Raw genomic sequence first — 71787 nt, 5'->3', positions numbered from 1 at the left:
TATGTATATGAAACTGAATAGTATTAAAAGATGTCAATAATATAGGTCCTAGACAAGCATTATATATTTGGGACCACTAAACCTTTAAAAACAGGAAAAGAAACATTCAAATTTCTTCACAGAGTAGCTCAGGTAGGAAAGGATCTCTAGAGAACATGTAGCCAACACAACTGAAAGCAGGGTCAGCTACAGCAAGCTGAGCAGTGCTGTTTCCTCTTGGCTTCTAAGTAACTTCAGAGGTGGAAACTTTACAACCTCTCTGACCAACCTTTTCCCTCAGTCGATCACAGCTAAAAACCCACTTTTTTTTTTTTGCCTGAATGGAATTTCCTGTATTTTAACTTAAGCCTATTGCCTGATGTCCTGTCACTCAATGCTATCAAAACAACTCTGTCTTCTTTCCACCATCATATCACTAACATTTATGCTAATAGACTAATAAGGTCCCTGAGCCTTCTCATCTCCAGGCTGAACAATTCCAACTCCCTCAGCCCCTCATCATATGTCAGATTCTGCAGTCCTTTAATAATTTTTGTTGGCTCTTCCTTTCACTCACTCCAATATGTCAATGGCTCTCTTGTACTGGGGGAGCCTAGAATCAGATACAGCACTCCAGATATGGCCTCACCAGTGCTCAAGAGAGGGGAACTCTCTTCATCTTACAAAAACTATTATTATATTTGAAAGATGGTAATTCGAGGCCAACTGAGCCAGTCACCAAAGTGAGAATTTCCACCTCTGTCTTTAAAAAGCCTGACATTTATTAAAAGAAAACAAAATTTAGAATTATTTCCTTCCTATGCACGTATTGTTTTTATCATCTCTTCTCCCACCAAGAGGCTCCTGTAAGCACTAAAAGGGTGCACGTGTGTGTTGGGGCTGAAGGGAGGACAGAGAAGCTCCAGCTTCAGTGGTTTTACAAAACTTACAACTGATTTGAGAAGAGTGAGTTGTTACCTCACAGACTCAGACTACTGAAATACTCATGAAAGACAAAATAAAAGCAAGCTGATTCTTCATTGACTATGCCTGAGAATTCATCTTTATATGCACAAAATTATCTTAAAAAAAGTGTGAAGATAGAGACATAAGGCTCTAAACAATGTTATACAATACAAACAACTTCAAAAACATAACAGTGGTGTCACTAAGTTTATACAGGAACATATATTCAACTTCCGCTAACAAACAAATAAAGATACCATCCAGTAAAACAACATCACCGGGTTCTGGTCATTTATTTATTCACAAAATCACATTTCCTAAATTTATGATGAACCACTGAGCAGTTAAGTTTTACCTCATTTTGTTGACCGACACCATTGAGTGGCTGTTGTTGATTTTGTTCTAACCACTGTGGTGCTCCTCCGTGGACAATCTGTTCACGTAACCAAACAAGGCTGATAAATGCACATAGAGTGCACGTTACCACAAAACAGCCCTGTAAACAATCAGCCAGTAAGTTCTCCCTGTTAAAGGAAAAAAAAAAAAAAGTATTAACAACAAAAATATTTTGCTAGTAAAACTAAATTCAGTCATTGGTAACTATCACAAACCCTTCTAGTCCAAATTAACAAATAAACTGGCATTTGTGCAAAAAGCTGAATTTATTTATGTGTCTAGGTGAAGAAAGCATCTAGACATAATTTTAATTTAATTTAAAAAAATCTGTTCAAAGAAGGCTTATTTTAGGAAGGCTGTATGCACCTGTGTACAAATGGTTTAAAGTGACAGGATACATACTGATTTGGAAAAGGTTTTATTTCCCTCTGGTTTGGTTTGTGAAATTATTACTGTAGTAAATATTCTTGTAAAACAGGATCTGACCAAATATTATGAAAATTTTAAAGAGCAGCTCAGGAAAAACAATCTTTAAGAATAGCAAAGCTACTTAATAGTCACAGTAGTCGCTAGGTAAATGGTTTGATACAGTAAAAGGCTTTTTGAAATAGCTAGTGCATTATATCCAGTCCACTGAAGCATTTTATCTGCTGAGCTACCCTAACCAGAAGAATGGAACTGCAGGGCATCCCTTCAACTTCTCTACATTTCAGGTAGTATTTTACCCCAGATATTATCTCTGTACTTTAAGTCCTAATCTATCAGGTCATATATAACTGTAAAGGAGCAGCAAAACAAAGTTCAGCCAGCCAACTGAAACTAGGGTTTCATGCAATTAGAGGTACTTAAACCATCTTAAGCAAACCTCATCCCTAATTTCAGGTACCTCCTCCCACTTGTTTCCACCCTTGCACTACTCCTTGACTACAGAGAATTTGCTCAGAAAACTACAGAATACTCTTTAATAGCAAGTAAGAAACATGCCACACTAGTACTCTGCCACGCCCATAGAAGCATCAATCTGGTTCTCCTTGAAGCCACACACTTGTGCCTGCACAGCACAGTGAATAAAATGGGGACATGAAATCCACAATGAAAAGAGGCTACTGTAATTGTCTCTGTCAAAGAAATAAATGTCAAAGCACAGTTTCACAGGCCATTCAAATCTGACAAATACTTGAGTCCTTTATTTTCTCCCTAGTCTGTAACAGACACAAGATGAGGTGCTCAGGTTCATTTGTTTCAGATTCTTCTCAGAAAAATAAAAACAGAATCTACACTTCAGAGACAACAGGAAAAATACTCTAGATAGACCAAAAAAAGCTCCTCTCTCCATCAGTAAAAATTAAATGTAACATGACCTGAGATCTCAAATCAAATAGCTCAACTGAAATGACTTCGCTGAACTGCATAGAACATTCATTCAAAATTTGCTTGATGTGCAACTGACTCTACCTAAACTGAGTTTCACTTCCTCATGTTCAAGATAATGAAAAAGAACCAGCCTGAAATTCTATCGTTTGGTATTTACTGATTATTTAAGTAAAATTGATTTTAAAAGGACAAAGACAGACATGGTGATTGAAGCATTAAAAATCCAAGTATCAGCTAGAAGAAAATCTGATAAAAAATAAACCCTATCACGTAAGAGACTCAGAATGGATAACATTAAATTCAAAGCATAAAAATGCAATAAAGAAAACAGAATGTGACACTACAGTAAGACATTTATTAATAATCTACTATGCAGCATCTGATTGAAACCATAGGAAATCAATTTTTTTAATTATGTGTAACTTTGCAGTGTAAGTTTTCTTTATATCAAATACAAATCTCTATTACCCAGGGCCCACTTTGTACAGTGAGCTTTCCAGCTCCAAAAATCCTTGAATAAGGGAACTGCAAAGCGAAAAAATTTCTACTGTAATGCTGTTGGCCATACGTCTCATTATGCAAAGCGTAAATAACGGGCAGTTGCTCAGGTAAGATGGTGGAAGGTAATGAGCATAATTGGATGAAAGGGACACCAAGTGCCAAAGCAACCACTTTCATGGCAATCTGACTAAAACAGTTCTTAGTACCAAACTCTTTAGGTACTTACGTTGACAGAATATCTAATGGCAGTGTCAGTAGTGAGCTCACAGAGCCAGTAAACAAGCACTTGTAGATACGACCTGAGTGAATAAACAGAAGAATAAATTTGATTTCGGTTATAGCCTCACTCGGACCACAAGTACCCTTGTTTCACCTGATGTCCAACTAAATTTATGGCAAGGAAAAAAATCTCAACTTTCAGAGAATGAACAAAACCCAAGACCATATACAAAGAGTGGAACAAAACTGTATTTATTTTAGCTGTATATTCTTGAAAAGTATACATTCAAAGTGTAAGCATTGCCATACTAGGTTAGATCCAAGATTCATCTAGAGCTGTCTCCAGCATGGTCACACTAAGGGAACTCCAAGGAAGAATATGGAAACAGGTTAAAGATACTTGCAGTGATACTTCCTCAGTACATTCTCATATGCTTCATGCAAAGCAGCTCACTTCCTGTGCCATAATATCTCATTGCTAATTAATCCCTGATGGACTTTTCTCCCACCATTAATTTGTTCAACCACATTTTGAACCTGTATAACCTTCTGGTATAACAATATCATACAGCAAGGATCATCACCATTTCAGTATCTGCTTTAGATAACTGTTTTATGGATTAATACATGATGCTAGTCAATGTTAGCCTTTGACCATGATTGTTTGGCCACATAAGCTTAAGAACTAGGCTATCGGTGTATAAAGTCTGCTTCAGAAAATTAGGTGATACCAGTATTGTGCTACTCTCAAACTAAGCCTGTGCCAGCTACAAATAAAAGCATAGAACATACTGAGAAGCTGCTTGGGGAGATGCATCTACTCCCTGCTCTTTTGTTCAGTGGGTATATTGTGGTTTGTAAAGATGCACTTCCGATCATTTCCTTGACTGAACACTACATTCCTTTTACCTTTCTCCACCTTCTCTATATTTTTAGCTTGTTAAAACATCAATAGCTCTCTTTCCATCCATATTTGCAAAGTGAACTTCAAAATGGATACCGCAGTAATTTAAATGCACACTCTCTTTTCTTTTGAATTCCTTTACTACTTAGAGACTTTGTTTATATTTTTTAAGAGTTTTACTATGTAATTTGGTTAAGGAATTTTACTTTACATAGAAAAAGATAAATACTGTACTTTCATTTATAGATGGTTAGAAAGAACAGGACAATTCTTCTATTCTAATATTAATAAATGGTATCAAATAAAAATGTCCATGTAGTTTTTAAAGAAGATACTTGAAAAGAGGCATTTTATTGGAATAAGAAATTTAAAAGCCCTTTCATGCATTTTCTCCTGTGTCTTAATACCTTCCTGCATTGCACTACTGGCTTAAGAGTCAAATAGGTAGAACTGAGTGAAAGTAAGGGAAATGATGTCTTCGATTTTTTTTTTAAATAAACCAATAATGGTCTCACAAAACTTTGTTGCAGAAAGTGGTCTATTTCCTTGTGTACAAGAGTATTATGTACAAAAAATTAATACTTACATGCAGTAAGAGGTACTACTCCCAACCACGCAAAGGCCACAAGTGTATAATGAAACCAGTATCGTATTGCTGTGCCAATACTTGTAACCAGTCCAGCGAAGATGTCTTGGATTGGAAGCCTTGAAGGCATATCTGGGGAATAAACTGTGTAGAAAAGGCACTTATGAAATCGTTTGTCCTTTAAGGAAGCATTTATGTGAAGGTGCTGCCAACTACAAAATATTTGTATCTGACAAAAGCTTACCAGAGAAATAAGGATATTTTACAGATTCTCAAGAGATGACTCCAAGCAAACAACAAAAAAATTTCACATTTGTTACAGTTTACTGGGTGGAATGGGAAAATGAATAAACTCCATACTAGTTTTTGAATTAAGTTTTCTTAATAGCTTTATTTATCAATTCAATAAACTCCAATTACCTCAAATAAGCTCATGAAAAAGCAGATTTTAAATGCAGTAGCCCTCCCACCCAACACTACTTCAAAGATACCTCTGTCTATTACTTATAAACCTAGTTCATGGAAGGAGCACAAGGAACAAGAGCATTTTGCAATTTTGCAAGCTGTCCATTTCTTTGTGCTAGATAATTTGCTATGCAACAGCACACACACAAAAAACTCCCTGCAAAATAAAAGCAGAACACAGAGACGAAAATTGAAAGGAGCTGATTAAGTATCTACATTCATTGAAATTTACACACAATGACTTTTACTTTCAACAGGTATCTACTTCATACCATGCAAGATTTCTTTAAAGAACATCCCTATTACAGAAAAAAATGCAAATTTCTCACCCTGTATAGATATTTTCATAATAGTAAGTTGTCTTGATTTTTTAAAATTCAGCACCTAAATATTGCATAAGCCCATCCCTACTCAAAAGCCAAGGAAAACAGTGATGAGGTTTCTTTTGCAAACAATTAGAAAACATCTAACGATTTAATTACATCTGCTTAATGTCTACACACATAAGTATACCAAGAATTGGTTATGCACACTATCAGTAACAGATTTGAATAACAAAAGATAAACTACAGTTGGGAGTTGCACAAAGACACTGCTGCCTGGATGTCTGTTACGCTGGAAACACCTGCACTTGAAGACTTTACCATAAGGGACTATTTTTTAAAATCTCATATACTTCTAACAATTTTTATAAGAACAAATAGAAAAAAAGATTCCCTTCCCTCTCATGGACAATCCTTTAAGAGCCTAAGAAATACTGCATTCTGCTGTCTACCTGCATGCCCTTTTCCTACATTCCTAATCATCCTTTTACTAGTCTCGGTGAAGAAGCCTCTACAGGAGAAAGAAATTGTTTTCTCTCCAGGGCTACTTCCCTAAGCTTCTGCATTGTAAAGAAAACTCAAGCACAGGGAAAATCAGTGTCAACTTGCAGAAGTAGTCAAAGAACAGGGAGAGATTGCTGCACTTCAACAAGATGTGGATTTGACACAAAGTAACAATAAAAGAGTAACCCTTAGACAAATCGTAACTGGTTTAAAATGTCAAAGCTCCTTATTCACCAGGTAGCTGGCAAGGAACTGGGATTCTTAAAAGAAAAGACTAAAAGTATAACACTAGGGAAGTGTATCTGTGACAACTGACCGAAGGAAATTGAAAGCAGGACACAAACATATTTTGACACTGTCTACCAATTTGCAATTTTCTTGCTACTGAAACAGATTAAGTACACAATTTGGTACCATAGAAAACGCCAACTGAAGTCTTACTAATGATCTCTCAGTTCACACTGAACAAACATTCTGGAAAATTTCTGCCAGAGAAGAAAGAAACCTTTGTTAAGGGTGCAAAAGAATATGTTCTTACAGTGTATCTGTTACATATTTACAGGACTACTCAAGACAACTCACCAGATACTTTGAAATCTTTTTGATTTTCAAAAAAATGTATTTTGATCAACCCTTTGGAACTGCAATAAGCACTACACGGAAAACATTAACTTTATATTAATGATTTACATGTTAGAAGTTGGAAGAGCTTAAAAAAAAAAAAAAAAAGCCTCTTTCAGGAATTACTGATCACTCACACAGGGAACTGTAAAAATGGATGGTCACCCTAACTCAGTAAAGCTGAAGTGGTTATAAATGTTAGCAGTTCTACATACTAACTTTTCTAAAGGCTTTAAGATTACAGCTGAGCATTCAAATAAAAGCACAATGTAGCTACTACTCAGAAAACAAGCTATATCACTCACATTTTAACAACCTGATGATTTTTTTATGATTTCAGGAGGTGGAAGGTAGGGATGGGGTAGAATTCTGGTTTTCCTGTGCACTGTCACACCTCAAAATATATAAAGTTTCTACCACTAGAAGCTTTAGACCATGATGATAAGATAAAGCCCTTCTATGTCCTACAACATTGTGGTGGGTGAAATGCAAAAATTCCTAGCATGACAGGAACCCTGGTGTCCAAGCACAGTGTGGCACCGAAGTCTGTTGTCAGTGATTTTCATAGCTAATCCCCCACTTGTGTCTGTCATCTACTGCCATTTTCTCTCCACATTCCTTTTATCCACTCCACACTCCCACTTTGAGGCCTGAGACTTTGACCCACAGCATGCATCCTCTTCATTCCCTTTCAACTTGTCCTACTCATCCTTCCTCCCTCCCTTAATTCCTATCCCAAGTAATCTTTCCTAAGTCAATTTGAGAAACCAATTTCCTGCATTATTTACCAGAGTTTCTCCAAATAAAAATCTTTCTAACTAGAGACCAATCAAAACATTATTTTTTTACTACAGCATGAAATTCAAATAGACTTTGGTTGAGCTTTTCCTAGGTTTAATTTCTTTGAGCTGTATAGGCCACAGAAAAACTACTAGAAAGCTTTTTGGATACTCAGGTCACACCTATGCAGCTAACTGCTACTTAAGTTGTCAATACTAAATTTGGGTATCTGGCTATTTTCAGGAGGTGGGGTTTTGTTCCACCCTTCCTTCCCCTCCTGTAAGCCTAACTTTTCCAGGAATACAAATATTGATTTTACTTTTCTAAAGCAGATAGCATGACAAAAATCTGCTATTGCACTGACACAAATGAGGTAGGAAAAACACACGGCTACGTTTAGAAACTGCCATTTAGCCTACTTCACAGAATCTCCACACTTACAGTCCTCTTACCCACAGATTTTCCATTTACTATTATACTTGCAAGCAATTTATATGCCACCATAGTCATCCTTGTGCACTGACCATGAAATAAGACCATGTAACTTATAAATAAGAACATTCATTTAATAGCTCATGGGTTAAAGCGTGGGTTTGGTTAAACAGCACTTGTGAGTTATTCTTTAAGTTGGACTATGTGATCTTCAAGAGATCTTCCAACCCAAACCACGTTTCTGTGTTTTACATTCTTGAGACATATGGAGACATTCCTCTAGACTGCTAAGGTAAAAGGAGAAAAACTCCACCCCTTCTCATGCAAGCCACAGGTTTAACAAACACATGAAATGATTCATATAAATCTCAACTGTATGGATACTCTGCATCCTGGAACTGGCAGAAGACACACTGAATTCTGTGCCAGAATGTTGTATTTTGTTTCAGAAGTTTGTTTTTCCAAATCAGTCTTTCCAGAAATGCTGAAGCTATGGAGTACTATTTTAAAATTTGCCAAAAATGAACAGGTAAAAAAATCAGCCCATTACATCCTTCAATAAAATCCTAATTACATGATAATTGATAAACCCAATAAAATGGGCCACTCAGCATAATTACAAAGTTTCTCAGATATTAAGAAAAAAATTCAAGATCAAAAAGTTTGGAAGTGTTCCTATGAAAACATGCAATTATTAAGTGACTTTTTTTGCACAAGTTACTTACAAATATGAATATATAATTGAATATTGAATTATATCAGAGCGATACTCCTTTTTCTTTATCTTAAAATCTATGAACCATGAACTCTTTCCAATTCAGATACCTATGCTAGTCTCATCTGGAAGGTTTTAAGATGATCAGAAAATATCAAGGCCTGGATTAATTGAAAATTAACGAGTTAATTGAAAAAGACTCAATCTTAAGTATTGAACTTGGAGAATCTCAATGTGCTATAAGCTATCTTAGGAGCTCCATCAATCCAAATGATTCACAGGAACCATGAATCATTTGTGTTCCTGATCCAACAGATTTTCACATTAAGAGCTACAGGTGAACAAAGGCAGCAAACAAGAAGAAAGGAAGAACAGTAACAAATCAGGATTGGAACAATACAAATAGTGAGGTCCTAGTGCATTCAAGCTTTCAATTAGTAACTTTGCATGCACAAATCAAAAGCTTACGTCAGATTATAATAATTCATAAATGGAAGAACACCCTGCCCATAGGACTTCCTTCATTTTTACAGTCTTTGTATTAACTAAGCTTGTGCCATTGTATCAATCACTTGCCAGCAATGAAGCTGCACAAGGAGCAGAGAAATTAACCCATCCCAATCTCCAGCCAAAGATCAGGTTAGTCTGCTTCTGTATTTGTGTTTTTACAATATTTATATTAGGGTTACCTTCTACAAAAAGGAGAAAAAAAACCCTGTATTTTCTTGGGAAATACAGCCATACCTTCTTTCATGGCTCAGTGCTTATGAATGTTTAGTGTGACATCAACAGAAGTGCATCCTTGCACATGACAAAGGAAAGCACACGTGGGGAGGGAAAGCATACATAGCAGTTGCCCTTTAAAAACTCAGAAAACTTAAGATTCAAAAATGAAAAGGACCTTGACATAACTAAAAAACATCCAAAGCTATTTTTTATTTTTAATGGTTGTATTAATTCATAAGCTGAAGAACTGCAGAATAGGAATTAAATTTAAAACAGAAAAACCTTAGCTTTAAAGCATTCAGCTGAGAATCGAGTCATTTGGCTACATGACTAAACACATTTAGAGAATGATGCTATTATTCAAAAGGAAAATCCATTCCTTTGTAGTCCTGCCAAGATGCAAGGGGAACCTTCTCCTCTTTCCTTCCTTCCAAACATTAACTAAACTAGCAGTTCAGGTGCTAAAGAAATCACAAGATGTCATACAACTTAAAAGAATAAATGCACTAGAAATAGTTTACGAATACTTCATACACCAAAAGTTACACTAGCAGGGGATCATTTTTGACAGAATGACAGCAACAGCCTTAACAAGCAAACCAAGCTCAATAAGAGAGGAGTCGCTGGTGTTCCTGCACTACTATTCTCAGCTTAATGCCTGTCTGTTGAAGCCCAGATATTAACTACATACATGCATTTATTGGACCACATCTCGTGGTGAATTAACTTATCTGAAAGTGTGTTACACCTGGCATGGTTATAGGCCAGATCCAAGTTTGCTTCCATGACTGGCATATACATCAATCCCTTTTCTGCCTTATCATTCTCTCCAGCATCTGTGACTTTTTCCCAACTCCCACAGGCAGATCCAGCTTCCAGACTGGGAAGCCGTATTATGTTTCAAAGAAGGAGGGGTAAGACAAACTAACTGTAACTGCACAAGCCTTGGGTGCAAGGAACCAGGGAAACAACACCACTGGATAGAGAGGGCAGGAGGAATCTGTGCAGGGAACCTGACATGCGCTACCACTGTGTGCAGCCTGGTACAAAAAAAGCACACAAAATGTCGAAAGCAAAGAAGAAAACATTATCAGCTCAGGCTTTTCAGTGAGGGGAGTGGCAAGTGTGTGACATGAGGATAAGTAGACCTTTCCTAGAGGCTGAACGTGGAGGAAGTACTTTATTGCACGAGGAAGAAAGAGGTTCACTTACTACCAATGTCAAAGCTCCTATGACAAATGATACCTTGTTAACCCACAGTAACTCAACTATGTTTTCTCATGTCTGTAACCTACAATTACATTACAGGCTGTGCTGCTAACAGCTGTGTCAGTCAAGGATTAACTTCTGCAGGAACACCTCTGCTGATAAGGGCAGTGACTAAGCCTCCTCTTATCAACACGCAACACGCGTGTAAAGTGTATCCTATATCCCAAGGAAAACACTATACACTTTCATGGTTTGTTTTGGGTTTTTTTATACAAAACTAGAAAGTCATCTTTCTTCTTAACAACTAATAAATCAACAAAATGCCATTTTCTGGTCTTGCACACTAAATTCTGTAGAGGACCTGGTAGCAGAATGCAATTTTGGAAGTGGATAATAACTGGGGATCACTCTTAATTTGCAAAGCTTCCAGAAAGCACCAATGTAATACCTTTATAAAAATGTTTGACAAATAAAACCTGCAAGCAGATGATCTCTTTCTTACATTTCTTATACAGGTCTCTGTAGTATTTAAAAATAATAACCTGAAGCATTTCAACAAATTATATGATATTATCCTCATAAGACAGATTTAATGTTGTACCTTTCACTGCTGGTCTAATGTGTTAAATTAATTGTTGGCAGAAATGCAAAATACTGAGTTTCAGCATACAGAAGGAAGGTAGACCACAGGATTTTTGGAAAAGAAGATGCCTGAATTAAACCACCTTAGCCTCGGTTTTCTCTACCAAAGTACAAAACTAGTAGGGAAGAAACCAAAAAAACAAAAACCACAAAACCATAAAAAAAGGTGAGAAGGGAGCAGGAGATAGGATGAGTGACCAGCGACCCTGAAAAGGAGCTTTGATTTTTATTGTACTACACACCTGAAACAGTCAAACCATCATCTTTCCCAACTCAAAACAGCTTCTACAGTGCAGATACACACCAGGGGTTTTTTGGCGTTTTTGTTGTTGTTGTTTGTTTATTTTGTTTGTTTTTTTTTTTTTAAATTACATATCTTCAATATGAAGAACCGAGTTTAGCAGTTGTAAGGAATAAATCAGCACAAGTAAATGTAAAGAGAAAAATGTAGCATAAAACACACTACCTGCTCAACAGGCAGAAAGCTGGCAATACTAAATAACAAGCCTAGCCTGCCACCAAGCCAAAGGACCTCACCTATTTCTACTACAATCAGTTAAAGTGTAATTAAGAATCCTCTGGGAACTATGTAAAGATACAGTAATTCTTCATTATAAGTTGCCTAACTTATTCAGTTGTATCTAACATATAAAGCAATATAACACTGGGTAGTTACTGTATCTTGACTGAAAGGTAAGGGGAACAATCATAATTTGCATTATCTGTCAAGATCATTTGAACTGAAACTGACAGAAGTCAAGTGGTAGTGTCGCAGGTAGATCATTCAAAGCAAACTGAAAACTGGTGTTCAAATTCAAATTTTGCTGTGGTTTCACTTTACCATTCAGACTTACAAGCACATTTATCAGTGAAGCTGAAAACATGCCATACTCTGTAATATCGGCAACAAAAGAATGGGACTGAGGCTGTCAGAAAAGGCACAGAATAATACTTCTTTTATGTCTCATGCAAGATTATGAAAGAACCAAATTATCCATTGTTTCAACATTTCCCACAGTCCGCAATAATATGCATAAGAACTGCAATTCAAACAAGAATATAGAAGTTAAAACACAAGTTTGGATCTATCATGCTGAATGAAAAAGTAATCATACATACTAAGAGAAAAAGAAACTCTGAAAAAATAGGAGCAGTAAAACATACTTACTTGGTGTGAAAGCAAATCTGTGCTTACATAATTCACAGTATTCTTTTCTGCTGTGTTTAAGCCACTGAACTAAGCTGCAATAAAAAGTGATCATATTAACACATTTTATATATCTCTCTGCCCTATCCCTCCACTGAGGAAAACACCAATTCTCTGTTTTCAAACATAAGTCAGGATATTGGTACTGTCAAGCAGGACTTTAACCAGCATGTTCATTAAATCCATTTAGGCCATCAAGGAAGTTTTTAAAAGTAAAAAAAGGTAAGCTGACACACATCACTTACATTATCGATAAAGTAAATTCTTAAGGTATATTATTGATCAAAGCAGGCATCCTGGCATGGACACCCACTAGTGACACCACTTCTTATTAATACTTCGAGATATGACATATAGATGCACACAGCTAAGATTTAGAACTGTTGTATTTGTAAAAGAACAGCTATTAAAATACTATCAAAGGAAATGTGTGCTATAGACCAGAACTACAGTTTTCACTTTAACACTTCCTGATAAAACACACCTCAAAATGACTGAAAAGTACTAGGGTATTTTCATTTCTTGCAATGAGTTTAGATGCTCTTTCTATTCACAGGCTGTAAGTGGCAGAAAATGCCCCAACATACTGATTTTTCTGTTTAGTTTTCACAAAGCTGACATATGATCAGAACTGTAGTCCCAAACACAAGCAATTGTCAGAACTTTCTTTCTGTATATAATTAAAAATTTTTTGTGAATTGTAATGAATCATTACACAAAAAACATCAAAATCCCTTACACATTTCCACTGAAAAATGGATTTTTCTTACTAGTTAAGCTGAAGACTCTAGAAGTAGTGTTTTAAAAAACACACTATTGAATTTTAATTAGAAAAAAAAGTGAAGAAAGCTACAGGCACCATTTAGAAAAATTAAGAAAGCTACTCACCATTCCTGATGAATAAATTTAATACTGCCAGTACACACACATGGATGATAGAGGGGTTTCTCAGGAGTTCCTTCAGACCGACAGACTCGGCATATATCTGCTGACAAGGACGAAAAGCTTATTACACCACTGCTTAAAGGACTCAAATTTACAAGACAAATTATACATGAAGCCAGAATAAATTGAAAGAGGATGAAAGACAGATTTCATCTGATGCAAGACAAAGACCGAGAGATCAACAGAAAAAGCAACAAGAATGTTACCTGCTTGATCACGTTATAAAAACTCAAGACAAGTCTTACAATATTTTCAAGATTTCTAGGGAATAGACACAGTTAAACTACAGCAGGAGATGTTTTTTACCTAAACAGTTATTGCTAAAACAACATACAAAGTATTAAGGATAATCTTCCTGAAAGTGGAGACTTAGAAATGTAAAAATTCAATCTGAATTTTGAGCAAGTTAAACAAAGGCTAAGCAGAAGAGATTTAATAACGTCCAACAATGACTTAAACGAGTTATTTGCTCTTATTAAACCTAACATGGATGTTGCTTCAGTGCTCTTGATTAACAGAAGAAAAACCACCAAAATAGACAGAGGTATTTTCTGAGTTTGCTACCCAATGTGAATAAAGTCAAACACTTAGCAGTCTACTGTTTAGTCACAAGAGAAAAGACATTTTCTATTTCATAATTACTGTAATATTTCAATAGGTCCTGCACCTTCTTTATTCCCTATTTTTGATGTTTTCTTACAACTAAAGGTCACAAGATGTTTTGTGGACAAAGAAAGAGGAGCATAAATCCCTTCCTCTAAAGAACAGATGTCTATTTTAATATCATTCAGTTAGACACATGATTAAATAGAAATAAAAATCAAGTATTCTATCTGCTTATTGACAGATGCATGGTATCTTCCCCTTATTCCTCCTTTTATTTCTATCCAGGAAATGAACACAAAATGCCCATTTATATAGAATATGTGAGCTTAGGATTTTCTCTTTTGTTAATTATTTCTACATGAACCCCCATTCAGCAAACCTGCAAGAGTATAACACATATATACCAGAGATCATTGTTAGAAAAATGCCAAATGAAAGTACTGATGTAGGAATACTGCAAATATGCAATTTCAAGTGTGAGTTCACTGTTCATTGAGTATCATTGTTCTTGGTTGAAATCTTCAGAAGTTAATGCTTTTCTGCATAAAGTTCCAAAAGATACCAAAAATTATTTTTTTTTCAATAAAGAGGTCACAATATGGTCATAAACATAGAATTCAAGTGATTCAAAAGGAAAAAAAAACCCAAACAATTTCCTATCTATAAAAGTGATATTTGATTGAATTCATTCATGCAGCACAAAAACCTAGAACTAATAGAAATAGGTATTCAATATCACATCAGTGATGCCACAAAAAGACATAAAGAGCACTTCTGTCACAGCCCTATTGAGCAACAGCTTATCACTGCAAACATCAAGAGTCCCTGGTTTCTCTGCTGATAAGAATGACCAAAACTACTACTTCACCTAACAAATGATTCTTTTACCACAGAGAGCATTTCCAGATGGCTGCACAGGACAGGTCACTCCAGCTGACAGGCAGGCTCTACCCACTCGCTGTGGCATGCCCACCTCCTCCTGCATTCTTTCCAGTAGAGCTGTTCCATTACAGCAAGTTGACAACTTTGTACACTAGACTGGCCTCACAAAGGGTCAGACAAGCGCTACAACCAGCACAGGAGACAGAATGCGAAACCAATGCTCTAAGGATACTCTTTGGCACTAAAGAAAGCATGTTAGAAGCACATTGTTCCCTGAAAGATGCCCATAGCTCTCTGGATCTGCTCATTAATGGCCTGTTGATTCTCACAGCCGGCTGTTCACTTATTCTGAAAACTGTTGGGAAAAACCAACAGTTTTTCCATGGTGGTAGTGGATCAAAGGTTGGACTTGATTTCAGAGGTCCTTTCCCACCCATCTGATTCTATAATTTGCATTACTGATTACTGAAAACAAATGAATTCTGCATTAGAGGAAGGATTGCCTTTTTCAGTTTACTAAAATAAGTTAAAACTAAATTTTATTTTTTTCAAAGGCTATGAGAATTTCTAGACATTTCGACTTGTTTTATAAATCCAAATAAACATATTATGAGTGTATCGGTCTGGACTGTTAAGCAGTTGACAGCTTCAAATCAATAAATCCCACTAAGGGTCAACATGCAAAGCTATGCACCTTATGACCTCTGCTGTGTTCAGAGGGAATTCCACTGTGCAATAGTCACTGTTTTTCTATGTGTACACACACTTTGCATCCTGTTCTTCATGCACGTGTCTCAGAAAAAAATGACCTTGAATAATACAGTTCCTTCCTGTTCCCCCTCAGAATGATTCTACGCCTATCACCCCTCTGAATTTCAACACCGCAGTACCGAAAAGTGAATATTATGTTATTTAGCAACAAACTGATTCAACTAGAAAGAACTAGAATTACCTCTCATCAGTAAAACCTGGTATCTGGTGATTTCGAGTGCTATGGAGAAGCGTCTCTTAGATTCATCCTGAGGTGAAGTAGCTCCCACTTAGGTCTGACTGTTATGACCCTAAACTGCCTCTCTCATCTAAGCTCTCACCATCCAGTTCAGTTTTCTAGCTCCACAAGACAATTCAGTCAAGCACAAAACCCATCAGTACCACAATGACCATGATATCATTATCAGACTATCAGTAGTAAGGAAAGTCCCTCTGACACTGTGTAGCAGCTCAGGCACACAGTATTAGAACATGGATTTTCTCTTCCTTAAGGTACCAAAACAGTCTTTGCTGCTGCTGGTGTTTAAAGCTTTCTAACCTTGGCAAGCGGCGTGAAGGTCTAATAGTGGGAGCTGAGGTTTGAAACTGTAGAAGAACTTGTAACATTCTAGTGGTATTTATGGAAAGTGAGTATATAGATGAGTTACTTTCACACTACTACTACTCAGAGATTTTGAGGGTAACCTTGGTAAGACACAATATAATATCTAAGCCTGCATATATATGTGTGTTTATACATAAAAAACCTCCAGAAAAGTCCAAATTCTAATTGTAGAGTTTAACACAGAGGTTTAGTTAAAGAAGACAATGCCTTAAGATGTAACTTAACAACCCCCTTTTCTTTCTCTTCCTGGTCTTGTTGTTCACCTACTTAAGTCAGGTATGATCAAAGTCTACCACTGGTAACAGCCTCTTAACAAATTATCAACTATGCTGTTTGAATTAAGTCCACCGAGATGGATTTACCGACTACTGAAGTGGTGGAAAATCAGCTGGTCATTTCTGAGTATCCACTTCCCAGTTTGTCGAAATCCAAGTTTTCTGGCCAAGTGATCAAAGTTTCACTTTGTTAATTTCATCAGTGTGACTACTGCTCTACAGAGTTGCAGCAAGCAGTTTCCAGTATTAGATTTTAAAGCCACTAATGTTTTGATAAGTCATCAGTGTTCGTGACTATTAAAGATGTCTACATTACATTCTAAGGGACATTACTACAAAGGTGCTGTCTTATTCCATCCAGTGTTTCATGTTTTTCTACCTTTTTTTTTTCTTCTTAATCCTCTCAAGTTGGAAAATCAAGTGACACCAGGCAAAAAGCTACATTCAAAATGATGCCAAAGCAACAAAAGCCAAGACACAAAATGCTTTCCTTGGAACTGCCTTGCTACTGCAATATGTGTTTGTCCCTATTGCTTAAGATGACAAACAAAGTTCAAATACTGCAATAAACACAGCACATCACACATCCTTTATTTATTTTGGTTTGTGCTACAATATGAGGTCCTGGTTTATGGAAGTTCTCCAGTATCATCCTGAACTAAGCAGTCACTCAATGTACTCCCTCTCCCTCTCTGGAGACAATCAAACCCCACCTAGATGCGTTCCTGTGTAACCTGCTCTAGGTGACCCTGCCTTGGCAGGAGCAGATTATTTCCAGAGGTCCCCTCTAACCCTAACGATTTCTATGATTATCCGAGCAGAGCAAAAGCGCTGACAAAACATACCCATATTTGATATCAAGTAAAGCCCTTAAAAATGGAAAATCCCTTAAAAACAGAATCTACACTTTCAAAAAAAAAAAATCCCCAACCCCCCCAAAAACATGACTATGATCTCTTTGACAGCTTTCTCTTTAAAAAGAAGTTACTATGTACTAGTCTACCGTAGAACAGACAGAAAAACACGCCAGCTCCTGCATATTTCAATTTTTTTTCGAACAGATTTCCCAGCGCACACAACAAAGTTAACCTTGCATAAGGAGCAGCAGCTGCTCTCACTATGCGGCCCAGAGCGGACATTTAAGCTCCGCTGGGTTACAGGCAGGGTGGGACAGGCTCGGCGGCCCGGAGGGGGCCCGGGGCAGTGCTCTCCCCGCCCCAGCGTGCGCACCCCGCCTGCCGCCGCTTTAGGACCCCCGAGCCCCGCACTTTCCCCGAGCAAAGCCGCAGCCCCCGGCGGGCCCCGGTGTCCAGGTGCCCCGGCGCGGCCCATCCCAGCCCCGCTCCCGGTGTTCCCGCAGCACCGCCCCCCCGTTCCCTCCCCCCGCGATCCCCGGTGTTATGTAAGGGGCGCCGCGCGCGCCACCTCACGCACTGCCCCTCCCGCGGCCCAGCCCGGCCCGAACCCCGCGGGGAGCGGGGCCCGGGCACCTGCAGCCCCGGGACGCGGAAACCAAACCCCCCCCAACGGGCGCTGACAGCCCCGGCCCGCCCAGCGGGCCCAGCGACGCCCTCCCCGCCCCGGTCCCCCGCCCTTGAAGGGAGGCTGCCCCAGCAGAGCCCCCGCCCGGGGGTGTCGCGGCCCCGGGCGGTCGCGGTACCTTCCTCGGCGCTCTCCATCTTGCCGGGCTGACGCAGCGCCGGGCGGGCGGGCGGGTGGTGTGAGCGCGGGGGGCGGGGCCGCGCGCGGGGCGGACGGGCCGGCAGGGACAGAGCGCCGCGCCCGCCTTCCGCGCGCGCCCCCTGCCGGCCGCGGGTCCGGCGGGAGGCCCGGGAGGGGAGCGGGGCCGGGCCGGGCCGGGCCGGGACACACCGGGACACACCGGGACACACCGACCCTCGGGCAGCCCCCGTGGCCGCGGGACTGCCCCGCTCTGAATCACAGAATCCATCACAGAGTCAATTAGGTTGAAAGAGACCTCTGAGATCATCGAGTCCGACCGATGACCGAACGCCACTTTGTAAAACTAGACCATGTCTCTGAGCGCCACGTCCAGTCTGAAAGAGCTCCAGGGTCGGCGACTCCACCATCTCCCTAGGCAGCCCACGCCAGTGTCTACTCACTGTTACTGTGAAGACAGTCTTCCTAATGTCCGACCTGAACCTCTCCTGGCACAGCTTAAGACTATGTGCTCTCATCCTATTGCTTGTTGCCTGGGACAAGAGGTCGACCCCCCACCTGGCTACAACCTTCTCTCGGGGAGTTGTAGAGAGCAACAAATCCCCCCCCAAGCCTCCTCTTCTCCAGGCTAAACAACTTTAGCTCCCTCAGCTGCTCCTCATCACAACTGTGCTCCAGACCCTTCACTAGCTTTGTTGCCCTTCTCCAGACCTGCTCCAGCACCTTAACCTCCCTCTTGAATTGAAGGCTCTAGAACTGGACGCAGCACTCAAGGTGCAGCCCCATCAGTGCCGAGTACAAGGGAAGAATCACTGCCCTGGTTTTGCTGGTCACACTCTTTCTGATACAAGCCAGGATGCCATTGGCCTTCTTGGCCACCTGGGCACACTGCTGGCTTGTGTTCAGTCTCTGTTGACCAGCATCCCCAGGTCCTTTTTCGCTGGGCAGCTTTCAAGTCATTGTGCCCCCAGCCCATAGGACTGCATGGGGTTGTTGTGACCAAAGTAAAGGACCCGGCACTTGGTCTTGAACCTGTGTCAGTTCCTGGCCCTGCCACTGTGGGTGGAAGTGAGTAGGTGGTGCAATCAGGGTGGTGGGACAAGGTGGCCGGCAGGTGGGTCTGTGCTGAGGGCACCAGCCCTACTGGGGAAGAGCAAGGAAGTAGGACAAAATGTAGCCAGAATTGGTTCTAGGTTCTACTCCAAACTCAAAGAGAAACACTACCTTCCTAGGTGAAGTGGACCAGGCTTTGTTCCAGTGATCAGGAATGCATAAGCAGCCCTAGAAGCGGCCCTCCTTATCCTTCTCTTCCTCAGGGACAAGTGGTTACCTGTGCTCTTCTTCAAATCCCATCTCGCCTTTCATAGCCAGAACTTTCCAACAAAATTAATAAACAATTCAGTAAAGCACAAAATCTCTCTTAGCTTAATCATTTATATTTTCAGGTCTTGCTGGCCTAAATAGCTGAGGCAGCACACATTAAAACTTTGTACTCTGCCACGTGCACAGAAAGTTGTAGGTCAGTCGCTGGTGAGTTGGCAGGAACACAGTTAAGGAAGAAAACAATTTATTTCATTCAGGGTAAAGAGGAATTCTATACTGATGAAATGTATGCGTGTATTGTTTTAGTTTTCCATTGTGGCAGATGTTTTAACCCCCCTAGTTGATCAACGAGTCGTAGCAACTTTCAGCTCTCTTTACCATATGACCCTTTGTATCCAGACAGTTGTTAAATCATTTGCATTAGGCCTTTGGCCGTCCTGCCAGCAGCAGAGGGGATGGTAGTTCAAGTTTGGACTTAGAGTGCAGAGACAGCACATGCCCAAGCTGCAATTTTATAACTCTATTTTCTTAAACTGTAGCCACATTAGTACCTTCAAGATTACCTCCTTCAAGTTAGTGGGATATATGATACTGGCCTGTATAAGCAAAAATAAAATTAACAAAATAATGAAGGTTTTGTGTGGCCCTCCAGTAGCTGTATAATTGCAGTAAATTCCTGCAATAAAACGCATGTGGGCTATGCTACTATACTGAGTTCTTCTGTGTCCTCCCTCTCAGAAAGGCAAGGTGGAAAAATGCCCACTTATAACTTAAAAAACCCCAAACCTTTTACTTTAAAAATAGGCTCATTTTTATGTCAACAAATTATCTTGGTTTATTAGAAAAGTGCCAGCATAGTACTGAGGATATGAGAAATGTTGTAATACTAATTTTGTCTAAACAAGGAAAAACTGGTGAAAAAAATAGATGAAAAAGCAAAGAAATAGGGCACTTTAATTTCCTTGTACATTTGTAATTCCCACTCCTTATTTCCTAGAAATGTAACCACTTTATTGTTACTCTGCTGCAATAAATATAAATTAAATGTCATATAGAAGACTAAATTGTAATTCACATTCAAAAGGCCATGGCAAGATTAATGTATGTAATTCTCCAGTTTCGGTCTTTCATGTTAGGCTTCCTTAAATTAGATGAAAGCTTTTGAAAGGAGCTGCTATATGTTGCCAGTGAATAATTTAATTCCTGTCTGTATCTGCCTATTCCGCCATTTAAATTACCTAAAAAACATTACATGTTTTCCATCTTCTCAGCATTTAGAGAGAATTAACCCCAAAATTTTTTTCTTACTCATTGTTTCAGTTTGGGCTGCATAGTAGCTTACCAATAAACATGAGTCAAAGGCAGGCCATTATAATTTAAACAGAAAAAAATACAGTATTTTACTGTAAGTTAAATGAAATGAAATCTCTCTCAACCTTCTTGGTGGTTTTGGTGAATATATTATTAATCCTCACCTATTTAGTAATATGTTAGGTGTTCTTTGCCCAAGAAATACCCATGGCTTAAGTAGCTCTTATTTTCGGTACAGAGAAATATGTTAGAAACTTGTTATTAGCATCAGACTCTGAACAAAGTCAAGAATTTGTGCCAAAGGCACTGAATAAATATACTGGGGGAAAAAAAAAATCTCTTCTCCTTTTAAGTTATTATTTGGATAATGGAGGAAATATGGTAATTTTACAGGTGGAAACCGAAGACAGTAATAGATGTCAACCCAAGTCAGAGAAGGTTATGGCAAAAGGAAGGGCATGTTTACTGTGGATAGGAAAGTGGGAAAAGGACAAGATTCTTTTGAATGTGGTTTTATTTTGATAAAACATTTCAGTTTTGTAACGTTTAAATACTTAGATAATGCAGTTTTATTCAGAAGTTCTCTTAAGAGAATACAAAATAAATATTACAAAATTAAAATTACCCACCTTTCGTACTATGACATTTCCATCTTTCCTCACATTTTAAAATGGCTTCATAAAAGTGATTCCCTTATATTTTTAAAATTATTTTGAAAGTTCGAAGTATTGAAAAAGCCAAACAACATAAGATACTGCTTTTCAGTTTTAATTTGGATAAACATTTAAAAACACATTTACTTTCTTATTTGGTTGTTTGGGGTTTTCTTCAGTGTTGTCCTAGTTTTTTTCCCTCATCTGTTCACCTCACTCTCACTGCAAAATGGGTTCAGCTGGTTGTGAAGAGCGAGCTGCAGAGAAATGTGGAAAACATAATGGATTCCCTTAAGGAAAACCAAATGGATGTCAGCTTATCTTGAACAATCAGGCAGTATTTGGAGTGAATATATATTTGGTTCCTAAATGATGCACCACCACCTAGAGCTTCCATGGCAGGAGAAAAACTGTTAAAGCAGGCACTCAAGTAGCACAAAGTACGGTCCATAGAAAATTAGCCTGACACACTTAGAAAGCACAGAGATCTGTAGACTACAAAAACATGGTAAAAGCCACTGTTAGCCTGGGCCTTCCCTGTGCACTGGAGGGCCTTTAGAGGACATGCTTCCTGACCACTGACTGTTTTGCCATGACAGCTCATGAACCATCCTTAACCAGCAGGCAGCTGCTGTGCCGGCAGGCTCCTGGCATGAAGATGGAGAGAAATAGTCTCACATGTACTGTGTATGCAATAACATTTACCCCTGCACTAAGAGGATGACCCAGGCTGCTGCACTGATTCTGAATACTGCCTCTGAAGCATCAGTATATGAGGTATTGATCAATGTGTTTCCCTTCAGATGGCGTTTGCTTCTTACAAAATCTGGGTTATGAATAATTGGAGGAACCTAACTTCCTGAATGAAAATGTGACTTGTGATTCATGTTTTGTGCACTTACTGTGTGCTATAAAATGTGTAGCATTACTGCACTGAATATAAATTTAGGGATGCACATAATGGCTCAGCACCATCAGACAGAGAGATGGTGTAGGCTCCAGACTTGCTTATTTTAGAAACTGTTTCTTGGGAGATCCTTGGCTGTACAGTGGGGTTTGTTCTATGGATTATTAATTAATGTTTCAACCAAGAAAGAAACTATGCCCACTAGCATTTTAAGTGAGAGGTGAGGTTTAGCTGGGTGTAAAAAACCTAATCTAAACTGATACTATCAGAGAAATTACTGTTTTATAAGTCTGACTGAGAAGACAATCAAGAATTTTTGTACATATCTAGATTTCAAGAAGCTTGGTAATACTTGGATGATTGACACATTTCATTTCCATGCAGTAAAGAAGTATTTGCAGAACTTCATGGCTCTTCTCAAGATCTCCAGAATGAGATTTCTCCAGAATTACATTTCTTAAATGCAGCAGGGATCTTTTCATATGTATTAGTTATAGCAGATTTTCTGTTTAAAACAGGCCTTATCAGCTTGGTTTAGATCCTGTTGTCATGCTGAGAATGGAGCCAATGGCTGTTATTAATCTACTGGGGATTCAGAGCTCAGTGGCTGCAGTTACTTGGTGGAGGACTCCTGCATTCAAAACAACAATAACAAAAGGTTGTATTTGTCTTCTGGAATATCCCATTCCTACAACTGTAATATCACTTGAAGCGTATTGTTCTTTACCTAGAAGACATTCATCATCTCTAAGTGAACCTTTTAGACAGTTAGATATTTGTGTCATTGGATTAGAATGGTATTTTTTTTTCATACTTCTACAACCTTGTTCTCCTTGGTAATAGAGGGTGTGGCGTGAAACGTTACTATTGTCAAGTGACTGCTTGTAAGTTCTTCTGAGGACACTTTGGCTCTCGTGCCTTTAAAAATCCATGAAAATATCCTTACATATGACAGCAGTTAGGGATTATCCTCAATATTTAGCAGGAGCAATCTTTTTTTTTTGCCAGAAACCTTTATCTTGACCTTCCAGATGTTATTGAAGGTTATGACTGCCAACCAAATTAAATTGAGATCCTCAGGGCAGGTTTCAGTTCTACTTCATTTAAAACTGTGAGTGTTGCCAAAAAAGAAAATGTGTTTGTTGGGGAGAGTGATCCACATAGTCACTAGAGGTACTTTATGTAACAACACCTGTGTTACTGCCTCTGCTTCTGCTGACTGACTAGGAAAGAAGTACAGAAGGACTTAGAGTTCTAATGATTTGTCATTATTTTTTCTGTGCAGCAACAGGAAATAGGGGAAAGTGAGCTATGGTCTAAAGGTCAGAGTTATTACAGCTGGTTCAGAGTCAATGACCTCTGTTTTATGAGGTTGTCTGATTTCTCTACTAACTTCTATTTCACTGCAGCTTGCACAATGTGAATCTGGGCATAACCCCCATCTTGTTCTTGTTTCGCTGTGGCAATAATGTATTTGCTGTGTGTACTGCCTTCAACGCAGGGTCAGGGAATACAGTGAAGAAACCACTTAAATGCTTCTGATGTCTAAGTAAAATGCTTGGCTCACTGAAGTAGATTTTCAGTTGGATGATTGACATGGAATGTCACTCATTTACTACTCAAAAGCCGTATTTTCTTCACTGTACCTCATGGATCATTTAAAAACTTTGGTATACTCATTTTTTAATGCAGTCATGATGTAACCAGGCCTCAGCCTGGTTGAAGGTGCTAAAAAAAAAGCCATGTCACAAATATGATGATACACACAGAATTGGCAGTACATGGTATTTCTTTTTCATGGCCTTGTCCTCAGAGGGTCTGAAGACTGTTTAAGCAGCTCAGCTCAGCATGCCCATTCATGAGATTCTGAGAAGCTTGTTTGGAATCTGTCATTTTGAATGCAGAAATCTGTGAAAGTTCCTGTTTTAAAAGTTAGTGTCTAGTTTATCACTGTTTAAGATGGAAGAGTCTTCTGAGAGCCTGTATTTTCTGGTTCATTACCATCTGAACCCTGAGAGCAGAGATTGCTTGGACCAAATTTTCCATTCAGGACTTTCATATTCTTCATGCTCCTCTATAGGAAAGAAATCAGCAGCCTTCAAATTATTTATAGGTTCTTGAGGGGATGCATTATCTTTGCTTTCCTTACACACTCCTGGTCCCCCTGAGCCAAGTTCCTGATCCTGCTTCAGTAGAAGAGCAGGGAAGAATTTTATACAGTAAAGAGCAGGAAGTTTTCCAGGAGGCCTGAATCTCACAGTAGCTTCAAGGAAAGCAAAGGCTCAAGGACAGTTCTCTTTCTCCCTCAAACTCAATCCTAATGGGAGTAAACTGAAGCCTGACAAATAGAGTTTCTTCTCTCGACATGGATCCTACCATGCAAGAGTTCAGGAAGAATAACTAGGAGCTGGACAAGATTGGTAGAAAGGATTATGGTGAATAGCATGGCCAAGATGAGTGCAGCAAGTCAGGAGGGCAGTGTGTGTATACAGATGACTGCGAGGGGCTAGGAGAGAAACTAGAAGAAGTTGCCCAGAGAAGTTGTGGATGCTTCATCCCTGGAGCTGCTCAGGGCCAGGCTGGATGGGGCTCTGAACAATCTGGTCTAGTGGAATGTGTCTAGGGGGCTGGAACTAGATAGTCTTACAACCCAAACCATTCTAGGAGTCTATGAAGTAAAAAAAAAAAAAAGAGAGACACTTGAAAACAAGGGAAAGGGAAGTGTCATAATTATCTTCAAGGCAAAAGAAGAGAATCCAGAGAACTACACATCAGCCAGCCTAATCTCAGCCTACAGGGAGGATTATGGAATGTGCAGTGAAAGAGCCTCATGGCAACAGAGACCCGGAACCACGAGCAGGAGCATGGACTGATCCAGAGAGGTGACAGAGCTCCACGTGTGCCACCAGAGGGCACCTCTGCTCCAGGCCCAGGAGGTGGCACTGAGAAGGTGGCAGAGGAGATGGAGCGTCTCTGGAGCCTGCAGTGGCCAGCCAGGCAGGGACTGTTGGAAGTTCCCCACAAGAAATATATTCATGGTGAAGAAAAATCTCTGAAGAAAAAGAAAATTGAGGAAAAGACAGTTTTGGAATGCAGCTACACTACTGGACAACAGATGACTTTCTACCTCAGAAACTGCTTTTCAAGTTATAAAAGTGTTAAGTTTATTCAATTTAGTAACAATGTTGTTAGAAAAATATCCTGCTTTGTATGTAATATGCAGTTTCTATTACTGTTAAACCCTGTGCCTATCTGCTGATTGTAAATCCTATGCTCACTAGCCCTGTTAGCAGAATTTATAGCTTTTCCCTGTTCTCTATCTCCCTTACCCATGTTTAGATATTCCCTTGCATGTAAGACTCCCTAAAAATCCTCCCAAATTCCACACATTCCATGCTCTACTGATAAAAAGCTAGCTCACACTGCAATAAAGGCATTTTGCCACTCTCTCTTTGCTCTGTGGGATATCTGTGCGAAGTGAACCCATGGTCTAATATTCTCGGAGGTGTAACAGTTCCTGCCTCCAATAAGGGACCATGGTGGTTTGTACCCAGCTGGGGCCATCAGCTAGTTTGATGGGCCATGAAATGAGCAGCTGCAGATGTTGGGATACTGTTTGCCTTGAATGCTGCTGCCTTATGAAGAAAGATTTTTACCTGAGGAGCCCCAGGTAATTTCCAGGTGTCTGAAGCCTTCAACTTCTGAAGCAGCATTCTGCACAGCTGCCCTGCACCTTGCCAGAACTGGTGGCAGCTGAATAACTGAGTCACAAGGGGCTGCCAATCTGCTGTCTTGCCTCAGGCTGTCATATCTTCACTAGAATAATCCCCAGATCATATCCCATGACTGCCAGAATCCCTTGTGCTGGGGTCAGTCATTCCCTATGTTCAGCTGGGGCTGGAGGTGGTTGGGCAGAAAAATGAGGGGACTTAAGGCTTCCACCACGAGCACTGGGGCAATGTGCCAGTGGCTGATGGTTTCTGTCCCCAGTCAGCTGCAGAAAGTGCTGAACTCCTTGAGCCCTGCCCAGGACCAATCCCATCTCCTGCACCAGGGCCTGGCCCTTCTCTCTCTGTTCGGGTTGATGTAGGGAAGAATATGCCCCTTGCCTTACTGAAGAGGATCCAGGAAGAGGTCACTGTCACCCCAATGACATTCAGTGAGGATTTTGGTCTAAATCTGGGAAATTCAGGGCAAAATCTGGGAAATTCAGGGCAAAATGCTAACAGCTAAAATGTTCTGTGGGCAGTATCAAGCAATCTGAAGCAAAGAGGAAAGTCACAGGCTTTAGCTCCCCACCAGGAAGGAGGCAGAGGGCAGGGATGGGTGTGGAAGTGTTTCAACACTGACACACCAAATGGTCTCATATGAGGAGCCTGTTGTGTGAGCCTGGCCATAAGGGATGGGAGCTAGCCTGGCAGCATGTCAGCACAGCCCTGCTGAGCAGTGTGCATGTGTGAATTGATGTGTTCTCACCAGCAGCCTTTGCCTTGCAATAACAGGAGAAAGTCTAAGAGGCCATGAGAGGTGACCAGAGCTGTCTAGTTCATCTGATCAATGAGGGTTTGTGAATGTAGGTGATTTCGAAATCTGTACAGCAAGAACTTGTGCTTGGTTTTCTGCTGTAGATTTTCCCACTTCAGTCCAACACTTGGGGCTGAAAATGTATGCGTATGTTAAATATGCCAATACATTTATGTATGTATGATTGTATCTGAAATGTTCGTGGACCTGCACTATACCATTATACTTGGGATTGACTTGTAGATTTTGGATATAAGATCGATTTCAGATCAGCTGTCACAACCAAAAAAAAAAAAGGTTGAATTTAAATTGTCTCCAAAAGACACAGAGAAGAAAGACAATAAAGACCTCTTTCTGGTTTTGAAAATTCATATTTATAATATGCAGAACAACAAACCGTTTGCAAAAATGTAATTACAGTTCAGTGACTTTTCCATCTATTTTTTCCCTGCAGTTTCCTTACCTGCTATATTCCAGTTGCTATATTGCTGTCTGTCAATTCCTCAGAGGTATTTACTAGTGTCCTGCACTTCAGTATCACATATAACCATTGACAATCAACATCGACAGAAAAAATTTGCATTTAAGATAAAGTAGAGCCATTTAATGGAGAGACATTTAGTATAAGGGAAAGAGAAGTTACAAGTGTGACAAGGGGTTTATAATCATTGATTTTCAGCTGCTGTTGAGAGAACACAGAAAGAAGAATTCCTTGAGAAGATACCATACCTCAAGAATATGAAGAATTCCTAAAAGCCTTTGAATGAAATTTGCAGATTCTCTGGGAGGTTTCCAGGAAGTAAGCAACATGTCTGTCAGTAGTTCAGCTGCCTGAAAGATGAACACAAACACAGAAAAAATTGCTCTGAAGTCTACTCAGGTGAAACAGGCGGGATGTAGTTTGAATTTAGGGAAGCCAGTTGTTTCCTCAACTTCACAAAATTTTTTTATCCCATCAAAGCAGGAAACATAAAACAGGCCTCTTAACAAACCTATATTTTAACAGCATCTTGAGAAGTAAACAAGAGCTTTAATTACAATGCCAGGGCAGGAGCCTGCTTATTTTCTGACTTTCTATTTGCATAATTCACAAGTTCACTGAGGAATGTGCATTTTCATTTCTGTTCTTCTGCTTCATGCCATGCTTAACTGTTTGCTCGCAATTCATGGTATGTAGTTGTCCCTGGGAATTAATTTAGCTCTCAGAGATTTAAGTTTGAAAATATTGACATTTATGTCTTTTCTCACAGGAAAGAACTTATCACAATTTCTGCGTAATGTACAAAAATGGTTGTGCTCTGCTAAACCATGGGTTTTAATTCTGAGGAATCGAGATTAGCTAGATTTTTTTTTTTTTTAGAATAAATGCATAACATCAGAAAAATCCACATGATTACAATTCAGTTTTCATGACACTTTTGAAGAAATTTCAGGGGAAAAGACCTGAAGCAGGCACCAATTTCTGGTTAAACCCAGAGAGGGAGTGTTGGAATAGCTAACAATCTTGGAACAAGAGGAATCAGGTTTCTCTTTCTGGCTCACATGAAAACAGAAGTGGCTGCACAAAGGCAGGATCTCCCGGAGAAGACAGAGGGTAAGCAGTAGCCATGGGGGAGTGGCAGTTTCTGCATGAATGAGTGTGGTGGAACAGTAGCTTGAGCATGGATCTCTGACCCAGCATATTTATGTTAAATCTTCAGGGCCACACTGAGGACATATGTCTTGGATAGAAAGTCCGAGGTCCTTCTTTCAGAACTAGCCTATCCAAGACTTTCTACCACAACATTATTCCTATCTGCTTTACATCTGAATTTTGTCTTTTGTATGGACATTCCGACAAATGCTTCCCATTAATGTCAGTATATTATTGTCTCATGAGAATGCGTATGTGATGGTAGAGACACACTATGAATTCCTTCTCCAGAGAAGATGGCTAATTTCCCTTTTTTCTCTCCCTTTCTATCCAGATAATAAGCCAGAAGATGATACACACACTGGAAAACTTTTTTGTCGTTTGTATCTGGGCTTATGAAAAGATTTACACATGAGGGAAAGAAAATCAGTGGCATCTGGCTTGGTAGAAGCAAGTGGTAATTTCACCCAACAAAAAAAAGGATCTCAGGTCCCCAGGCTGAGATCAAGTCAGGAGATCTGGGGGAGCTTATAAACTGTGGTCCAGACTGCTGGTCTCTGAAGAAACAGGTGACTGGGAATTTGATTCTAGCTTGGGGTTTCTGGTTTGGGCAGTTTTTTCCTCCTAAACCAGGAGAACAGGCTGTAATGAACAGATGAACTTGTCTTGAGACCTGCAGTTCAAGACAGGTCTCTGGAGGCCTTATGGTAGCTGCTGTGTTAGGTACAGACAGGCTATCATCTCTGCAGCTTTCTGGGTAAAAAAAGGAAATCAGAGCACCTTAGAGACAAACCATGTGAAGGATTGAATAAGATGGTCCTAAGCATATTTTTTCATGGCCTACAACTTCTCAGCTCTCTGAGATGCCATTGTGGGCCTATCAGGAAAATGAAGTCCATTTGTTTCAATCCAGAAGAAAGCAACAATGCTGGAAGTACTGATATCAGCCCTTTAGAGTAAATCTGGCCAGGTCTTGAAGTTTCCTGCTTAAGTTCATGCTTTCTCCTTGCTGAAACTTCCACTCTGAAACTTTCTGGTTTACAAATTAACTGTGGAAGAGCAAGTTTTGGAGTTCACTCTTGGCACAACTGCTTGAGCACAAACAGCACTTGCAAAAGTTTGAACTGGGGGGCGGGCAGGGGCAGATATCTGGGTTGCCAGGGGAAGATAATCTCTTCCACACTGTGATGTTTGATGCCACACACAGCAGACATTCTCTCTGAACACAGCAGAGAGGGCAGTGACTGCAGTCTTGTTGTCCTGCCTGGCCCAAGCATTCCCTTCCACACGGAATGCACGTTGCATGTGTGCCTGCCTGTGTGCCTGCCTGTGCCTGCCCTGGGCAGTGCTGGGCAGGATTGACTTGGGCAACTGCCCGCTTCTCTGCCTGGACCCCTTTGGTCTTCTGACACACTCTCTTATGTGTTTACTCCAGCTCAAGGACTCTTGGAAACTCATTTTTTTCGACTGGCACAGACTGTAGGAAAGGTACACTCACTCCCAGCACAGACTCAATTGCAGGATTACAGTAAAACACAATTTTTTTTTTTTCTGATAGGCCAAAGTTCTTAATTTAGTTTTAGAAAAAGGGTAAGACAGGTGCTCTCTGCAAACGTATTTAATAAAGTCCCTTGATTGCTCTGAATTGATTTTTGTATGGTAATTATCTTGTTATATAATTAGAAGCTCTTACATATACTTTCCTTAAACTTGTTCCTTTGATGTTGCACTTGGGCGTCTATATTACTTTGTGGGATGCAGTCCAAAGTTGCTTGGAGGCAACCCAAGATTACTAATGCATAGACATATTTGCAAAACATGACTTTTAAAGCTGAGCAAACATGGGTAAAAGTTTTTTCTTTCTGACACTCTGTATAAAGTTTTGGAGTTTAAAACGCTGATTTAGTATAGCAATTTTTACCAGATTTGTTCAATAATCATCGATAGTAGCAAACAGTTCCCCTTTTTCCAGTTAGGGAAAAAACCTCCTAAATGTTCATCCAGAAGATGTATAACCTGTTGGGGAATCATATATAAGCGGACATTTTAGTGTCCTCTTGGCTTTAAAAAGGATATCCTGGAAAATCTCAGCCAAATCAAAGTGTTCAAGAGCACACTGGGAGTTTACAGAGGAGAAGTCAGATTTCTATTCATGGAAGTTGCCTCTTCTGAAAAGTGGGATAAATTCTATGGCATAGGGTGCAGCCATTTGCTCAGGGCAGCCTATATGTACTGAAGACTGAAATAGTGCTTACATCTCAGTGCAAACACATCCCAAATTACAAACAAACAAAATTACTTCCTTCTAGCTGGTTCATCCCAGAAAGTTCCTGAAATATAAAATGAACATTAGATGAGTTTTGTATAAGACAACATATACTAAAAAAAGAAACAAAGAAGAAAAAAAAAAAAAAAAAAAAAAAAAAAAAAAAAAAAAAAAAAAAAAAAAAAAAAAAAAAAAAAAAAAAAAAAAAAAAAAAAAAAAAAAGGAAGAAAAAAAGATTTATGCCCCGGAAAAAACAGATCAAATATATGTATCTTTTAAAATCAATAATTCAGGGGGAAAATTCTGCATACAAGATTCAATTTCAATGACTGAATTTATGGAATGAATTCATCCTTGAAAGTAATAACCTGCATGGCGGATAACTGAAAAAAAAAAAAAAGAAGTACATTTTAGTAATTTCTGGATTTCTTTTGTTAGAGAAGAAGACAAAATATTTGGTAGGAAAAACCAATAGACATATGGTAAGTTTTTAGTGAAGGAAATCAGCTCTTAGTCCATGCAATAATCCACGTACTCTTAATTCTGTTGTCTTGCTCATGTCTGCATTCATAGCGTTCAGGGAAAAACTGACGCTGCCTTTGATCTGGGATACCTATTTTGGAGCCATTGTTATTTCCCCATATATAGCTCTTAATATTCATTATTATTTGGAATAATTTGCTTGTACTGAAATTCCATTAAAAGTGTTTCTTATTAAAGTGACGAGCTACTGAATAACCTAGCAACACCTGGACAGTGTTAGGTAATTTTAATATGCCTCTTTGCATGTCACCCACAATATTTGAATAGTTTTCCTGTTATTGCTTTGGTGTAATTAAAGTTATACTCCACCCTTTTTCAATAAAGTTTACAAAGCACACCCTCTGAAATCCCATAGGCTCTTTCAGCAAAAAATAGAAAATGTGAGCATAAACATTCACAATTTATTTTTATATAAAAATTAATTCAGTCCAGGTGTGAGAAACTCAGAAGCTGTTGGGTCAACCAGTTCTATGTTGCCAATAAGCAAACATACCTATTGAAAACTATAATTTGCAGATCATCCTCCTGCCCCTGTGGTCAAAGCCATACTTTTGATTTTAGGTAGATAAGTACTCTTATGCTCTGAGACTTGACCCTAGCCTACCTCCAGAAAACCCCAGGACACTCAGAGGGATATTAAAAGGGATAACCAGAAACCAGTTGATACCAGTGGCTTCAAATAACCTACTGATATGGAGTGAAGTGGAAAGCCAGGAGAAGAGGAGGATGCAAGGGGGAGGTGGCCGAATGGGAGGGAAGATGACAGACTGAGTCTCTTTTCAGAAGCTAATAAAATCACAAGGGAGTGGAAGCATGGTGAGAGATGCAAAGATTTTATAGTGCAGAAGCAGCAATCGTCCTGGCCTGGGTCCTGGTGCCCTGTGAGGAGCAGCGGGTGCTCTGATCAGTGCGGGGAACATGGCCATGCCTGCCAATCAGATGAAGCAGATAAAGTCACTCCCACAGAGGACAGACTTCAGAGCCTTTCTTCTCAGACACATGTGAAAGCATGGGAAATAGTGGGGATACAGCTCACTACTAACCAGATCAGAGGATTCCTTGGAGAATTTTTGTAATGCTCCAGGCAAAGGCAGCCACAAACTCCAGAGTACTATGCTAGGTAGATGGCAAAGAACAAAATCATAAGTGTGAGAGTTGTTTTCGCTGATGACAGGGAAAGTATCTGTACATGTAAACCTCCCACCAAGCCTTGATTTGCAGTAAGAAGACCTTGATTTCCAAGGATTTTCATTCAACACTAACTAGAGACTAAAGCCAGAAACATGAAATATTAAGTCAGATTTGTTATAATATGTTTCTTCCTTCCCGAGTGATGACTCAGTAGATAACTTCAGGTATGCAGCCTTTTACTGGATACAGGAAAAGGCATCGGGATAACATACAGAAAAAAAAAAAAAAGCGCACCAAACCAAACTCCAAATTACAAGCCCATTAAGGCAGCTCTCTTTTCAGTGAAGTTGTGTGAGAAGGAATAGCTATTCTCCCCTCTTGAAGCGACCCAAATCCCAAAGGATTCCTCTGGCTATCAAGGCAGAGGTTGGGTGCAGAGCCCCTTATGACATTACAGCTGGCCTTGCACTATTCTTACCCCATCCCACCATGCCTGTCCTCTAACCCTTCCTGAGAGCCTCTCCACTAGTTCCTCATAGAGGTAACCCCTTAACAAGGCTGCTGTTGCTGGCAGGTACTGCACAAGAGGAGAGGGGAGCCCCACCGTCCCTCTTGCCTTGCCTGCAGCTTCTAGGCTGCAAGAAGAGCATCACTCATTCTAGAAGCTTTGAACAGGTTTTTCACAATGTAAGTATAACTTTTGTAACGATTTCAACTTTCTGATGAGTCTGTTGTTACCAGCAGCACTCTAAATGCTGTACCAGGTGACCGTAAGCATGTTTAAGCCTGTTCACTGGTTTCTCCATCTGACTCTCTCACTTCTGCACTAGATGCCACCAGAGTACTTGTCTTTCTGGGTTTTTGTCTATCAGTAGTTGTCTGGGAGGGAATACCTTTCTATTTTGCCTTGGGACAGCAGGCTTGCATGTCCTAGGTTCTTGTTTCTTTTTTTAACATACAGCTAAAATTGCAGCCAAAGCAGTGATGATTTATTTTGGGGTTTTATTCCACACACATTTCTATAAAACCAGAAGAAGCAATTGGAGAAGTGTGGGTGAGAAACTTCAGAAAAAAAAGAAACAAATCCAACCAAAAACCAACTGCGTATTTCAGGTCAAGAAGAAATTTTACCACTGTGTGTTTGAACAAATAAATATGTTGTGCTTATTCCAACCCTTCTCTGTCTTCTTCCTTTTTTTTTTTCTTCTTCTTTTTTTTTTTTTTTTTAATCCTAAAGATAGACATGTTCACAGGTATAAACAATTAAATACGTAAGTTACTTGAGACTGTAGGAAGTGCATGGATGCAATGACTGCCATAATCCTGAGTCTATTACAGAGTTGATTGTATCTTTCAGGGGCAAAAACCGTCTCTTCATGTATGGGAGATCTAAATGATAGATGATTTGCAGGTCGAACATAATCATAGTGTGCAGGTAAAGGCTTGCATTACAGCAGAGTGAGTCCTTTGGTCTCCTTTCACCCTAACCACCTCCAAGGATGGGCACCAAGACAGGATTTACAGTCATGAGATGCATGTGGCATCAGATATTTCTACTGGTCCAATCTGTTCCACAGGGGACTGCAGCTTGGCCAGACCTGAGTTCTGTGGGGACAAGGTAGGAAAACTGATAGTTCAGTCTTGTGGATCTGAGTACAGCATACCCACTCAGGTGGGGTTAGACAAATTCAAGCAAGATGCCATTAATATCAAAGTATAAACTCGATCTTTTCTGTGAAGCTTTCCTCTCCCTCCCTTGCAACATAAGCAATCTTTTTAATAGTTTCTTGTACAATCCTGATGTGCAAAGCTACTGACAGGTATGACAGGACAAACACCCTCTTCCTGGTCATGACAAGCTTAAATTTTATGTTATGTGCAGTTTCCACAGCACACAGAGGTGGGACTTATTGTGCTTGGGTGATTATGCACTCAGCACAGGAATCTACACCTGCTTTAGGTGGGTTAACTACCATTAAACTCCATGATCAACACAGCTGGGGGCATCAAGGGGACTATCTATTTCATTTGAAAGAAGGCACTAATGGAGTGTGAATCATACTGTAAATCTTGATGATGACTGTGGGAGTGTAGACACCTTGCTGACATATACAAACTAGTGTAAATGCCTGAAGTTTGATGAACCGAACCCATCCTTCACCTCTTTTACAGGTGATCATAGATTACAGTGGTCACTACCACACAGAGTACTGCTGAGTCATGTCTACCAGATGGCTGTGGGACTTGTTTGTCATATACACTAAGAATCAAAATTTCGTTATTGATCTATGACTTAAAACTTCGTCATTTTTTATGAGTTCTTTTGTCTCTTGCATTCTTCCTCCCCAACACGCACACACACTCAAACCATGTACACACACAGAGAAAATGAAAACTATAGTATACTTCAACCTAAGGGCTAAGTTAATGTTCCTTGCACACAGTGCCAATATGGAAATAGGAATGGAAAATTTCAACGAGCAACTACAGACTGAAATCTTTCTCACTTGTTGAAAGCAAGTCTAATCAAAAATAACTTGGAACACTTTTCAACTTGTTGGGAATACTTGTGGGTGTGGTTATAGTATGTTTAATCTATGTGCTAGGGAGACTAAAGTTTTTTATGATGCAAGTTTGCCGTAACAAATTCATCTTAATTCACTTCAAATTCCATTAAAGACATTTATCATTGTCAATAAAATAACATGAATATTCTTCAAGAAAATGCATCAGCTAATGTATCAGTGATGCTGAGTGGCTCAGTCATATATGCTGAGGTCAAAAGTGTCTGCAGTGTCTGAAAAGGCTGCATCACACACTTAATAGTGTAGTACAGTGTTTGGGTGCATCTTTCTTTCTAAACTCCTTAAATAATAAATAATAAAAGGTAGAGTAAAGGCAACTGATGTGAAGCCTGTTGCACCTTGCCTCTCTGCATGATCTGTCTCCACCCCTTCCGTTCAGGATGACTCTTGTGCTAAGCCTCTCCTCCTCACTTCCCAATCCCAAAGTCTGCAGAAGAGTTGAAGAGCACCTGGAAACTGGATGGGCAGCACCAGGAGCAAAACTGTCAGCAGAGCTGTTTTTTTTCTTTTTGTGTTTAAAGAAATCTAGCTGGTGTCTCACTGAGCAGAAGAAGCAAGCTGGGCTAAAACAGGATCCCATACTCCAGGTATGTGATGGCAAACTGGTCCATATAGACTGAGTTGGCAGAAGAAAAGGATAACTACTTTTACCAGTGATAAATAGGAAAATCTGAAATTGTTAAGCAATAAGGTATAGCTCTTTGAAAAGGCACGAAACATTCAGCAAAATCTACTCCTTTGGAGATACTATTACTTTGGTTTTAGTAAAAGGATTGCACAAAGCATAGTATCAAGGGGTGGATAAGGTGAAGATAAAGGCTGTCAACTTTGGGAAAGATTGGATTTCATTTTGAGTCCTTGCTACAAGCTGTGGCACAGTGATAGTTCTAAGGACATTGGTAATTTATCTTCATCAGTAGCAAGTTCACATTAAAGGACTATAATAATTTTTTTTGCCCTTATGGTAATGAATTTCCATTCATTTCCTTTTTTGGTCCATTGAACACTTAGCATTGAAATAAAATACTGTTGTAGTTTAGAATGTTATTACTCGACCCAGGAAAAGGGCAGAGATGTCACATCTTGGCATCAGTAGTCCAAGGCCCTGCCAAACAGCACAGCACTTTGAGATCACGTGCTCATACTCATCTTCTGAGGAGTGGAGATTATCCTGAGGAATACCTTTGCCTCTGTTTAACCTGACTGTTTTTTAAAAGATTTTAACCTAATTTTCCAAGTAGGGATTTGGTTTTTTCCTATTGAAAATTAAGTCTCAGCAGAATTTAGCCATGTGATTTGTTGCTCCCCAGAAATGCAGTAGTTTGTGTCTGTCCTACCACCCAAAGGAACCCACCTTTGCCTTATGTAAATAACTTCCTTCAGTTTTTATGTTACTCGCACAAAAGCTGAATGGTGTAAAGACACTCAAGGAAGAGCAGGACCATTGGTGAGAAGGAGAAGCTACAAGAAGACCTTTAAGGAGCAGTAGGATGACATCAGATTCCTCAATATCTGTCGTTTTTCTCTGCTAACAGTAGCCAGTTTTCCCTTTGTTCCCACCAGGCCCTGCATCTCCTCTGTGCTGGACCTCAGTGATAAGGCTCGGGGCATAAAGGCGAGATGCTGTGTGCTTGGAACCGTGCCACAGGGAAAGCAGGAAAAGGAAAAGTGTAGTGGCTGAAACTTATGGGAAGAGGGAATGAGGTGAGACAGGATAGGTAGGAAATACCCTAGCTTGTTGATTTGCCACACCACATTGCGTGGGACAAAGCAGGCTGGAGCAAATAAAGCTTCTGACTGAACAGGATCCCATCAAACTTCTAAGCAGTTCAGGTGTGGTTGACTATTTACTAACGTTCTCTGCAGCCTGGTGTCTGGAGGAGAGCCAGCTGGCTAGGGCTCAGTCAGCATAGGCCAAAGAAATGGTTTCTGAGAAGCAACCAATAGATAGGGAGTAGGCTGTTTCATAACTACTTCATAGCTTAATGCCTCCTAAACTCTACTTCCTTGAAGGGGACACCACAGGTTGTGCCCTTCTGAACAAAAGCCCTCAGTCGAGTAAGGCTGTGGCTGCCATTTCAGAAGCCAGTAGTGTTAGCTATCTTTAGGTGTGCCTGTGGTTTCTCCAGGCAGCCTCTTGCATTTCAACAGGCTCATTCATCTTAGGTTATAAAAAGAGAGGTAGGAAGCATTTGAATGAACGGACCTCTCTCGAGCATTTTCAGGCATTTCAAGCATTATGGCAGGCTTAAACTGGAAGATACTCCACCATGTGAGTTACAACTTTCTCTTTCACATGATGCCGAAACAATGGAGGTTTTAGACCTGAAGATCAGGCTACTTCATGCTTTTTAGCACAAGCTCTGTGCTAAAGAAAGGTGGGAGAACAATTAACACATGTTAATTGTATCAGCACAGAGGATTACTCATGATGAGAGATGATCCACCTAATGGCTAATCCTGAAGCAGCTTAATTCTAGCAGGAAAGCCACATCTGCCCCATTCCTGTATCTCTACATCACACTATCAGCCAGGGGTTCTGGTTGCAGCCAAGTGTATTTGCTCAGACTCAGTGCTGGCTCTGCCAGATCTGGTGAGAGCAGCCCCAGGGTTGTGAGAGGATGGGGAAGACAGTGTCTCTGCACTATACACTGGGGAGGCTTATTGTCTTGGTTATAAAGCAGTCTAAATGAACATAAAATCTGAATGCTGTTATTGAGGCTGTGTGAATCATGCAAATTGGGAAGTGTTGTGTAAGACATTAGAAAACAGTAAGTCTCTTTGGCATCAATTCTCTGTTCTTCAGTCTGTCTGCACCATGGTTCCAAATGTGTCTGTAGTGCCTCGGCAAAATTTCACATTAGTCTGTGAAATCTAGCCCTCTGCTGCTGTAGTTAATGGAGAGCTGAGGAAGGCATACATTTTTACCAGAATTTGCTGCACTTTCATGAAGATTAGATAGTTTTATGAAGTACATGTTACAACCCAAAATCATATAATAGGCTGATGTAGAAATGATGAAGCAGAGCATAATGTATAAGTATGTGCACTGCATCCCCAAGGACAGTTTCAAAGTCAGTTCATGACTGGGAAATGCTACTATTAACATTGCCCCTGAAGACTTAATTGGATACCTTGTATAGATGCATTGTAACACCAGTTTTAATTACAGGATCACAATCTACTTTTTGCACAGAGTCCATTCCAAGCTCCTGACACAGAGAGTCAGAACAGCTTTTGACTTTAATCTGTCTAGCACATCTACTGGCTCTTTGTCCATAATTGCTACTTTTGGAGAAGGGAAAAAAACAAATGCTCTCACACATTCTGAAGGAACTTTACATATATGCTTGTTTTCCTGCAATCCCTTTCAAGGGCATAGAGGCCCAACACATGAGAATCTAATTCACAAATCCATGCTGCAGTTCTTCAATAACTGCATCCAATATGTCTGCTCCTGGACCAACTGTGATGCTGCTGCAGAAGCACAGGTTAGCTAGCAGGAACCAGCACCGAGAGAAGCACTGAGCACTATACAGTAATGTAGCAGTTGAGTGCTGTGGTATTTACAAATAATTCAGAGAAACACGCATGAAGTCCCCACAATGGCCCCGTGCCTGGGGAGAGAGTGACATCTGAAGCAGTCCTGCATCACACCAGTGCTGACAGAGTCACATGGGAGCAGAAGAAATGTAACATGAGTATCAAGATCTACATGTGCAGGTTACTTATAATTTTATAACTTTGATTTTGGTATTTGTCTTCATTCTCATCTTAATAATACATAGTAGACTAAGAGCCATTCTTCACTGGAACATTACTTTTGCTTTTTCCTACTTTCTCCTTTCAAACAAGGATTTCAATGTTATTTACAGAAGTTACTGAACTACTTTCTGCAGATCATGTTTGCCTATATATGCCCTTAATAATTTGTTTTAACAAATTATTTTTACTTTCTTGTTTCCCCACCCCCCCCCCCACCCCCCCCAGGTTTTCAAATGGCTGATCCTTTTCTATATAATACTGGAGACAGATCTCACTATGGATGCCTTGGACATGAAGTACAAATTGAGTACCTTAAGGCATATGTTTGTAGACCATCTTTTTCCACGGACAAAGCTGTGATTGTAGTTCATGATGTATTTGGATGGAGGTTCCCAGATATTAGATACATAGTCGATTTGATTGCGGGTCATGGATATATGTAAGCAATTTTCTTTCCTATCTTCCTCTTAAATGCACTAATAGATCACCAGGCCCAAAGCTAGGCATGGCATATGATGTTTCCCACACATATAGGGCAACCGTGTCTTTTCAGTCTGAGTGAATAAAAAAGCAGGGGAAAAAACCATTTCCACAAAGCCACCAAAGATACTAAAACTAACCCGTTAAAAGTGGCTACCTGAGCACAAAGCCACAAGTAGTCATGAAGTTCCAGTGTTTTTGCTTATGTGGTAACATAGGTGACCAAAAGGTAGACGCTGGTATCTATTTTCAGTTGTATAAGCTTTTCAAAACCAAACCTTTTGAACATGTGCTTTATCTTTTTAATAGAAAAGAGTTATATAAGTACATAGAATCAGGGGGGTTACTTAATTCCTCTACTTTTGTATTAAGTGTGTCTAACGAAACAATGAGTGTTCATTTGTGATTTGGTGGGGTTTCTTCCTCAGAAAGACATATACTTTTAGCTCTGCTGATTGTCAGAATAGTATGGTTGTTCCACTTTGGAGTGGAAGACATTAGGAGACATTTAGACATCCACAGATTCTTCCCAACTGGATATGAAAATTAACTTAATTCTATGTCTCACACAGAGCCATCTGCCCAGATTTCTTCAAGGGAACAGAACCCTGGAAATCTACTGATCACTGGGGTGACTTTGCTGACTGGATGAAACATCATGATCCTATGAAAGTAGACAAGTAAGATACATATTTGTACTTAAACTTTAAAAAGCATTCAGCAAACAAGGGGAATTTGTATGAAATGTTAGAATGGCACCTCACAGCAGGGCAAAGTGGCTACACAAACACAATTGCTAATTCTGGGTGATTCTTCTGTGGGTCTAGGCACTTTCTTGGTTGGGATTTGAAAAGGATCATCTGCTCTGCTCATCACCCTGCTTATTGTCCCCATCTTGTTTTTCTGGGCCCTTTTCTAACTATGTTATACTGGCCACACAGACTCACAGTGTTTCACAAGCTATGAAATACCCAGCACTCTCATCCACAAGTGCTGATTCTGCCCCCAGTTCCTCAAGATAAGGAGGAAAATTCTTCTACTATTGCTGGTGTTGTCTACCAGCTGTCACTTGCCCACCTTGCTTTCTGCCTTGTAGATTATGATAGGTACAGATAATATTCTCCTGAGCACGACTACATAAAAATTTGCAAGATTGCCCAAAACCCAAGATACATCTGACCAACTATACTGCATCTATCACCATAGCTCAAAACTTCAGAAGATGATAGTGAGGCAGTGATACCCTTTTATTCAACTACCAGCTGTAAGCCACAAGTGTTCTTCTGACCTTCTCCAGATACCCCAGCAGTCACGGCCTAACTTCAACACCTCTAAAGGATGCTTTTGACTGTATAGTTGCAGAAACTGTGACAGATTTTTTTGAAAAGGCAAATGACTAACAACTATAAAAAATTCTGCTCCAAAGAGTAAGCAGATACGTGGACACTGCCTTAAAAAATTGAGATCTCAGGACATGCTTGTGCTGTCTTTTGAGTGTTTACTTTTGAGAGTCCCCTCTAGTTTAAATCTATTACTGTTCCAGAGAACTTGGAATCCAACACACCTATGACTTCCTTAGTACCCTTCCAAACAAGCTAAATCTGAGAGAGCCTGCCCATAGGCCTAGGGCACAATCTCCTCTTCATGTCACTCTCATAATGTTGGGTTGTTTTGTCAGTCTAACTAAACCTGTGATGACCACACTAATATACCTAATGTATGAAAATATAGTTATTAGTTTATGCAGTCTACATTTAAACTATATTTCAAACTCTGTAGATGATGAAGAAGATTAAATTATTGAGACCTAAGAAGTCAGAAATTTTAAAAATAAATTGACCTTTTTCATTTTTTTTCTCATTATACCTCATGTAAAACTTGTTGTTTTAAACAGTATAGATGCTGACAATGTAATTTTGAGTAATTGCTACCTCAGTATAACATTCTTGCATGTGGGCTTGGTAGGATATTTTAGTATTAACTCATGCAACAGGAATGACATAATCAAGATAAATCTTTATCTAAATAGGTGGACTCTGTAGAGATAGTACAGTGAAGCTTATCTATTCCTCCAGTCCATAATGCAAGATGTTGTTCTACTTGCAGATATGTCTTGTCTTTAGTTGTCCTCTCCTAGACAAAGTGGTTCAATTAAAAAGTTGCTAATTTTGAAAACACAGGAACAGGTGACAATTCAGGTAAGTATTAAAGTACCTACACCTGTACTGTCCTAAACTAGGACCAGAGATGTTAACTCTTGTTTAATAATAGAAGACACTGTTCTAGGTTGAAATGTGCTTTTAAAAGTAATCTCTGTATTAAATGATTGGGGGTGCAGACACAGAAAACAAAATCATGTGTCTCTTGTAATTTTCTTCTTAAATTGTCAAATATTGCTTCTGCAATAGAGTCCTTAGTTTACTTTTGTTTATATGTCTTAGGGAAGCTGATGTTGTCTTGAAGTATCTAAAGGAACAATGCGGTGCAAAGAAGATTGGTATCGTTGGGTTTTCCTGGGGTGGAATGGCAGTACATCACTTGATGCTGAAAAATCCTCAATTAACCGCTGGGGTGTCCCTCTATGGTAGTGTAGAACACATGAAAACTTACTCGGGTTCACATGACTATGCATAGTTTGTAACTGTAGTTATTGCTTTGTTGTAGCAATTTCTGTAAAACTCAAAGGTGAGTTGCAGATTTTAATTATGGTTATTTCAGCAATATGCTATATATGTATAAAAATATTAATACTGTAAACAAGAAAAAAATTGCTTTATTTTGCGCAATAATTTTCTAATATTGTTTTAGTTCTTGGAGAGTAACAAGATGTCTTTTCCAAATGCTTTTTCTCCATCTGAATATAAACTGTCCTGATCTAAGTAATGCACCTAATGAGTAAACTTGAATAGAAACTTTATCTTTTAATTTGCCATTTGTCTTGCAAGACTGTTAACCTCACTAACAGACTGTTTCTCAAAACATTATAGGAATAATTAGAGATTCTGAAGAAAGATACAATTTACTAAATCCAACGTTTTTCATTTTTGGTGAAAAAGACCACACCATTTCTTTGGATCAGGTAAGCTGTTGTACTGGAAATACTTCTTCTTTTCCGGTAGCTCATTTATCCCCCACAAAAATCCTTGTTAGAAACTATTTTCAGAAACCATCCAGACAGTCTGGATTGTTTTGTTTATATCTCAACTTCCCATATATCTTGCTTAGGTTATTCAAAGCTTCTTTTTTGATGTGAGAAATGCAGTAAAGACCATTCATCAGACTCTGAGTGGCTAGATAAGCAAAGTATGAAACTGGGCAGGGAGATCCAGCTGGTATGAGCCAAGCATCTCAAAACCTTGGATACTACTGCTATGGATGAGAAATAGGTAGGCCACTCAGTTGGAGAAAAAAAAAAAAAGTAATTTCAGCTTAGTAACTGAACTTTCTGATGATTGAGGCAAATGACTAATTGCTTTTGGCACAAGAAGAAAAATTTAACCATATGAGAAGAGTGGGTGTGGATTTTAACTGAGATGATAAAAATTTTTGGACTCTCTTTTGACTCCTGGCTGCCATCTATGTTCTGATATAACCCCTGCTGTAAGCATATCTGAGAGGCTGGATAAATATATGTGTAGGAAACTGGTGCCCTCTTCTGTGCATAAATTCTTTTCCTTCAGTGACAACGATAAAAAATAAAAAAAGAAAGAACATGAAATAAATTACAGTACTCTCTCTAATCTGCACAACAGGCAGAACTAAGTTTTTGAGGTAAAATAAGTGTTCATTCTCCTATTTTCTAACTTTTTAATGGAAGTAATCACAAGAATGTGTCTACAGATGTATATGTATACATAAACACGTGATCAGTACTTTGCATATACTTATCACCAAAAGACTATGCAGGAACAGTGTCTTTTTGTAAAGCAAACTAAAAAAAACCTAACCTTTGTGTTTTCCTAAACTCTGTTACTAAGCCTATCAAAATGTTTTGGACTGACGGTCACTAAGGTTTATGGAACATGTTCTCTCAAGATCAGTGCTTAAAGTATAGATGACAAGCCTAAGAATCTGAATAGAAATGCACCTGTTCCTTTATGACAATGAGATTTACCAAACCATCTTTGCTGTAACTGTTGAGGTTCTTAGACTCAGCAATACTTAAAAAAAAAAATAAATTAAATTTCAGTCTTACATCCCAAAGAGGGTTTTTTCTATGAGAAACGGCAAGTTTGGCAAACTTAAAAAAAACAGCCATAACATAATGGAAAAACACTTTCTTTTACAGATCTTCTTATTGGAGGAGAAGTTGAAACAGTATTGTAAAGTTTCATATAAAATTAAAGTTTATCCTGGACAAGTTCATGGGTTTGCACAACTGAAGCCAGAAGATATGAAACCTGATGATAAACCTTATATTGAAGAAGCTAGAAAGGATATGTTTGATTGGATCAAAATGTTTGTTTGACAATAGCAGAAGGGATTGTTAGGCTTCAAGATCAGTGACTGATTTAATTGAGAGAGGAAAACAGTCAAGGAAAAAATACATTGAAAGTTGTCATAAACTAAAACAGAAACACTTTAATTTTTAGTTTTAAATTATTTTTTTACAATATTTACAGAATATTGTGAAATCAAAACTGGACTAAAGACTGATTAGGCATTAAAAAGTTGTTTGAATTTACCTTGCTTTCTAATTGCTTAATTATTTTACATTATGACCTTGATAGTAATGATACTGTTTGTCCATTTGTCTTTAATAGTGAGCATGACTTGAGTAATTACAATTTACTTGAGTAATTTCAATTTACTTGAGTAATTTCAGGCTTTGTTTTGGTATGATGATTGGTGGCCATAGGTGTTAACATGCAAGCACCCTGGTTTTGCATACACACATTTTCTTTTATTATCTACAAAACATTTGTCTCAGTTACACTACTGTCCTTGGCAGAATTTCCCATGTGTGAAAAAAAACATTTAGCTGTGTTAAAGAGTTAGGAAGGAGTGATGATGTTAGGTGGCACTCTCCAGGTATCACCCTGGCAATATTAAGAAGGGTATTTCTAGTATTTCTTCATGAACGTCAAGGAAAAATATAACTAGTACCTAATCCTGATGAGTCCCTTTCAACTCAGCATATTCTATTACGTGAACGCTGTGGAAACAGTGGATTTGTTGTACTAGTTTAAACTGTGGTGATCAGGCACGGGGCTGACAAACAAGTACCCCCACTCAGTCCTGATTATACCACTTGCTTCATATTTTATCCCTTGTTCTTTGTCCCCTTTACATCTTTCCAACTACATAATGCATAAACAAAAATAAGCAGCCCCATTTACTCTTACCACACTGGCTTCAGTTTTGTTGACCTGCTGCCCTTTTTTTTACCTTGGTAATGATTTGGCAACTAGTGTTTACTCAGAGATTCTCTGAGGAACCCATGTCTGTTTTTATTTTCTACAACAGCTTCTCACTCTGTTGCGTTGTTCATTTTGCCGTAAGTTAAGGCTGGCTATCTACATTAATATTATTTTCCCTTTGGTATGGGACGTCTGGCAGTTTCACACACTGCTATCTTATCAGTGTTAATATATGGTCATGACATGGTGGTTGTCTACATACCTCTACAGACTGAGTATGTTAAACGGTATTGCTGTGAGGAGAGAAGCCATGAGGCACTGTACACATTGCTTGCTGCTCAGCTCTCAGCCGTGCCAGCCAGTGTCTGTGTGTCCAGTCAGCATGCCTGTCTTCACCTCCTGGGTAGCTGTGTCGATGGAGGCATGGCTGTGGACATGGTGACCGAGGATGCTCCATAGTCAGAGAGAACAAAACTTGAAATGCAAAATACAAGTGCTGTGTTAGAGCCAAGGGAGATGCCATTTGTGAGCACACGGGTATCTTGGTGCCTGGCCTTCTTGCTGGGGTGATGTGCATCTGCAAAGCTGACAGCAGCAGCCCCATGCTCTGCAACTCAGCTCTAGGTACTGACCTGCTGAAATGAGTTTCCTCTGATACCGAGAAGAATAAATGAAAAGTATGTGTGTTTTGGTTTAGGTACTTTTTTTTAATACTTCCCTAGATGTGCTTTGCGCTTTGGGTCTAGCAGGAGAGGCACCTGTGGGTGGGCACCAACTGCTGCCAAGAGCTCTTCCCGCCCCGGATCCCGGCAGCTGTGGGGCCTGGCTTGACGAGAAAGATGCTGGGAAGCGGGAATGGGGCGAGGCCGGGCTTGGAGTCTGCCCCCGCCTTCACCTTCTGAGGTGGTGATGGAGACGGTAGTGTCGGAAGGGCGTAGGGAAAAGCAAGGAAGCAGCAGGAGCTGGGGGAAGTATGGAGCTCTGAGGAGGGGAAGATGTTTCACAACCAAGCTCTAGAGTAACCTGCTAATAGAAGTGGCAGAATCTCCCTCTTTGGACCCTTTAGGGTGAGTGAAGCTTTGAGTGGTGCGATCTTGTCCTGACCCACAGTGGGAAATTGGATAAGGTGACTTCCAGTGGTGCCTTCAACTTCAAACATCCTCTAATCTCCAAAATCCCCGCGCTGACCTGACTGGGTGCTTTCTGTACAAGTCTCCATTAGCCCATATTCCCAGATGGCTGTACCAGGTCACTAGCCGTACCTCGTGCAGGTAAACATCCAGGTCCCAATCCCACAACATTGCCACAATAGGCCAAGGAAATCTTCAGGACCTTGGCACCGCTCCTCTGCCTACTTGACCTAAGAAAAATCATGGGTTTGTGAAAGCAGCATCATACATGATGTCAATTTTGTAGGAGACAGGGGGAAGCATGTAATTATGAAAATAGGAATTCAAGAGAGCTGTGACAGCAATTGTCTACTGTAGCTTGTCCTGCATTTTTGCAGTGAAAAATGCCAGTTGTTAAAACCTGTTTGAAGTGGACTAGAAACACACATCGTTTATGCAACAGCTTTTTCCTGTCTGTTTTCCCAAAGACTACACAGGTTCTTAAAAATAAGTGTTCAGTGGGAAGCCTCCTTAGATGAAGCTAAGGAGCGAGGTTGTAGGTGTGGGATAGTGTGTGTGGGATGCAGTTGCAGGTTGTGCAAACAACTTTTATAGAAGAGATGTGAAAGCCCGACTGTACTCTTCTCCAAATGTACTCAGTCCTTGGTCATTAGGGCTGGCACACGGTGTCTCCAGCATTTTTTGGGATCCAGGCTCTCCTGCTGCTCACAGCATGTGACCATGTGTGCCATTGCTTCAGGAACCCCTGATAAATTGTTCCTGGTCTGGGTTGGTTGACCGTGGTGGACACCCTGACCTCATCTCAGGTCACCCCACTCTGCCCTCATTCCTGCTCTTCAGTGTGCAGGTAAGGGGTTTGCAGGAAGTGCGTAAAACTTCTCTCCAGGTTTTTAAAACCTGTATTGAGGCAGGATTCCTCACACCTGCAGAAATGGGAGGATGGTTTGCCTAGGGAAAAGGAAATGAGGTGGATTTTTAACATAACCCCTGACTTCTGAGCCCAGACATAAATGGGCTCAGAATCTCATAATGTGAGATTCTGGTGCAGCTGGCTATCCCGGCTACTCTTTCAGCACTGCATGGACAGCACCGTGGTCAACAGCTTCACAGCCAGACCATACTCGCTCCAGGAAATGTCCACAAGATGGGGCCCCTTTCCTTGATTGAAAGGGAGATTTTAGGGATTTCGGCTCTAATTACAGTAATCAATGCTCTGAATGGTCCCTGTCAAATCCTGCAATAAAGCTACTCCAGTATCAAAAGACACCTGGCTTCCTAGTAAGTGGGAAGCTGTAGCAAGCAAAGCCCCCCTCCAGTGCAGCAAGCATCAAGTCACCAGCTTACTGGGTTGTGATTAAAGGTGAAGGAGTCTTATAGCCCTTAGGAGTCTGTAGTTATTCAGAGATAACACTGGTTGTCATACAGCATTGCCACACCCTGCATTTTATGTGGCTCTACTGAATATTTATCAATTTATCTCCTGTACATAGTAAAATCAGATTGCCTTAAAATATCATTAGAACTTGACAAGACAATGAGATGGAAGAAACATGATGTGAATTTTACCCCAAAGGTATTCTGTTTATGGTTTCTCATAGTAAGATCTTTTTTTCTCATATGAACAAGTATAAATACAGTTATATTAAGTAGTTTAATGGAATTTTCATCATGACACAGTACTGGTTCCAAAATTCTAAGTTAATTACCTTGCAATTCTCTGTTAAAATTGATTGACAAAATAGTGCAAAACCACTTCAAAATTACTCAGAAAACTAAAACTCAGTTGAGAGAGGAAGCCCAAATATTTATCACCGAACAGGTAGTGTTCAACAACTAGTAAATAGCAATTAGTAAATCTGAACTTCTACCATTCAAGCATCACCAGTGCTCACTAGAGGTAGGAGAATCAACTATAGTATGGAGTACTGTGGAGACCGTTTTCTCCAGTTTTGTGTCTGGCACTTCTATGATTAAGGATCAGAGCTTTCTGGAAGAGAAAATGGGAAGCTGCCACCTTGAAGACATGCCGTAGAAGGAACTGGACAAGGGCTGATGAGCAGAGGGAAAAATGAATAAATGGGTGAAGGAGAAAGCACAGAAGTGTTTCAAACTAGAGCTGTTTTGAATCTTGTGACCTATTTCTGTGTTTATCCTGTTGCCCCAGGCTCACCACTGTGGGTGAGAGAACAGCACAGATGCTGTTGTGCTGTGGCGGCAGTGTTAGAAGTCCACAAATCAGACTCTGCCTAAACTGGGTCTTACCCAAATTGTTTGCCATTTGGTTGTATTTTATAGAGAGGGTTTGTGTGATAGACTAAGTATTGAAACTGTTTTTAATACCATTTACTCTGTTACAATGTAGCAGAGAAACTGAAGAGGGGAGGGAGTGTTGGAAGTGTATAAAGGTTTTATTTGACATATATTTGAATTAGTTAGAATACTTGACATCTATTTGAGTTAGTTAGAATATCTAGAAAGGGATGAATGGTTAAAATATATTCCTAACAAAACCCAGTTCAGCACTGAAGAGTGCATTCGATTTTTACTGCCAGCATCCTGCATTTCACTTTAGTGAGGGGGCCAGCCAGATCAAGGAATATTATTCCACTGTGTACACTTATATGGGAAAAGAGACTAGTTCATGTTAATAAGCAAACAATTCCATTCTCATCAGTTAAGAGTGGTAGCAAAGCAAGGGTAAACAGTTTCTCAGACTAGGGTAGAAAAGATTCCCATCTACTGCCCATGGAAGGGAAAGAGAAGGGCAACAAATATTTGTTTGGTTTAAAAACAGGCTACAGTGGCTTGTCTCCTGTTGAAAGGAACAAGAAATTCTACTAAACTTGAGGGATTCTTGTAAGAAGACCTCTTAGGTCATAAATTCTTCAGAAAATTTCCTTCACTTGAGAAGAAATGCAGTACTTTCCAGTTTTTCAGCTAAAATGTATGCCAGTGGAGAAGTTACATATCTGTGATGTATGAGGGTGTGTTACACGCACAACAGTGGTATATCTCTCTATTCTTCTAACTACTCTCAGTTCAGATTACATAGTACGTAACTTACAGGGAAACTTTCTGCTGATTTATCTTCTTTGAGTTGGTTCATTATAACTTCTAGAGATGCCAATTAATGATGTGCTCCCTGGGAAAGGATTTTACATAGCAGGGGATACAATCGACCAGCAAAGTGCATGTAGGCAGCACAGCTTTGGGTTCCCTAAGGAGGAAGGAAAAGGGGACATACAGAAAGAAAACTTTAGGGGAACAGTAGTCAGAAAAGCATTATGCTGACAGTGGGATCCCCAAATGAAATAGCAAGAGGTTACAAGGTATCTGCCTATGAGGAGGAACTGTAAGCCCACATGAGAGGAATGATTATGTAACACACGTGGAAATGCAGTTATCACATGCTGGATTTCTCCAGGCACAGAGCTAGGAATGGTGAACTGACATAAGCCCTTTTTCAGGTCTTTTCACACTCATGGGTTGTGCTGACTAACCTGAAAGTCTTGAATACTTTTGGAATGAATGTGTCAACAACCTATTTGAATGTGTCAACAGCCTATTTACAATAAACACTCTTCGCTTCCAACCTTGCACTACCAAGTTGGTGTTGTTAGGTGTCTGGAGGGGACTGGGGGGACTGCATGAAGATAATGATTCATAATCACCATTGTTATTGCAAATAACTGGTTTTCATTTTTGCTTCCCTGCAGATTCCTAGATGGCTAATGATGGCCTATGTGATATTGGAGACAGGTTTGACTGTGAGGGTTGTGGGCAGGAAATACAAGTTGAGCACATCAAGACATATGTTTGCAAACCACTTGCCAGCGCTGGCAAAGCCCTGATTGTCATTCCTGATATACTTGGATGGCAACTCCCAAACACCAGATACATGGCTGATACGCTAACAACTAATGGATACATGAAAGAAATCTTTTCTTCTCCAAGAAATCTCACTCTTTATGGTTTCTAGCCTTACATTAGAACTGTTATTCTCATACACGAGAGGAAACTATTACAAGGGCAGTTTGAACAATATATTTCCATAATACAAAACCAAAAAGGAACATTGCTGCGGAATGTTGCAGAGGACAGCATGCTGCCCTCACTCTCTGCTGGTTACAGAAGTGACTGCACATGTAGTAAGAGTAGAATACATGATGCAGTAAAAAGTGATTCTAATAATTTTCCTAGCAATGTGAGATGGCTTTTAAAAATAGTATGTTTTGAAACAGAAGTGTTAATTATATTTTAGTTTTTTTAAAATAAACAGTTATTCAAGCTGAATTATATTATGGGATTTAAAAAGATTGTCATCAGCAGAAATACACATAGGGTATTAAATACAATCTCCTTCCCTCTCAGCAAATTCATTTTTGATGCCCTTCAAGTTAAATTCCATCATGCAGCAACATCTTGCAATAACTGGATATACTGCAAGGTACTCCATTTGCTTTATACTTTATAAACCTTAATATAGAGTTTGAGCCAACCTGCAGTTCCAAAAAGCAAACCTCCATGTGATTCTGTAGCAGTTCTAGTTCGGAGAGATAGTGCCTTTAATGCCTTAGGCTATGGAGAATGAAGGAAATCAAATGTCAGCAGACAGTTGCTGTGTGACTGAGATCTGTCTGTGGAACAGAAAGGAGCTCTGTCTCTCTGAAGATAAGAATGCTACTTTTGTGAGTATTAGGATTTTCTGATACACCGGAATAATGAATTGGCCTATAGTATGCTGCTTGCTACTGTCTTTCCTGAGGACTTAGTATCCCCTATTCTGCTCCATGTTTGGAAACATGTTTCTCTTGTGAACAAATGCGAACATTTTCAGCATGAAAATGGACACACACTTCATACTGTGCAGGATACTGGCAAATCATGGGCATGACAATATGCTGCTTTATTATATCTAGAGCCTGCTCCATCAAAAGCACCCAGTGTCTGATGAATTGGTCTTTATCCACATTACCTTACTTGTAATTTTTCTCAGTGATTCATGCCGTGTCATAGGTCTTTTCATAGTACCTTCTTTCCCTCCACCTATACTGCTAATACTGCAGGGGTCAAGGGGGAAGGCTGATGTATCCATTGCTCTAGACAGGAGGAGAACTGAGTGTTTTCGAGTAGTAGTGTCTAAATGAAGTCATATGTGTCTTGCCTGATTGCTTCACGATGCTTAAGAATGGGTGCACTGATGTTTACTGAGAGGAAAATAGCTGGATCTTTTCCTGGTGCAATATGAGGTGAGGAGACATAAGAGATGTATTTCTGAGACCATGTGAAGACTGGTGGCTTGTAGTTTCTTATAAGATCAGTTTGAGTGGAAAAGAACCTGTTCTTTGTGGGCTTGGGAAGGTTCACTTTCGAAGCAATGTATGTGTTTCTGACGGGTGTTTATCCAAAGGCTGCGAAATTTTGCCTGTACATTTCCAAACACAATTATGCTGTGGATGTTACTGTCGGTTTTTGGTTTGGGCTTGTTGTTGTTTTTTTTCCCCCACAGAAATTACAGAAATTATCAAATAAAGTAAAAAAAAAAAAAAAAAGCAGCTTGCAACATGCTTTGGTCTGATTTAGGCCAAACCAATCCAGTCATTTCACCACGATCACTATCATACACAAGGTGTGTCTGAGGAGGGTGAGAGCCAAAGACATTTAATAAGTGAAAGATTATTGCCATTTCCCAGGGATCCCATTGCTTCCCTGTGGGTTGGTCTTGGGAGAACATACAGCAGCATCTGGTGGTGGCCTGGTGATAGCAGCCTCTGCCATCATGTGATGGAGTCCCTGCTTGTTTCCTTCTGCATGAAAAAACTCTACTGTCTACTACTGAATGTGCCACCACAACTCTGCTGCTGGTCACACAACACATTTCAGCTGAGGTCATCCTGAGTCAGAGTTTGGGCACCCTCGTGGCACAGGAACTCTTGAGTACTGAGTGGACTCTTCCTGTACTTCCCTTTTTTCAGTCACCAAATCAGTAAAAGACTCCTCCCTTTCTTCCTACACAGTTTTCCTTCACTTGTTCTTTGCTGACCTCAGTCCATCAGGTGTCTCTCTGTTTTTTTTTTTTCTTCTAGCTCATAAGTGAGTGCTCTGTAGTAAACATCTATTTTATGTAATTTTCTTCATTTACATGGAACCCTTTAATAATGGATTTATGTTAAGTGGTATATGTTGTATGCAAAATCTAAAATTTTTGAAATCAGGACCTAGTTAGATCATCTTTTACAAGATAATCTATTGGTTTACTGTGTACAGTTTCAAATGATGTACTCAAAACAGGTAAATACTACGGATAACAGTATTAATATTTTCCAGATACCTATAAATGCTTTCTGAAGCTCATAGGTATTTCTGTAGAAGAGGTAACAATGGTATTTAAAAACATTACTTAGGAAAAAGAAATCAAAATTATGACTGGATAGAAACCTTCCATGCTGTGAAGGCCAAAAAAAAATCTCAGTGTTTGATTAATTCATTCTATGTTATGTTCTCTGTGTGTGTGTGTGTGTGTCTGTAAGTGTGTAACTTTTTTTGGGAAGAGAAGTTTAGAAGCCTTCTGATGAGTGGTCTATGGTGATTGGCTGAAAGCTTGAGATGCCACGAGAAAAACAAGTAACGTGTCAGGGAGCTGGATATCACATTGTCTGCTGCTGTCAGAGATGACTTTTTTTCCTTTTTTTTTTTTTTTTTTTTTTTTTTTTTTTTTTTTTTTTTTTTTTTTTTTTTTTTTTTTTTTTTTTTTTTTTTTTAACCTTTTTTTTTTACTTTTTTAAAAATTTTATTTTCTTTATTCTTTTTTTATGTTGGTTTGTGGTTTTTTCTTTTTGTTTTGTTTGATGTTGGATGAAGCTAATCTACTAGCAAAGGTGGCCTTTTTTAATGACTCCTTAGAAGTGGGGAAGGAATTAGTGACCATTTATTTTTCTTTGAACAGGATCACTGAATCATAGAATATGCTGAGTTGGAAGGGACCCACAAGTATCATCATGTTCAGCTCCCATCTCTGCACATCCCCAGAGTCACACCACGTGCCTGAGAGTACTGTCCAAATGCTTCTTGAACTCAGATGGGCTTAGTGCTGTGACCATTTCCCTGGGGAGCCTGTTCCAGCGCCCAACCACCCTCTGGGTGAAGAATCTTTTTTCTAATATCCAGCCTAAACCTCCCCTGACGCAACTTCAGGCCATTCACTTAGGTCCTGTCACTGGTCACCACAGAGAAGAGATCAGAGCCCATCCCTCCTCTTCCCCTCACAAAGAAGTTGTAACTGCAATGGGGTCTCTCCTCAGTCTCCTCTTCAGACTGAAGTGAGGTCACTTGGTCCTCAGCCTCTCCTCATACTGCTTCTTCTCAAGAACCTTCACTATCTTCATTGCCCTCCTTCAAGGACAACTCTCTCAGTAGAGGCTTAGTGATGAGTTTTGTCATCCCGTGTTGGTAACATAGACTGCAAGTTGCTTCCTTAGCTTCAAAAAGCATGGTTTAAAATTGCCCAGTGACACAAGCCATGAGAAAGAACAATTCTCATCTGGTGTCTCATCAAGTGTAAGAGACTGAATACCTTTAAGATGTTGTATGGAAAGAAGAAAAGAGATTTTGATTGTGCCAGAGTAGTTGCCCACCATGGTGTAACTGCTCTCAGGCAGCTGATGGCTGCATCATCCTGGAACAATGAGAGCCAGTGACTCCCTAGGGAATGTGATGATAGGAGCCACGAGGAGTATCACATCTTCCCCTCCCATGTGCAGCACTGCCCAAGCATTTATCAGCAAAGACCTGTAACTAGCAGGCTCTGCTGCCTTAATAACACAGAGGAAAGCTGTTGGCAAGAAAACACTGAGAAGGGGTCAGACTAATTAGAGAAAAAAGTAAACTTCCTAGGATAGCAAATATCTTGGACTGTTGTGAGTAGCTGTGTTGAAGGTTGCTGGGCTTGGATATTTGGTAAGAAGATTATGGGAGACATAACTGAGTCATTTCCAGAGAGTTCCTGTCTCAGAGAGCTCAGTTGTTGTAGAAACCTTTTTAGTTTGGAATCTGTCCCCTCTCTGCTGCAATGGGAAAGCAGGGTTGGGCACTGCCTAGCATTTCTTACAGGCAATTCACATGTTTCAAGTGTCAGCTGCAGTGAGGAAAGAATTTTTTGGCACTTCATTTGCTTCTGTATGTATTTGTGCATTGGCAGATAGTGTGGTATTTGCAAGGCTGGTTTATTGATGGCATATATAGCTTGCATGACCAAGAGAGGAACAAATGGGGCTGAAAACACAGCCTTGAGGGGATACAAAAGCCCTAAATACCACTTCTCTCCCACCTATACTTTCTTTTTACTGCCTCTGCATAGTGACAGATGCTTCAGGAGTAAATTAGCGTTTTCAGAACTCAGCATCTAGGCAGAATTTATTTCAGGCTATACTGTGAAGTCTGAAAACTCTACCATGTTTTTTACATTGACCTCCCTGCAACAAATACCCTAGATACTAACATCAGTTATTGTCAGCATTTTGACTGGCTAATAAATAGTATTCTCTAGAGAGGTTTTTATTACTTCTTTTTCAACCTTTATTAAGAAAAAATTTATCCAACTTCTCAGAGAATGTTAAGCTTTTTTTAACTTTTATGTAGGTCTGTAATCAATCATCTATTTTCTATTCCTTTAGATTTCCTTCGATATATATAATTTATATTGCTTTTTTAATTGAATTCTATTGGCTTCTCTTCTTTTTTTCCCTCTCTCTGATGATTTCAGATTAGCAACCCCTAAAAGTTTACCTGAAATAATAATTTATATAAAGTATGTGAAAGAAAATATGCTTGCAGAATGATGCGGGGACATTTATAATGCATCTCTATATTTTCTTTTCATATTTCAAATACTGTTTTTACTGTAGTTGCTTGATTTGCATTTGATTATATGTTCCAGAGAAGCTGATACTGTCCTGAAATATCTAAAGGAACAGTGTGGTGCAAAGAAATTAGGGATCATTAGTTTTTGCTGGGGTGGTGTTTCTGTACATCACCTGATGATGACACACCAGGAATTAAAGGCGGGTATATCTCTCTATGGTAGGTAAATACAAGAAGGTAAACATTGTGCATATGCATGTTGTGTAGCTTAAGTACTTGATCTAGCATTATTTCTTCAAATGAGGCTGTTAGTTGATGAAGAGAGATATTTTCAGCAGTGTTGGAAAGATATTATGCAAAGAAGATGGTGGTGATCATATTTGTTCCTATTTTCAGAATGGGTCATAGCAGCCATGTCTTTATTTTGGATCTGGACAGACATACATGTTGTCCTTTGGTCACCTTCCCAATTTAGCTTCCTTTTTCCTGTTTACTACTCCTCTGCGTGCTGCAGAGCTAGAACTTCACCCAGGAACAGAGTGTAATCAAAGATTCTGATGATCTATCCAATCTCCTGAACCCTACATTTTTAATTTTTGCTGAAAGATAAGATTTTATTGCCTTCACTGAGTATGCTAATAACCTCCATAATTTTTGGTTTCTGAATGTTTAAATTTCCATCCTGAATTAGGAATCAAAATTCAGCTTCATAATAGTGCTTGAAGATCAAAAAGCAAACAGGAAAATGGAGCTAGACATAGTGGTGCTAAGAATGAAACTTAGATTATTTTTTTTCTTAAGTCTCTTTCTTTTGTAAAAGTATGACTACTAACCCAGGTTAAAAAGTTTTATCAAAATCCCACTGCTGTTTTAGAGTAATCTGCTCAGGGAGCTATCCTTTGTTGTATGACAGTTTTCTATTGGTCCTAGGAACCTATAAACCATGCAGGATAAAACAAACCACATCCATAGGTGTTTGTAAGAGGCTTTTTTTCCCACTTCTAGTTTATTTAGCATTGTCATATATTTCACATATAAGAAATATTGTTGTTCCGTCCATACGTCTGCAAATTGTAAGACCTGCCCCTATATTGTAACAAATAGTCTAGGTCCTTACTGCCAAAGTGGGTGACATATTTTAATAAGCTTTGAAATATTCTCCAGTTCCTTGAGATTTACCTTAATGTTTGAAATAAGTTAGACTAATAGTAAATTAATCTGTGTATTATGGCCACTGTTTGTCTAAGTTCCACATAAATCACAAGTTGAAAATTTAGGAACACAAACACATTGTTTGGTGAAGCTCATTTTGAGCAATGAGGATTTTTTGACTTGTACCTTGGTTGCAGATGTGTATTTAACAGGTGATACAAGAGGTCATCTCTTGTTTCAAAATTTGTGGCTAAGGTTATTCAGATGGTGTATTACTTTCTCAGATTACCTGTGGCTCTGTAAAACTCTATAGATGCTTTCCTGGTCAGGTTAGGAATTGAAACATACAATGCAATCTGCAGACAAGGCATTTAGTGTGGGGCTTCCAACCACGGCTACTGCCTAAGGGAGAAATATTAAAAGGTTTTGCATAATTATATCTTGTTACCTAGTTTTTCCATCAGTGATATGAGACAAAATTCTCTGTGTTGCATCAGCTCAATACTGCATCCACCTCAGCACTCAGCCTCCACCTGTGGCCAGCAGTGGCCATGTAGAGAATATCCCCTCTTGCTAAATATGCTGGAAACCTGCTCTCCAGGGGATTCCTGAGCTGGATATTCCCCCTGGAGCACTGTGTCCAATGGCCACTGGTGGACCAAGCCTCTGATGATTTGCTAGTCCCTTTTTGAACCTGCTTGATCTACTGCTCTCTAGTGTATCTTGTGACAGTGATTTATACTGTTTAATTTTGCTTCAGGGGGAGAAAGGCTTGTGATTGTTAGTTTGGTGCCTCCTGTCTTCACCAGGTGCTCATATCCCTAGAGTTATAAGAAAACCAAAAATGATTGTATGTCTCTTTTCACCCTATCAATGCTACTGATAAAGACTGTATGGAATTTAATGGGGAGAAAATGTAATTTAGGGAAGTCTTAATTTTACAAGCGACAGTCTCTGATATTAAATATACTGTCAGAGAAATATATATTTTAGTATGTCTCACGTAAAAATAGTCAAGATCATTAATGAACCTTATCTCTTCATGGGATTTAAATTTCTTTTGCTTTTCCCCACATATTTTCCTCCTTTACATGCTGCTAATGTCCTCCCCCAGAGCCCCCCATCTTTCCCATGGGGAGAATTCTCAGAGAATTCTGGACTGCAACTGCTGATTAACTGTTGTTTTTCATATGATACCATCCATATGTAACACATTAATACAGCTGTTATCTGGATGATACAGCTGCCATAACATATTTTTTCCATGAGAAGAATATAGAGGTCTAGAGGTTAATTATCCAGTATCTAACCTTGATAATTCCACATTACTAGTGTTCCATTAGAATTAGAAAATAAGCTAATGTGCAAGAGAACAATCAGGACATCTATTTAGAGAAAGCAGTCATTCATAAATGCTGGGACGGCATGTGTGCTGTAACACTAACACTGTGACTAAGCAAAAAAAAAAACAAAAAAACCAAAACTAAAACAAACTGAGATGAAGCATTTGTTTGAAGTGAAAGGGCAGCTGTGAGCTACTACAAGTACAACCAAATCTTCTTGATAAAACTGTAAACCACTGAGTAAGAGCTGGACATACGAGATCCAAAAGAGGTGTATGTTTACAGTGTGAAGTGCAGCCAACTGCATGTATAGAGATCATGGATGTATTGAATTAAGACTTGACTTTCAAGTGAAAAAACAGCATGGATTGCCTATAAAGGAACACGAAACAACAGGAAATCAAATCAAAAGAAGTTTAGTTTCTAAAATTTAATGGTAATACTAAGGTAGAGGGGAACAGTCTTATCTATAAATAATTATTTCCAGAGACACGTGACTAAGGAAGTGGAAATGCATTTAAACAGCTCTAGGGAAGAGAAGGTTCTGCAAGCATTGCTGTCGTTTTTCTTTTTTAGGAATGATGCAAATTCTCAGTTTTTCTCTCGTTTATTTGACTACCGTTCTTTAAAGTTGCCATGGAGTATCTAAGCAACTTATGTCCTATAATTTGTAGTACACAAGCGGGAAAAGCCAAAAACTCCAAACAAAAAGGTTGGGTTTTGAGCTTTATGACTTTGCTCTGTAATTCTTGGGTGGGCTTTTTTTCGTCTGTTTGACTTCATTTTAGGGATTGCAAACAAAGAGCAAAGTTATTTAGAATATGAGAAAACAGCTTCTATATGAAGACTAAATTGTAAGACAGAAATGTGGTGGACTAACATGCATTTAGTCTACTTTTTAGACATGTCTCTGAGGAAACAGTAAGTTTTGGATTGCTTATATACTTAGTAAAAGCTCTTTAAGGAATAATCATAATAATCCCAATAATCCCATAAAAAGAAAATCAGAAGAATGTGAGGGATACAAAGATCAGTCAGAGCCTTTAGTTAAAAAAGAAAAAAAATTATAAGATGTCCTGTGATAGGATAAGAATGTATCAGTATTTTAAACACACTGTACAGTAGTCTAGAAAGCTGTTACTTTCTTACCTGCTACTTATTTTCACTTTGAAAGAGAAAATATTTTTCTTGTGCTATATAAGCTTTGAAGTGGTCTGTACTTTGCTTACCTCGCTGATGACTGTAAATATTTCTTTTGCCGATGTATGAATAGCCTGAAGAACTGTTAACCCCAATGTAATGTTTAAAAGTGATAATACCTCAACCTTTAAAAGCAAAGAAACACCCCTAAAAAAACCCAACAAACAAACAAACAAAACCCAAACAAAAACCATCAACCCCCCCCCCAAAAAAAAAAACAACAACAACAAACAAAGCACCAAAGCAACCAAAAAAAAAAAAAAAAAAAAAAAACAAACCGCAAAACCACCACAAAACCCTAAACACAGTTTTTTTTCTGGATGGATTGCTCAGCTAAGTCATGCTTAATACTATTTTGTGTAAGTGGAACAGAAGGCTTGGTACGCAGCCACAGCAGCACTCCTCCCCGCAGCACACCCCGCCTACACTCACGGTGAAAACGGCGATAAAAAGAGTGAACTTGGTCACTGCGCCGGCACCAAGATAAAGGCTTATGTAACCCTGATTTAAAGAAACAGGATCCTTGCACTCACCCTTTGATTCTGTGCGTTAGCGCTTTCTCCTGGAATCCCATTCATCCACGCCGAGCTCCGGCATCTTGCCTCTACTGTCTCGCACACTTTCTGTGCTGCAGGTATGTGTGGAGTTTTGTGGGATTTTTTTAAGCTCTCGCTGCTTTTTCTTCTGCGAAATATAGAACAAATGCGTACTGAGGTCTGACTCAGCATGTTTGGGGGACTTTCATTTTATCTGCGTGCTTTTTTAAGGAGTTCGAGGTTTTTTTTTTTTTTTTTTTTTTTTTTTTTTTTTTTTTTTTTTTTTTTTTTTTTTTTTTTTTTTTTTTTTTTTTTTTTTTTTTTTTTTTTTTTTTTTTTTTTTTTTTTTTTTTTTTTTTTTTTTTTTTTTTTTTTTTTTTTTTTTTTTTTTAGGTGATGATTCAGAAACCTTTTATTTTCCCTCCAAAGGGGGGAAGACCTCTCAGCTGGAAGACTCAGGAGAGTGTGTTGAAAATAAAAGTGCCACACAGCAATATCTTTATATTTTTCTGGTTGCAGATTCAAGTATCTGAAAACTAGTTATTGTTTGATCTCCAAACAAATGCTCAAGTGAAATCTCACAGGATCTGCAATCTAGCTCTGGTAATACTTTTTGGAATATTCTGAATTTTAGTCTACAAATTCAGAAGATCTTGGTCTCTGAAAATCTGTGCAATTCTCCTGGGTGCCAGACCGTTTGTTTGTTTTCCTAAAGCTGTTCCTTTAGTGCCACAACTATTTAAGCCCGACTCTTCCAGGAATGCTTCAGTCATCTGCTTTTTTTCTATTTCTCTCTGTGAGTACATTTGGCACAGTTTGATCATCTTTGTTTCTGTACTAACAAAGTTTTCTTTGGTAGTACAAACAATTTATCCGTAGAGAGTTTAGGTAAAGCTTTACCTAAATTCTCTTGGTGTTGTTTAATCATCTGGACATGCTCTGTGCATATTCGATGAAGTTATTCAGGTCAGTTCACTCGCTTGGTTAACCTAAGGTTGATGGCATAAAATCATTAACTTGAGTCCAAGGAGCTACATACATCTGTGTTAGATTCAGCTGACACTTTTTGACCTTTGTGAATTGTTTATTTTCATTTAAGCAATAGTTTGAAAAAAATTAACCATACCATTCTGTTACTTCTTGATGAAAGTTTTGACTCAACTTAAGGATTTTTTTCCCTATCTTGGAGTTTGAATGTTCTTTATTTAATAATAAATAAATAAGATTTTATACTCTGACTTTTGCTGGTATATTTTTCTTGGCACCTCTCCTAAGTATCCTTTTTCAGAAGGATAAAACATCTGAGGCTAAAGCTATTTAGAAAAAGGATTTATTGACATTAAAAAGTCAGCTATGGAATATTTTAAATCTCTGGAGGAAAATATTTAGTCTGAGTGTAATTATATCTTTCTGCACAGTAGCTGGGTTTTTTTTTTTCCTTCAAAATGCTAAGTCTTGTATTAAGCCTTTGCAGTGTATACTAAAGAAAGTCATACATTCCTGACAGTAAATACACATGATGAAGAGTGAAAGAACTGTAAAAAGAACTTCTATCACTAAGCAAATAATTTGTGATGGTTGCCTAACTGCTTGCTCATAACTTTATTTTTATTGCATTACTTACTGTAGGGCAAGGAACTCCTAGGTATGTGCTTGGTCCCTTCTGAAATGCTCATAAATAACTCTAACAAGATTCTTATTAAAAAAAAACACCCCAATTGGCCTATAGACTAATGCTACATTTTAGATAAAAAAGTAATGAGCATGTTCCCTATATTACTGTAACGATACCACTGTCTTTTGAATTTTTTAAGTATGATATGCTTTGGTATTCACAAATGAATTTTTTTGTTCTTCAGTATCACACATGGCTAATGAATCAAGGCCCTGCCCACGTGATATTGGAGACAGGTTTGACTATGGAGGCCGTGGGCAGGAGGTACAAGTTGAACACATCAAGGCTTATGTTTCCAAACCATCTACCAGCACAGACAAAGCCGTGATTGTGATTCACGATATATTTGGATGGCAACTCCCAAACACCAGATACATAGCTGATATGCTAACAACTAATGGATACATGTAAGAAATACTACTGTTTTCAAAGTGTCTTTTTAATAAGAAAGTTTGTTGAGCCACTGTTTTCTGTTTTCATTTAAACCACACAAACACTAATAATTTCACAGGCTTTCCTTACAGCTTTCTCTAGCAACTTTCCCATTAAAAGTGAAAAAATTCTAAAATAGTTCAGTAGTTCTACCATAATGAGTTAGTAGGTAAGCACAGAAGGTAGAGATAGATGTTATTCTGCCTCTTCTATCTTCCATGAACTGAAACAGCCTGCCTCCTCCCTCTTGTGCAACTCTGCTATTATGGCAAAAACTTCAAAGAAGCTGAAGGTCTTTCAGTGTGGTTAAAGTGTAACAGCTTGTGCCAAAGAAAGAAACAAATTCTCAAATATTTGAAAAGCACATTTGGTATTCTCTTTCCTGTATTACTGGGTTGGCGTTCCTTCTAGCCCAAATGAACATACCATGTGTTTGGTTGAGTTTTTTTTTTTAAGTTTGGTAGGAAACCACTAAGGATTTTCAGTTACAGTTAGCTATTTATCAAGTTAATGAATGAATTTTAACAGGGTAAAATGTATCTGCAAATGATACTAAGTCTCCTGATTAGACGTAGAAGAATATTGAGAGTTGCTGGTATAATGCTTTCATGTAGATTAAGTACGATGTGTATTCAATAAAATGAATTTGTTGTGTAGTATACATGGACTTCATTTTAATCCTTCCTCATTATTATTTCATGGGTATAAAATATTTTCATTTTTCTTACAGAGCCATCTGCCCAGATTTTTTTGTGGGACAAGAAGCTTGGAAACCGTCTAATGACTGGGGGACTTTCAATGAATGGCTGAAAACCCGAAATGCTGGCAAAACAGACAAGTACGACCCTTGTTCCTTGTTCAGCGAGTGGACATCCTTATTTCATAGGGATTTTTGCCTCAGTAAAGATGAAGCATTCGATCCTAAATCATTAGTGGGTCAAATATATTTGCATGTCCACAAATAGAAATTTCATACAGCTTATGGGATAAATTCAGGGTTATGAGAGGGGTGCTTTTTGCAAAAAAGTAGAAGTTTGAACAAGAATAAAAGCACCCACTGTTTGCCTGCACAGAGAATAGAAGTGAAATGAGTGACTAAAACAAAAAGCAAAGGCTAGAAAACGCAGCTCATTCCTTCCTCTTCATTTTGATTCAGTTCCTACAGGTAGGCATAACTTCCATGGATTTTAGATAGGGCTCAAGTGCAGTCACTGAACACCATGTGACTAGGGAACAGCTAGTTCAAAGCACACTAATTTCCCACTCTTCTATATTTTCCTCATTTTTACCTGACACATAGCTTGATTACATAATGTTTCTGGTGATTTAGAAGCAATAATTTTAAATTTGCTTCCACAATTTTATAAACTGTTTGTCTTCGTGGTGAGAAATAGTTTAACTATAGGTCATGTTTGTAATAATGGGATGCTCTCGACTAGCTGTGTGTCTCAAACTTTTATTTGTGTTAGCCTATATGACAATTATTTGTGAATTTAATTGGACTGCTGTTTATAAAATCACCTTATGTCCTAGTAACAGTGATCTAGAAAGACTGACTTTCTCCTTTGTCTTCTCCCCTGGAGTTTTGTCTGTATTTTAGAAATGAATAATAGTAAAATAGTGTTGTGGGTTGGCCCCAGCCAGCAGCCAAGCACCTGTAATGTCATTCACTCACTCCCACAGGGGAAAGAATAGGAGAAACAAAGAAAGAAAACTCATGGGTTGAGATAAAGACAACTTGATAAGTAAGGGAAAGAGAAAAATCAGGAGCGATGTAAAGACAGCCAGTCTCTGAGCAGCAGCCACCACTGAGGCCAGGGGAACAGAGCTAGAGCCTTAATTCACTTTCATTTGTATGTCTCAGAGAGGTTGATGTCGTCCTCAAGTATCTAAGGGACCAATGTGGTGCAAAGAAGATTGGCGTCATTGGGTTTTGCTGGGGTGGAGCAGCTGTGCAACATCTGATGCTGAAAAATCCTCATTTAAAGACAGGGGTGTCCATCTATGGTAAGTCTGAAATACCTATTACGCTCTGAGCAGACATGACTGGTGCAGGAACTAAATCTGTAGGGCTATTACTATAACAAAATTCAGTGTGATAGCTAGTGGATGGAAGAAGGTGATTTTGTTACACAAAAAATTGATTTAGCACACTAACATTTTTGCACTTAATCATAACCAGCAAGATCTATGTATTTGAGTGGCATGACCAGGATCACTTCTGTGCAATATAGCATTCAAGAGACACCAAATACCAAGGCCTCACTGTGGCTGAAGTTCCTCTTGGCTGACAGTGACAAAAGGGTTTCTGGGCGCTTCTTTTAAATCTTTTAGGCAGTGATCCCTCATTATTAATAGGAACCATTTTTTAACTCCTTGTTTTAACCCTTGTACTCTCACACTTTAGTTCTCAATACATTATGTTACCTTTGATATTTCTGTTATAAACCTCTGTACTTCCACATAACCCAGAACAATTTATATTAATTAGAGGTGAAAGAAAGTTGAAGGTATTTTTTCCAGAAAGCTTATGGGGACTATTTTGCTGCACTGATTTGCTGATCAGTTGAGTCAATTCAACAATAGTACTTGTTAATTTTTTACCTTTCTGTTGTAATAATCTCAGGAATGAAGAGTAGCCAGGGTGGTAGCTGCCTAGTTTTACTTTACTTAAATTCAAAAATATTTGAACAGTCAAAAATACAGTGTCAATTTGTTATGAATCCATATCAATATATGTACACTGAAATCCTAACAGTGTATCTGGAATGTTGAATATTTACAATTACCTTAAAAATGGCCTTCCCATGCTAGAGGCAAGAAGATCCTAAGTGTCCATCTTTCACAGAATCCTGTCTCTGATAGTCGTCAGAAGCAGTTGCCCAAAGAAAACCACAAAAATGGGACAAGTGTAACAATTCGTCCCTGATTTTTCACACAGAACTGGTCTTTTTATGTTTAATAATGTTCCAAACAGTCCCACAATGAAAGCAAAGTGCATTTAATTCCATTAAAGACTGAGCACCTCTCACTGATCAAAATGTCTTGTAGTTTGACTGTACAAATTTGGTAGTTTTAGCGACTTTAAGTAGAATGACTCATTGTATATGCCTCTCCTTCTTCCCTAGGGGTGATCAGGCATTTTGATGACAAATCCAATTTGCTGCATCCTACCTTCTTCATTTTTGGTGAAAAGGATGACGTAATCCCATTGGAGCAGGTGAGTTTCTCATCACAGCTTTTTGCCTTTTTTATGCCTTTCATGCTTGTTTTGCAACTTGGTATTTAATGAAGAGAAAGTAGAAAACTAATTTGCACTTTTCTTCCCCTTTCACTAACTCTTACAGTATATCTACACACATTTATATTATTTATCCCCAAATCAGAAAGTTTTACAGTGACACTAAAAATGTTTTCTGTTTCTGTTCAAAAATATGGATGACTGTCATCAGTTCCTAGGAAAAGAGCTAGAATCCAAAGGAAGACTTCTGTCAAGTTCAAGGTAGCAAACCCTCTTTAGTGATACCAATAAAATCAGAAGAAAGTTCCCACCTGTATCGTGGAATCACTAGTTGCAGGAGAATTAAAAAATCCTTTGACTAGATTTTTCCCTTCCTCACTGTCCTACAGAGCTTCTCCTTTCTGATACTCTGTCAACAGCCTTTCTCTGGAGCATGGGCGGAGAATGACTGGATAAAGGTGGTTATCTACCAAGGGGATCAAAGAGGAACACATGTTTTTATTGAGTGGTGTTGGCTTTAATATTCCTACCAAAAGTGCCAACTGCTTTGAACTGCTGATTTTGTATCTATGCCTCTCCTCCCTCAATTTTAAATTAATTCAAAATCTTGCCCCAGTTTTCTTTTTCTGGTGTGAGGCCTATCAACAAGAACTTGTACAGTAATCACTACATGCTAAGCTTCTCGTGAGCTGAGCAATAGGTGTTTTTACCTTTACAGGTATTATTACAGCAACCCATATACTTTTTTGACATTTTATACAGTCATATGCTGTTATTTTGCTGGAGAAAAGCAAGTGTAGAAATAGAAATGCATTTAGGTATAAAATTAATAGAAGAGGAAACAGTGTCAAGGACACACCATGTCTGTCTTCCAGAAAAGTAAAAAAAACCCAGGACAATTTGAGGACTGTAAGTATAGAACGTGTAACTTTGTACTCAGTCAACAATGCACATTCTGTGTTACAGGTCACCTTACTGGAGCAGAAGCTTAAACAAAACTGTAAAGTTGATTATGAAGTTAAAATTTACCCTGGACAGACGCATGGGTTTGTGCATCGCAAAAGAGAAGATATCAATCCTCAAGACAAACCTTATATTGAGGAGGGAAGAAAGGATATGATCAACTGGCTGAATAAATATCTTTAGCTTAAATTAATATCCATAAACAAAATCAATTCTTCTAGGAAATCAGAACATGATACAGACTGTATTGCTTAAAATGTTCTTACAAACACAAAAGCTTTTTATAAAACTCTTCTTCAGTAATGCTACTTATTTGCACTTACCTTCTAAGTAGAGGCTTAGAAGTGGCTTTTCAAATGCTGAAAGCTATAAATGTAAAAAATATTTTGAAAATTAATCTTGTGTATCCTAAAATTATTAGAATCTCGTGGCATATTTTATGGCATCTGAAAGTTTCATTTTTTTTATATCAATGTCAACATGATTAAAAATCTTTGAAGGTCTGCCCATGCTTGAGAAATTCTCTCCTTAAATCTGTGTTTGGTGTTGTTTAGCTGTGACATTTTCAGCTCCAAGATTTTCAGCTTCTAGGTAAATATAGTCTGTGCTGGAAGGCTGGGATGTTTTCTTGGAAATAGAATATTGTTTCTAGAATTTATAAAAAGCAAGCTAGAAAAAGCAAGGGGAAGGATAATGGGAGGAAATATATGTGAACTGAAAGGGAGCTGCAAAAAGTTAGGAACCATAACTGAAATGAAGAGACTAGGAGAATATGCAGGACCAGAGAAGAAGGAGAATAGGACACAATGAGACTGTGAAGAGCAGGAAAACTCAGAAGAGAAAGAAGAACAAAGAATAGGAGACTACTATCATATATACACAGAGCATAGGAAGAAGATATGAGTGAAGGTTTCCAGTCTCCTTCCACTTCCAGACTGGTCTAGTAGGGGGAGAGTTCAGAGCTCTTCAGAACCCTCTTTGATTTCAGAACTCCTCCTTGGGCAGGAGTTTCTTGTTGGCTGCCAGCTTGTTATTATCTACTCCATGGCTGTCAACTGACTTCTGAATAACCTGTTTTCATATCTTCCAGGCATTATGGGTAGCCTAAAAGCACTACCAGTGCCTTCCTTACACTGTGTTGTGTTTTAACCCTAGCCAGCAGCTAAGTCCCCTGCAGCTGCTTGCTCACTCCCCCACCAGTGGGATGAGGAAGAGAATTGAAAGGGCTAAAGTGAGAATACTCATGGGTTGAGATAGTTTAACAGATAAAGCAAAAGCTACAAGCAAAGCAAAACAAGGAATTCATTTACTGTTTTCCATGGGCAGGCAGGTGTTAGCCACCTCCAGGAAAACAGTGCTCCATTACGTGTAATGGTTACTTGGGAAGAAAAACACTGTAAGTAAGAACATCCCTTCTTCTTCCTTCTTCCCCCCTCTTTATATGCTGAGCATGATGTCATATGATATGGAACATCTCTTTGGTCAGTTGGGGTCACCTGTCCTGGCTGTGTCTCTTCCCAATTTTCCATTTTCCCAGGCCTCTCACAAGCATGGCAGTATCAGAAGCAAAAAAGGCCTTGATTCCATGTGAGAACTGCTTAGCAATAACAAAAATATCTCTATATTAATATCTCTGTGTATAACACAAATCCAAAACATAGTTCCATACTAGCCACTGTGAAGAAAGTTAACTATACTTCAGCCAAAGCCAGCACACATGGAAAGACTGACCTCAGTGTTGGTCCTCCTCCATTCTCTGGGGGCATCACATCTGCCTGTGCAGACAGAGACCTCATGGATCACAGAGGTTCTTAAGCTCCCCAAGGTAAATTTCAAATCTGCCCATGTCTAGTTATTCTGTTTTAATTTTTCTTCCCCCCATACACCTGTCCTTGTGTTTCCACTATGAAATTATTTCATGCAGAATATAGTTAAAATTAAGTATTGTAAAGTTTGAACCAAACAGCTCTGAACACTTCAGTCTTCACTGGGCTTTTTGGTATTAGTTCTCCTTCCTCCTAATAACGAGCACCTTTCTTTTTGCTCTTCTTTCATTTTTTGGTGCATTTACAAATATTTTACAGTTGATAGTTCTGTGTCACTTGATAGCAGTAAGCTACTTTGCTGCCTTAGCCTTTCTTTGAACATCATTCAGAGCTGAATCTAAACCAACATGGATGGTAACACAATCTCTTCACCTCTATAAATCCTTCCTGTATTATCAGGTTTCTCTCTATTGTGATTTGTGTATCTGGATTGGTAAGGCACAGCCCATTCCCACTGACCAGGGGGACATTCCTGTGTTTCAGCTCCTTTGGATCTTCCCAGTGTGATTCCCAATAATCATATGGTGAGGTCTTGCCTGCATTTGTGATGCTGAGGCAGTAGATGTGGCTAAAATATTGTATTGAACATGGCCCAATTTCCCCTCAGTGGAATAGATGGGAGCCTGGGGAATCCTCAGCTTTCACAGAATGTTGCACTTCAAGGTACAGCCTCTCAATTGTTTCCACTGCCCCACCATATTTTATTTTTTGCAGTTGCTGCTGCCAGCCATGACTGGCAGCTCTCTCATGAAGACACATTCCCTTCGGCTCCTTCATAGCTGAGGTCCAGCCCAAAGTAGTCTGTGGTGGGGCTGCATCTGCCTGTGTGTCTGAACTCCACAGTGTATCTGCTTTGGAGTGTCCCACCAGGTGGGTCCCACCTCAGGTCTCAGATCCCCAGCAGTCTTTCAGTGATTCCTCCATCTCAAGCCCCTTCCTCACGTCACTCCTTCCACTTGCTCCTGCAATGCTCCATGTATCTCCTGTGAGAAAATAGATCTTTCTACATCACACTGAGTTGATATTGAAAAAAACCCCTAGTTTAAAAAGATTTCACACAGAGCTCTGAGGTCAAAGTGCAAAATCTTCATTTGCTCCTTGGGTCATGTCCTTGGTCAGCGATTAGTGCTGTTTTCTGGTTTGGGCACTTTGCATGGTGTTTCCATGGTGTTTCCACCAATCTTCTTGCTGGTTGATTTCCAGAGAGATGAGCCTGTTCTTAGTCAGTCCAGCCAGTGCAAGGGAAGCTTCTTCAGGTCTGCAGGGCATTTTGCCATGAGTCACGCGGGTGGAAATAGTCCTTCCACATCAGAGGTGAGAAGTTTCATGATGCCCTTGTGCTGGATCTGTGCAGATTCCCAATGACCTATAGACAGAGGGAAGGATCAGACAGTGACTTCTGTGCTTCCTGCCAGTTCTGACATGGTTCTTTACTTGGTCTGTAGAAGAGAAGTCATTTCACATGGGAGAACTGCAGACACCTCCATTCATTGGTGCAGGCACATCTGATGTGTGTACCTGTGCAGCTCTGGGGGAATGGAAAGATAACAAGGCACAAATCTTTCCAGACGAAAGCACCGTGGGTATGTGGTTCAGAAAATCTGTAAAGTGTAAATTCAATTCCCAGCTGTGGATTCATGCCAAATTTATCAGGGTTGCTATGAGAACAGAGAAAGACAATGAAATTGAACTCTCTAGAACTATTGTATCACATGAATTTCAAATAAAAAAGCCTTAGTTTCTCAGAAGGTAGTATCTTGGCTGGCAAACCTTTCCAGCTTAGTTTTTTATGTGAACAAACAGATGTATCAGGTAATAGGACTAAGCTTTGCCAAATTTCTGAGTTGGGAAGACTGAAACTGAAGAGTTTGTCAAAATTAATTTCCTTGGGAAATTCAGATCACAGTTGGGGTGCATTAGGAAGAACATTGCCAGCAGGTCGAGGGGTGTGATCCTGCTCCAGTACATCACAAGTGAGGCCACATCTTGGAGTGCTGTGTCCAATCTTGGGTTCCTCAGAACAAGAGAGACATGGAACTCCTGAAGCAGGTCCAGGGAAAGGCAATAAAGATGATTAAGGAGTGGGAGATCTCAATTATGAGGAAAGGCTGAAGAGTTGGGCCTGTTCAGGTTTGAGAGGACACGACTGAGAAGGACCTTATCAATGTCTATAAATATCTGAAAAGAGGGTGCAGAGAGGATGGAACCAGGTTCTTCTCTGTAGTGCAAACAATAGGACAAGAGGCAATGGGCAGAAACTGATGCATGGGAAGTTCCACCTGAATATGAGGAAGAACTTCCTTATTGTGTGAGTGACTGTGCACTGGAACAGGTTGCCCAGAGAGGCTGTGGGGTCTCCCCCACTGGAGATATTCAAGAACTGTCTGAATGCAATCCTGTGCCGTTATGTCGAGGATGACTCTGCTTGAGCTAGAAGGTTGGATCAGATGACCAACCACCATCCCCTTCAACCTTACCCTGTGATTCTGTGACTCTGTGAAATACAGTATCTACGACAGAAAACTCAGAATTTTGCAAGTGTTAACATTTACTTTACTAAAAAATCACACACACACATTCTCAAAATTTGGATTTGAGAATATTCGTTGTGTTTAGAGAGCACTGATGTAAAGATGTGTAGGCTAGACACTCTAAACCCAGGTTTGCAACGTTGGGTTGTACTGAACCTATCAGCCTTGATATGAAGTAAATCAGCTGCAGAGAAGCACCAGACTGGACATAGTAGAAATATGTAAGGCCTGATCAGGGCACTCTACACAGATGCTTTTGGTCCCCTGGATGTTGTACTGTCTTATCTGTTCCTTCCTTTTAAAAGCCTTTTGACCAATTTCAACTTAATTTGAAAAAATAGTGAAATACTCAGTGCTGTATAATTCTACATTTTTAGGAAATTTGGACACCACAGAGAAGACAGACTCACTGCACTGATCAAAATAACATGGCATGGATTCATCAGTTCCCTGTATTATTTAGGTCTACTGGCTGGTCAGCACACAGAAAGCCTGCACTGCTTGCATAGGGGTTGTCAGAGGATACAGGAGGCTAAGGAAATGTTGGGGCAACCAAGATGCAGGGGAGTAGGAGGGCATGGGCTGAGGGTAACTCTGGGGATATGGAGACTTGAGACCCTATTTTCGTCAATCACATGGTATGGAGATGAAATGGAAGGGAGAATCTGGAAGAGCCTTAATGCTAACTTTTGTAGACTGGGTTGGATTTTGGTCACTGAGAAAGTGTTATGCTGAGGAAGGCTTGTGGCCTGCAGGCAAGGAATCCTTGATGCCTGAGTGAAGAAAATTGTATGGACTAAAGAGAAAGAGGTGTCACAGAAGAAAACCTCAGGCTCTGGAAATAGAACAACAGAACATGGTGAAGGTCAGAGTCTCGACGAACAAGAGCACGGGTGACTGAAGGGAGAGCGAGCAATGGTGGCAAGTTCCTCCCTGGCACAATAGGAGGGTCTCCTCTGTGACTGCGCCACCTTCCCAGGTGCATCAGTTTCTGCCCATTGCCTCTTGTCTTGGCAACACATTTTGGTTTCTTCTCACTGGCACAACCATTTTGGTAACATCCGATATCTTTAATTGGTTTAAGATTACACCATGCTGCCTTATAGTTCTTAATTTGCTTACTCTTTTTTACATGCTGAGTGGGAGCTTTTTTATGGGTTACAGTTTAATCTTTATGGCAACAATTTTTAATCCATAAAATGACTCTTCAACTCTGATCCTTTTTCTACATTTCTCTCTGTCAAGTTAACATTTATTATTGGCCTTTTTTTTTTTTTTTTTTTTTTTTTTTTTTTTTTTTTTTTTTTTTTTTTTTTTTTTTTTTTATTTTTTTTTTTTTTTTTTTTTTTTTTTTTTTTTTTTACTATGGTGTCTAGATTAGATAGTCCCTATTTTAGCTTAATAATTTTTCTCAGCTTTTTTGACTCCTCAACTCCAAACAGGAATGGACTTTCAGTGTACAGTCCGTAGTTATTAAGGACAAAGAAAAGCACTACCTCACCGTCTACCCACCCATACAGCACATGCAAACATAGCAGTGCTAATATTCCTGTAAAATAACATGCACTCAGTCAGGATGAAAAAATGCCTTCTATCTTCCGGCCTGCAGGCAGGAGGGCATCTATGCTTTACAGTAGATTATAAAAGACTGTGCCCTTGCTTTAAAAATGTGTCCCTCTGCACAGCACCAGCTGTACTAGTGTGGGGAGCAGTTCTCCTTCCTCAGCTGCAACTTCTAACTCCAAGAAACTCCACTGCTGTGTCTTTGAGGTTTTTTTTTATTTTTTTTTCTTCATAGTGGTCTCTAGGGAAGGATCTGAATGATTGCTGTGCTGGATTAGTGAGGCTTCAGAGCTAGAAGCCTGACCAGAAGTTGAACTTGATGGAATTTGGCTCCAACTCATCGAAATGCCTTGTTATAACTTATTTTGGCCACATTTACAGGCACACTAAGTTTGTAATTAGGACTGTAACTGTCTACCTACATAAGTTTTAATCAAACTAGACTCCATACCTTAACTAATAACTAATAATAATTTCAAGGTATTTCACCTCAGGCCATGAGTGGTAGCTTAGGTCCTAGAAAGGTGTACTGAGGGGACTACA

At 39.3% G+C, this 71787-nt stretch overlaps 3 protein-coding genes and 1 long non-coding RNA gene across 8 annotated transcripts in view; 2 read left to right on the top strand and 2 right to left on the bottom strand.

Moving 5' to 3' along the window:
- Nucleotides 1-18390, bottom strand: part of MARCH6 (membrane associated ring-CH-type finger 6) — a 47743-nt gene extending 29353 nt beyond the window's left edge. For 2 of the 5 annotated variants that reach the window (XM_027889014.1, XM_027889018.1), the window contains exons 1-6: nt 18293-18390; nt 13438-13534; nt 12511-12584; nt 4926-5069; nt 3443-3515; nt 1301-1469 (exon numbers count right to left, since the gene is read on the bottom strand). In XM_027889014.1, coding sequence (XP_027744815.1) covers nt 1301-1469; nt 3443-3515; nt 4926-5069; nt 12511-12584; nt 13438-13534; nt 18293-18311 — 576 coding nt within the window. In that variant the 5' untranslated portion in view covers nt 18312-18390. Of the gene's footprint in view, nt 1-1300; nt 1470-3442; nt 3516-4925; nt 5070-12510; nt 12585-13437; nt 13538-17721; nt 17744-18292 lie in introns of those variants that run through there. The other 3 variants (XM_027889013.1, XM_027889015.1, XM_027889016.1) reach the window with 2 other exon arrangements.
- Nucleotides 18391-39186: 20796 nt separating this feature from the next.
- LOC114059962 (carboxymethylenebutenolidase homolog) lies at nt 39187-43988 on the top strand. Its single transcript, XM_027889045.1, has 5 exons — nt 39187-39392; nt 40006-40113; nt 41875-42017; nt 42421-42512; nt 43722-43988. The coding sequence occupies exons 1-5, from the start codon at nt 39187-39189 to the stop codon at nt 43899-43901; spliced, it is 729 nt and encodes a 242-aa protein (XP_027744846.1). The 3' UTR covers nt 43902-43988.
- A 13440-nt stretch (nt 43989-57428) lies between these two features.
- Nucleotides 57429-58543, bottom strand: LOC114059963. Its single transcript, XR_003571788.1, has 2 exons — nt 58507-58543; nt 57429-57649 (listed from the first exon to the last, which is right to left on the bottom strand). It is a non-coding gene; the product is annotated as an uncharacterized LOC114059963 (long non-coding RNA).
- A 383-nt stretch (nt 58544-58926) lies between these two features.
- CMBL (carboxymethylenebutenolidase homolog) lies at nt 58927-65829 on the top strand. The gene is made up of 6 exons (XM_027889044.1): nt 58927-59111; nt 60873-61095; nt 61851-61958; nt 62985-63127; nt 64249-64340; nt 65328-65829. Exons 2-6 carry the CDS (start codon nt 60881-60883, stop codon nt 65505-65507), a joined length of 738 nt encoding a protein of 245 aa, XP_027744845.1. The 5' UTR covers nt 58927-59111; nt 60873-60880; the 3' UTR covers nt 65508-65829.
- The last annotated feature ends 5958 nt before the right edge of the window (nt 65830-71787 follow it).

This window comes from Empidonax traillii, unplaced genomic scaffold (genome assembly GCF_003031625.1).
Source record: "Empidonax traillii isolate 1590-97213 ecotype Southwest subspecies unplaced genomic scaffold, ASM303162v1 scaffold249:size1902748, whole genome shotgun sequence".
In the NCBI taxonomy this organism is placed as follows: domain Eukaryota; kingdom Metazoa; phylum Chordata; class Aves; order Passeriformes; family Tyrannidae; genus Empidonax; species Empidonax traillii.
Note: the sequence above shows the minus strand (reverse complement) of the source record. Positions and strands in the feature narration are given on the sequence as shown.

Excerpts from the sequence above, each read along its gene's own strand:
- LOC114059962 (XM_027889045.1), top strand. The coding sequence starts at position 39,187 with ATGGCTGATCCTTTTCTATATAATACTGGAGACAGATCTCACTATGGA. Across the intron at positions 39,393-40,005 it reads ATTGCGGGTCATGGATATAT|AGCCATCTGCCCAGATTTCT; the intron begins GTAAGCAATTTT and ends TGTCTCACACAG. Across the intron at positions 42,513-43,721 it reads ACACCATTTCTTTGGATCAG|ATCTTCTTATTGGAGGAGAA; the intron begins GTAAGCTGTTGT and ends TTTCTTTTACAG.
- CMBL (XM_027889044.1), top strand. The coding sequence starts at position 60,881 with ATGGCTAATGAATCAAGGCCCTGCCCACGTGATATTGGAGACAGGTTT. Across the intron at positions 61,096-61,850 it reads CTAACAACTAATGGATACAT|AGCCATCTGCCCAGATTTTT; the intron begins GTAAGAAATACT and ends TTTTTCTTACAG. Across the intron at positions 63,128-64,248 it reads GACAGGGGTGTCCATCTATG|GGGTGATCAGGCATTTTGAT; the intron begins GTAAGTCTGAAA and ends CTTCTTCCCTAG.